Below are 70466 nucleotides of genomic sequence, written 5' to 3'. Positions count from 1 at the left end.
GACAGCCAAAATTTTAACTGTTTATAGCATAAAAGGCACCACCCCATTGAGACCCTCTGATAATGCCCGCGTGGTCAACAGTGCACTCGGGCGCGTTACTATTTCGTTAGTACATGCTTTCAATAGCGAAGCGCGCGAGGTCTAAAAATAGAATGCAAATTAACATAGCCCCCACGAGGCTCAGAAAACATCAGCGTGTTCTAAGGGGAATAGAAGGAATCTAGGTGAAATTTTAGTTTTATGAAAATGTTTTAGGAACACCGGCTGTTTTAGAAAGTGTTTCAGAAAAATCGTCCTCCATTTCGGTTTTTTGTCTGAGTCTTGTCTGAGTTGTGACGTCACTCGCGGGCTTCGCTATTCGATTCGCCTTCAGCGAATAGAGTCATTAAAAGCAGCTCAATCAAATAGCCCTTATGCATGTTTACGTCAGACTGGCTAGTGGCTACCAAGCCTCGCTTCTAAAGTATTAAAGTGTAAATTTTATCATAAACGAATTCCCAAAGCAGCAAACATGAAAAGAATACCCACGTAAAAACTGCATGAAGGTGGCGGAGGGTTAGAAATAATTCGCGTAAACGAGGCTTGGTGGTGAATTTTGAGCATATGACGTTATCATGCATAAGGCCTATACCTTTTATTATTTTTTATCTTTTATATTTCTTTACTTTCTTTCACGTTTTAATTTTCTTGGTAGGTTCCTGGTGGTGATGTCACGGGTCTTCCCTGCAACTATGTGATCAATAAACTTTTGTCTAAACAAAGCGATCCGACACCAAATTGTAAAGATCATGACGGAGAAAAATTCAAATTTTTGTGCCAAGACTGTGATAAGCTGATCTGCCGAGACTGTATTGCTATCGAGCATCGTGACCACAAGTGCGCTTTTATAAAGGACATCTTTCCTGCTGAGAAAGAAAAGATTATAAAATGCGTAGAAGAATCAAGAGTCAATATCCTTTCTTTAGAATCGTCTATTGAGACTCTCAACGAACAAGAAGATAGCTTAAATAAAAACTTTCTAAAAGTCAATCAGGAACTTGACAGTTTAATAGACAAGCAGATTGAGCTTCTGCAAATGAAGAGGCAAAATATCAAGGACGAGCTACGAATGTCGGTTTTAATTCAGAAAACTGACATCCGTGCACAAACGATGTCCTTTGACTTATCTCGGGATCGCTTGAAAAACATTGTATCGGACACTGAAAAGACTCTCAGAAAAGGAAGTGAAGTTGAAGTCTTATTGGCAAAGAATCAAATGATTCAGAAACTAACTGAAATCAACTCGGCCACAGCAGACTTAAAGCCACGAGGCATGGTGTCCTATGATCTTGAAGCAGATCCGCCACTAGATGAAAACACGGTGGGTAAAATAGCAAAAGTTAGAGAATATGATGAAGAGTACAAGCTTACTATAATCCCAAATGTCCGTGCGGCGTGCATAGGTTCGCTATCGTATATGAGGAGAACAGTCCGCGGCCAAGAGCAAGAAACTCTCGTATCAATAAATATGGGTCCATCAATATTTAACGTTTGTCCTAAACGTAAAAACACCAAATCTAGCCCTGACAATAAAGTGCAGGTAAACATCGCGTTACCTAACTCAAACAGTGTTCATTCACCGGCCATCAACAATGGGCAAGATGGCTCTTTTTCGTTCAGTTACAACCCTGGATATACGACAGGAGACTATAAGATAGAGATCATTATAAACGGGCGATATCTGTTCGGAAGTCCTTTCACTTGGAAGGTAAGTTGTTGATGACTTTCTGTGCTATCTTAAAACACTAAAAGGGTATGTCGTTTAATAGCCTCCCACTGGTACTAAATTAAGTCAGGATAATTAACATTTATTCTTTGAAATCGAGGTGAATAGTTGTAGAATATTTACCGATCCGTGAAGCGGCTAGGTAAATATTCTGCCGCTATTCACCAAGATTTCAAAGAATAATTGTTTCAGTATATACGCTCGAAGTCATCTCAACAACAAGCGATCTCAACCTTTTCAGAAGGAAACCATTTAAAGTCGATTTAATTGACCTCTCAATTCAAGCGTGGATGAATGGTGTTAAAGGACCATTGTTCTAGATTATGACGAAGATTTTATCTTAACTAGATTTGACATGTTTGGAGATTCGAGAAGATTTTGTAAATTGTTTCGCGCATGGTTAATTTGTTTCATCGAGGCTTGTGGTTTATCATTAGAAAACAAAAAGTGTTAGTACTGCTTCTTTGTAAGTAATGTATAGTGGAATGTTTGTGTAACAAACGTAAACTAATATATTATGGTAGTTAGTGCAAAGTGGCTGTGCTGCATTGTAAGTAGAGTATTGTGATGTAGTTAGTGTAAAGTTGCTTTAAAAAATACAGTGTTGGAGAAAAAAGTACACAGAATTTAGAAATCTTGGAAGAATGTCAATAACGATTAGCGTTTTGTTACAACGCAATTAAACTTAATACATTAAGTATCTTTCATCATACATTTACTAACTTTCTTATTGTAGCAACTAGAAATATGTTTTTGTTCTACTGTGTTTCTTAATGGTAAAAAAATGTTCCAGCAAAAAACTAAGTAGATGAGATGTAAGAGAACTTAAATCAAGCTGTCTGCAAAAAAGGTTAGATAAAGGAAACCGATTTTTGTATTACAGAAAATTCTAATTAATGGACTATGCATTTTAACCCTCGGACGTACAAGCAAATTCATATCCCCACCATCGTACAAAGGGGGTTTTCGATCTATTAAGGCTCAGCAAATTTATTTCGCACTGAGTAGAAAGCCCGCAGCTTACTCTACAAGATGACATAATTTTTGTTGGCTGTGACGTCATATGAGGTCACGTGACGTCATTAGAGCCACCATCTTAGGCTCTTACCGAAAGTGCTCGTAAAAAAAGCATTAAATGCTAAAAGAAGTGCTCGTTTTTTGCCGAAAAAGTGCTAAAATAATGCTATTTTTTTAAAAAAGTGCTCGTGGGTAACATAAAAATGCTCACTTTTTTCCGATTTTTTTAAACATAGAATATTACATTTTTCAGATTTTTAGTTACATTTTTCAACAATAAAATGTAACGCTCAATGTTTGGTGTCAGAGTACGCTCTCGAACTATCTCTGCCTTGGCTAGCTGACTTCCATTGTTCCTCGATGACAACGTGGATGACGTCATCTTGAAACGAGTGTGATGGACGGTTTCTAGAAGGCAACCACTGACGTATCAAACCTATTCCCCAGGCCTCCACGGCTCCTTTGACTAAAATTAGAGCTAATGCATCTTTGGACGCCATAAATAAAGTCAGGTTGGGCTTTTTAACACAAAATTAGACAAATAGTCAGTCGAAAATCCAAAAAAATGCTAGCAGTGTATTTTGGGATAAAATGTAAAAAAAATGCTCGCGAAGCCAAATAATGCCAAAAGAAGTGCTAGCACTTTCGGTAAGAGCCTACACCATCTTGTATCAGCCATCTTGGATTTCACCATTTTCTTAGAAAGTCAAAAAATAACGGAAATTCATGCAAAATCAAGCCAGAATGCTTATGGAATGTAAAATTAAACAAATTGTTCAATTCTTTTTCAAAAAACAGGGAAAATAAAGAAAAATGTTAAAAATGACGATTTTTGGCCAGACCTGCTAGTAATTATGACGTTTCCATGGCAACGTCAAATATCATGGACACATGGTTGACATATCAAAATTTCCGCAAGGGATGAATGAACAGCTACTGAAAGTTTCAGCATTTTACATTAAATCCTCTTTAACCAAATCAAGCTAGTAATTATGACGTTTCCATGGCAACGTCAAATATCATGGACACATGGTTGACATATCAAAATTTCCGCAAGGTATGAATGAAACAGCTACTGAAAGTTTCAGCATTTTACATTAAATCCTCTTTAACCAAATCAAGGCTAAAACAAAATGACGAACAAAGAAAAGTCAATAAGAGACTTAAATAGTATTACGGCAATCTTCTAATTAAACAATAGAGTGTTTCTGTCGAGGAACTATCGTCCGCCCCCGCGGAAATATAGGACACGCGAAAAAAAAAATGAAAAAAAAATAATGAAACTCGATGTGTTTTGTCATAGTTATTCTAACATGACTGAGCTTCTTGTTAAGGAGTTTTTTGTTTAATTTTGTCCATTTGTTATCTCCCACTCTATCAGTCGCACTGTTCGAACTGTTCTCTGCCGCCCAGTTCTTCAAAATCTCGCTCTTGCAGTCGTAGATGAACCTTTTAGGTATTTAGACTTTTGAATACCTTATGTTTTGTTATGTGTATATTGTTTTGTTTGCTGTTTTTACGATGACTTTCATATTAACTATGTTGTTACAGTTTCGAGGTCAAAGCTTCACATTGAAGAATAGATAAATATCGCGAAATTTAATACACTCCAATTGTGCCTTCCTCTCAAAATCGCGAAATTAAGTACTCGATCGCGAAATATGGCTCTTGTTTTTTCGCGAAATTAAGTTCTCGCGAAATTTAGTGAGAATAAGGTAGTAAAAAAGCACGACTTTGTATATATTGTGGTTGAAATCAATCTTTGGTTTACAAGATAAAATTTTACAAACCACTGTTTAGTTTTATTTTTCATAGTCTCGTATCCATAGTCATAACCTGCAACAAAAGGAAATAAGACTGGTTTGAAAAACGTTAAACGAAAGATAAAAAGAAACCACAGCATTGTATGATTTAGTACTGAAAGTATAAATTAAGAACACCCCTTTATAAGTTCAACATGTCAGCATGACAATTGTACGACATTTTTCCTTATTTGTTTAGCTGAGCGTTACTAAGGAATTCTGCAGTAAATATTGCCCTTATGAAATCTCTGTGTGTAACAAGTATAAAAACTTAATCAAAAATGATTTTAGGTTAACAATTGTACATCACACTTCAGACAAGTGTAGAGCTATTATCTTTCTCTCTAAGGTCTTTACGATTGCCTAGACGTTTTTGAACCTACCGAAGGCCAACCTAGAAACTATCAGCAAATATAGGATTGCAATAGTAGCCTTGTAAAAAGTCTACATTAGACAATAAGAGTGCAGCTATGCTTAACATAAATATGTTAGGGAATATAACAAGTGTACTTAAACAAGAAGTTCCGCTATAAAAGGAATGGCACCTCCCACATTATACGCTTCGGGCGCGAAATGCAAATTTGTACTTTTGCATTCGTGGCACGTTGTGGTGCCGAGCATCCTTTAAGCTGAACATGCTTTGAAATGTCATGACACCAAAATATATCATTTACAAAAATATGAAAAAAAAAAAACTTCCTAAGGTTTAACAGAATATTCCTAGCGAAAATGAACGAACACATTTTATCAGTAACAGTTGTGGAAAATACGCAGGTTGTTGCAAGTTGTTTACGCTTTGATGATTGACTGACAACTGGGCGTGAGAATGGCCAGGTCACTCGCCTTTTATACCGGAACTTGTTGTTTAACAGCAGTGTTAGATCTACGTTCAGATTTATTCGTTTTTTATTTGCATCGTTTTGTCAAGGAAATAAAACATAAAGGTTGCTTCGGCTCAGGATGCGCAATAACAGCGAGCAAGTTGCGAAATCAGATATATGATGCAAATACTTTTATTCTCTCAGTAGTTTATATGATAGTTGTATTAAAAGAGGTATTCATAATTAAAATGATTAACATTGCTTTGTGTGTGTTTGCTCAGTGAAGTTTTATAAACTACATGACCAGTGATGCGAAAAAGGCTGGTTCCAGCTGGGAATTAGTTTGAGTATGAGTGGTAAGAGGAAAATATTGGGTTTGGGTAGTATGGGAGGGGGTGGGATACGATTAAGAGTTTGTGAGCACTCGTTTATATCTTCAAGTGTTTACCTAGTTCCCGGATCACGATTGCTAAATGACTGAGAAAAGGTAGACAAATCAATTTGATTTAAATAATTTTTCGATTTTTAGAATCAATTTTCCATGCTGTACTTGTAATGATTAGAATATTCCAAATTCTATCGAAAAGGCGAGCCCCTCCTAGCCACAGTGGACCATCCAGCCGTACATACCCGTATAGCTGAAGAACACTTCCCCCCCCCCTCACCCCCCACAGAAACTGTGTGCGGCTGTATTATAACCGGTTCCAATGAAGCGAATATGAATTACCTTTATTCCAAACCTTTTGGCGATGGAAACAAAATGATCTTAGGCCTGGTTCAAACGTCGTGCTATCGTCGTGTCGAACTCAATTAGCGCCACTGTAGCTCGACATTTGAATCAACGTCGCGCCAGAGTCGGGTAGCGCGACTCAGCTTGTCGTACTATATGGGTATGTGCCGCTTTAGATGGTATAGTTTTCAAGCACTAGGATTGGATATAGAATCAGAGAGTATCACTTACTGGGAAATTGCTTGGCCTGGTTACCGGGGCACGTCATATTAAGGAGGCCCTCGATATGGTCTGGTTTTCTCGGAAATCAGTGAAAGCCGATCTAATAGGTCTTTGTGACTAGTCTCCTTCTTTATGTTTGAGATCGCTCTTGCTTCTGGACAATCTTTAACATATATCTGGTTATACACAGGCAATAGGTCTGCGAGCCGAGAAAATGGAGCAGAGCAGTGAATGACACAAGACATAATAGGAAGCGCATCAACTACAACAACGGCGTTGTTAAACGTGCGGAGGAGAAGTATAACAAACGTGAACTTAATCCAAGGTCTCGGCTAAAGAGTTTTAAAAAAACCTCGCAAACAGTCCATGTTCCCTAGGCAATAGAAGTTCTATGGCGGTGATGGAGATGAATATTTTTAAATTTTAGGGCGGAAGGAGGAGGGGGGGGGGGGGAATCACTTCAAACAGTTCGATTCCCGTCGGGGACTCAGATTTTTTTCTTTGTCCCACGCTCGTGTCATGTGGAACAATTTCTTCATTATTTATCATCGAGCTTAAAATTTGCAATCTTTATTATTTACTAAACGTCTAATTGCTTAGGAACGGAGGAGTTGGAGGAGCTGAGAGAGTCTGATTCGGTACGTAAACGAGGCACTTGCCAGCCAAGTAGCTTAAGATTAAAACACACGGAAACTCAATAGGCTTTAAACTGAAAAGTGCTCGAAATAAAGCCCAGTTCAAATGTCGCGCTATCGTCGTGTCGAACTTAATTGTATTCTACACAGATACTCTCTGACTCTATCCTATCCCATCTATATCCTATCCCAGACTAAAGTGCTTGAAAACTATACCATTTACAGCGGCACATACAGGGGGTCATGACCTTATCAGATTCTTGTTTCCTGTGATCAGTCTAATACGTATTTTGGTTTCTAATGTGTGCAATACTCATCTGTTCGATTTTTTTCGACCTCTATAACTATTCAGCCTGCCTTTATCCAGCAATATCAAGTTCTTTTAAAGGACGTCTAACACTGAGACGGTCTAGAAGCTTACCAATCTCAAAAACATCAGAAGGTAAACAACGGTGAGACTAGTCACGTGGCCGGAAGACTCTTTCCTAGAAACCAGACCATAATTATCAAGTTTCGTTTGCTGCAACTACTTTGGTGGAAGAACAACAGTGCATTCATTCACTTCTAGTATCTTTTTGAGGTAAGACTGATCAAAGTACGATCGAATTAGCAACGTGTTACCTTATTACTAAATAATGAATTTCCAACTTTCGATTTATCGTATAAATACTCATGCAGTTATAACCATAAAGAGTAGTGGACAATTAAAATAATGCATTTCATAGCTGGGAGGGCGGAAGACGCTGACATACCGCATCGTAATTTTTACAGAACACACGCTAAAATGTTCGAAAATCCGAGCAGCACACCTTTCGGTAATGTGTTCCGTTTGTTTCTCCCATATAAACTGCACTCTAAGCTAGAAACAGAATTGTAAGCATGGAGAGTTCACGCGCATGCAAAAACATTCGAGTCGTTCATGGTAGTTTATGTCGAGACGAACAACAAAAAATATCTTTCTCTCGATCAAGCTGCAATCTTTTTCATTCATACTAGTTATTTCATTTTTTTCGTATGATTTAATGTCAGATATGCGACAACTGGCTTGTTTTTTTCGCGTACGTTCGAGCTATATTTTGTTATTCTCGATTTCAGTTTCGATTCAGTTGTTTGCATAAATTAACCAAAATTTAACGAACACGATCCGCTCTTGTGTGACTGTTTTCTGAGAATTCAAAACGTTACTGTCATTACTGCAATAAGCAGGCCGAACGCGATATCACAGTGTTGTTTGACGCATTCAAAAACATTTCTTTAAGAACAAAACAACAGCTACACATTTATGGTTAAGCCTGGTTTTCACTAGCTACGCAAGCACAAGCGCAAGAATAACAGCTGAAAACGGCTTCGACTCAAGCAAAAGCACAAGCGCATTGCAGTTTTATGCTTGTGCCTGTGCTTGCGGCAAGCACAAGAACAAGGATCGAAATTTGCCCTTTTTGCGTGATTGCGCTTATGCTTGCGCTTGTGCTTACGTCGCTGGTGAAAACCAGGCTTTAGCGGGTTTGCACCGGAAGATATACTTTCAAGAACCAGCAGCAAAGCGAGCGAACGAAAGGATAACCGAGCGACCGAACATGTCCGGACGTCCAGTTTAATCGTGTCACACTGTTTAAAAGGCGCATGTTCACCCGTTTGACTTTGCGGTCACCCCTTTAGCCTCCATGGCAAGCTTTATTTAACGAATCTCTATAAGACGATGTCCTCGGTATAACGAACGATATTCTTCGCTCCAGTAATAGTAAAATATATGGAAAGGAATCCCGACATACCGAAACCTCGTTGACGCGAACATATTTTGCCAATCTTTTGGCCATTTGTTATATCAAGGTAGTATAGTTCCAATCCTATACCATACAGACAATGGAAAAATGCATTTGAACTTTTAGCATGACAATTAAACATTCTAGTGCTGTTTAGATGGAATATGTAAGCAAATTTTAACCTTTACTTCCCTAGAAGTAAGATGGCGTCTTCGATCGAGAAAAAATTGGCAAAACACCTTGAGTGTCCCATTTGCTTGGAAAAATTCGTGGAACCTAAAGTTCTATCTTGTCAGCACACCTACTGTAGAAAGTGCCTCGAGAAATTGGTGGCTAGATTGGACCGAGAGAACTATGAGGTCACATGTCCTGAATGTAGAGCGAGTACCAAGGTGAGAAGAGACTTGAGTTTTCCATTGTTTTAACTTATCAAAAATGCAATCTCTTAAGCCTATTAAGCCTCGGGATTTTAACTTTTTCCCTTCCTGAGCCTTCGTCCCCCCCCCCCCCCCCACCACATCCGATATATCTTCAAAGGTTTGATAGGTTTACACGATATACTGTTTGATGGTGATTAATTTATACCAATTGTGACGTCATTACAAGCCAAAATGACGTCATGTTTAAAAACATCCGCCATCTTGGACCGCCTTCTCAGTCCTCTCAACCTCAAAGAACGCGAAATTTGGAGTTCGAGGTCAAAAAATCGGGAGATTTCAGTAAAAACCGGAGCACCCCTTAACCCCTTAATAGGGTTAATTGCATTAAAAAAGCATATAAACCTTTCTCGGTAGGTTCCCGGTGGTGACGTCAATCGTCTTCCGGCAAACTTCCTGATAAATAATCTTTTGTCATTACATGATGATACCCAGCCTAGTAAAAAGAGCGCGACCTGTGCAAAGCATGACGGGGAAACGCTAAAGCTCTTTTGTCAATCCTGTGAAGAGCCGATTTGTCGAGATTGTACCGTTATTGATCACCATGGCCACAGGTACTTATTTATAAAAGATATATTTGTTGCTGAGAAAGAGAAGGTTTTAAAGATCGTGCAAGAGTCGAAAGCAACCATTTGTGTTTTAGAATCATCAGTTGCGACAGTTGATGCACAGGAGGAAAAACTACAAGAAAGCTCAGTAAAAGTTCGTGAGTGCATCGACGGTTTCATCAACGCACAGATTGAAATTCTGAAGGCAAAAGGTGAACATTTAAAAAATGAACTACAAATGGCAGTTGCAACTCAGGAGGAGGATTTTCATGCTCAGAAAGACACTTTATTCTTGTCTCTAGGCTGTTTGAAAAGCAGTTTGGAGCTCACCGAGCAGGTGCTTTCTAGAGGAGATGAAGCAGCCGTTTTAAAAGCCAAAAGTCAGTTGTCGCAACAACTAAAGCAAAGCACAGCGCGAGCGAGAGTAAAACCACGTGACGCAACTTTACATACTCTTGAAATTAATGCACCTCTTAATAACGAAACGGTCCTTAAAATGGCGCACATTACAAAGCACGATGAAAAATACAAACTCAGCGTGTACGGAGGAAACTTTGGCCACCTAGAAGAAACATATGTAGACAAAGTGTGTCATTTTGTCATCTCCAAAGAGAAATCGAAAAAACACGATTTCCTTTCCAGAAGCGATCTTTGTAAAGAGCATTCATTGCCCCTACTTAACGTTTCTTCCCTTGAATTCGCTCCATCGATTCTTATGAATTGTGCTCATGTAAGAATTAAGTCACCAGGTTCAATCAATCTTCGTGCATTTCTCATCAAGGGCGAAAACGATAGCTTCCTCTTTAGTTATCGTCCAGATGAGATAGGAACCTACACGATTGAGATCATCATCAATGGACGGTATGTCCAAGGTAGCCCGTTTGCTTGGATTGTTAAAGGATTTGTAACTTCCAGGCAGTACAGAAAGATGGACGATGAATATGACTGAATTAGTAAAGGTATTTTGAAATATGCAATTGTTCAGCAACATTGAAAAGCACCGTTTGACGGATTCTGTGGCCTCCTGTCAAACGGCATGATTTTTAATACATTTTTTTAAAAGGATGATGTTTCTTCTTTTACTTACCCGGGCTCATAACTGTCTGGCTCTAAAACTGGAAAGCCTTTTCGAAAGAAAAAATTAGGATTTTATCTGTGAATCGAGCTTACGAAATGCACTTTTTGTAGATTTAAATTTTGCCACATGATTTTTTTATGTTTTGAAAGTGATTGTGACTGTAGGCTTTTTTTAATATCATAATTTAGAAAATGTGGAGGAGAATCTTCAACACGTGTAATTAGTTAGTTCTGTGATCTCTGGGAGAAAGGGGAAGCGCCCATATAAAAGTGCCGGGCTGCCCGTCGAAAGTTTGACAATCGCCTCTTAAAGAAACCAAAATCTATTTCTTTGGATGCGGCTGTAAGTTCTTTTGCTAATAATCATAGGTTCAGGTATAACTGATAGGTTCATACCCTAATAGGTATCAAAGAGGACTGCCTTATTAATAAGTGATAACCGTCTAAGAGCCACATGATCATCATTAACATTGTCATCATCATCATCATCATCATCATCATCATCATCATCATCATCATCGTTATATTATCAGCAGCAGCAACTTTCATATAGTGTCAAAAGGCGCCTAGCTAAATTATGATTTTAACTAACAATAGCTGTATAAAAAGGAAAAAATCTTAAAAATTCATCAAATATCGAATGACTAATAAATGAAAAACATAAATTAATAAAATAATTCATTTACCTGATTAAATTCACGTTCAAGACAAAAATTCAGTTATTTCTTGACAACAAGGACCTTCTTATTTGTGGTTCATCTTGAAAACGTTCCCTTAGATGAACAATAACATGTGACAACTTTAAAATCTGGAATCGTTAGCCCGAGAAGCTAGTGGTATCGATCAAAACACGAACTTAAACTGGGGAAAACTGTATTGGTAAGCGTACGGGCAAGGTTCTATTACTTTTCAAAAACGCTGCCAAATTGTGGTTACCTTTCTTTTTTTAGAACTGAATTTTGACTGATTTAAATTTGTCGTTCCTGCTTTAACTGGGCATACCTAGGTTTGGGTTGATTTAGCAAAGTTCGAGAGGAGACTGTGGCAGATATCAAACTTACTCCAGAGTTTTAAAGGCTTGCGTTTTGTAACTTTTATAAGCAGTGCAATAGAAGTAACAGGAAGATGTGGACAAAAAGTAACAATGACCCCCAGTCTATAGACTACCCAAGTCTGTGGATAACATAAGATAACATAAGATTTATTAAAAATAAGGAAAATAAGAAAAAAAAATACTACAAAACACATCTTGAAAAGGGAAAATTAAATTAAATACAACTTGAATCGGGTGTATTTTACTATATATCGTGTTGCCATTGCCTTATTGAGAGCTAGCCGTAAACAGGCTAACTGGAGTGCTATTTGTGCTAACTGGAGCGTCAGTATTCAGACTAAAACGCTTTTTTCTACATAACCGGCTGGCCTGATCGCTCGCTGTGAATTTGGGTGAACCAGAAAGTGTTGAGCACTGTGCTAAAGAAAACAACCGTGTTACCTTTGTAAGGTACGCGTTGTAATGGGTTTCGGTTGTTGTTCTAAAATGTTCAACGTTTACCCTGGGCTGAAAACGCCGCCATTTGGTATTACAAGTTTATAATACATTGTGTACTGAATTGAACTTTACCGTTTTAGCTGAAGCATAGAGTGCTCAAAGAAGCTCAAAGTATTTTTGTGATAAATCATATATTCTTTTACTTATAGACTTAACTATTGTTAAAATGACAAGGTTCTTTATACGTTTTATGGCTAAAAGTATTTTAGAGGAGTCTTTTTATCTTACATTTTGTCTTTAGCTATCACCAGGAGATAGCAAGAAGATTCACTGTGCATTTAGCGGACGTTTTGTAGTCCTGGTATTCGATTTTTTTATAAGTTTTGTAATGTGTATGTTAAACAGAATTGCTTTTTTAAACGTAGAAGTTCATTAAAAATGGACTTAAGGTTAACGTAGAACTATCATGTCTATCTCTTATGATAAAATGATACTAGAACTGAGTTGTTTTTTTTTATTTTCTTACCCATTACTCTATGTTGTGAAACCAACCATTCATTCTAGGCTGCGCGCGCAGCTCTGAAGTTCATGACCAGGAACGTTGAGAGCAAGTTCTAAAACGGTTGTAAACATAAGTTCGAGTAGAAATGCAGTTGAACTTCTTTCATATGGTCACAAGAAGGGATAGGAAAGAATTTCCGTATTATGGAGGTGCCCGTATTACTGAGGTAGAGTTTATATGAATTTTGGTCTCTTTTGGAACGAGTGAACTGTCTGTAACGGGGAGGTGTCCGTAAGGAGAGGTTCGAATGTCTATGTTTACATAGTTAATCAAAACTCTAACAAAATTCTCGATCGGTGATTGGTTATCAACAGCCCGATTTGAGCACTAATAGGACAGTGTACGCGTCATGCTTGTAATTGGACAGTGTAATAGTCATGCCTGTGTAATTGGACAGTACGCGTCATTTTGCGCGCGCTGTTGTTGTGCATTTTGTTGAGTAAACTGTTATGTTATTTAGTTTTTATAAAAACGTTAAACCATTTGACTAAAGGTTAGTTTGTTTCTCAAATTTTGTCATAGTTTTGATTAATTGGTAACAGGACTTCGTGTCGTCCAATTCTGTCTGTAATCATACTCGTGATTAAACAAATCGGACTCCCACTTCGCGGTCGTCCGATTTTGTTAAGAGAGGGTCCATATGAAATCCATGCAATATTAAAATTTGAGTCTACATCGACCCTCTCAGATTTCCTTTATATTTTGCATGGGGCTACATATTGAGATGATAATGCTGTAGGTAGAATATTATCGCAAAATTCTTTAACGTGTGGAAGATATCGTGGTCAACGTGCCCATGGTCGGTTTTGAGCCAAAAAATACCTAAATTTTGACCCATCTTTTGACCAAAATATCTCTGCAAGAATTGAAGCTTTCCATATAAAAATACCACTGTAATTAGTATCACCTAGTACAATTTAAATGATATCATCAAGATTTTTCATCGCTCTCACGTTTAGTAGTAAACCTATTTTAAAAATAAGGTATTTCGGGCAATGCTTGACACTAGAGATTATAGGGTAAAATTACGTTTGAATATCGCCGATGCGGCGTTATTCTGATGGTTCCATTAGCCATTATTTTGTAAAACATTTACTAAATAATAAATTAAAGTCAAAAAAAGTATGTTAAGTTCAATCGGCACGTATGATTTTAGCGTACAAAAATGTGGTACATGTGAGCAAATCAAATACAAAGTTCTGAAAGTTTTAGAACGAGTTTCATAACATGATGGATAGGTCGGCTGAGGACGTGAGAAATACCGCTTACATAAATCCAATAAACCTTTTAGCATCTAAAGTGGTTCGTGATGTTAATTATCCGGCTATTTAATGCCCATAAATACAGACTTACAGCGTGAGAAAAGGTAAACAAGCCACTTGACATGTTCATCATCGATCGAATTCAAGCGTATCTTCACGTGCAGATTGGAAAGAGAAAACGTCGCTCACTCCTGTCTACCTTGTAGTTATAATGTTCACAAACAATTCTGCAAGGATTTAGTTTCCACTTGTCTCGTAAGCGATGGCCTCAGTACTTCACATTTTCATAAGCCTGGTAAGTTACTTTTCACCCGGGCGCCATGTTGTTTTGGACTAGTACCCAGTCTCTCAAGACTTGCCTCAGTGCTCGATCGAAACGCTGGAATGGACCATTGTTTTACTCGAAGCGTAGTATAGTACAGTACAGACGATTTCTTTCCGTGGCGCTCTCTGTCCAAACAATTTTTCCAGCTGCATCTTTCTGCAGACAATGTTTTTTGATGTCTTCAAACAATTTATGTGGGCATTTTGCTATTGCAAACAATTTTTTTTCAGGATTTTTGATCCCACTTGGCCACTCCTCCAAAAAAATAATGTTGCTTCCCTAACTGAATGTTTGATTTATAGTGTGGATGTCAAAACCATTAATGCCAATTGAAAGGTCTTTCAAAGGCCTTGTTAACAAAATCGAACGACCGCGCAGTTCGATTTTGTTAATAACGCGTATAATTACATACCCAATTGGACTTCACTCAATCTTTATACACTGGGGTTATATCCACCATCTCTCTAGCTCCTGTTCGTACCATATTGCAGATCAATGTGATATATGAAAAAGTTAAAGTAGCTTATACACAATATTACTTTCAAATTGATGAAAACACTAATGAAGTACTAATAAACCTTAAGTGAGGTTCTCTGCGACAAATCGCTTCGTGTGTACTACTTCAAAAAGTCCCTGCAACAAGGCGTTTGTTCGGTGCACCTGCAGCGAATTTGGAAGAGGGAGAATGTAAACTAGTTTTTGAATTCAATACATGAAGCTCTTTCATTGGTTAGTTTATATTTTGTCGCAGAAGTGCACACACGCTGCGACAAGGCTGCTTTCACTCATTTTGTCACTGCGATCAGTCGCACGAATTTAAACTGGTTTGAGTTCGTGCCTGGTGCAGCCTCGCCCTCGTGGATCATGTCTTTCGTGCGCTGTCGACATGTCGTCATGCTGACGCGTATATTTGCATTCTGCTCGCTTGCTGCAAGTAGTTTCTTTTTCGTTGCTCTAGCCGTGCTCTCCACTGGCTTCGGGCAGTGCGACTTAGGGTTTTCCACAAATTGCTCGAGATTTCCCAAAAAGTTGCCCGTAATATCTCAAAAAGTTGCTCCAAAAATCCAAAAACGTTGCTTCATATAATAAAGGTTGCTCGAAAGTTGCTCCAAAAAATCCAAAACGCTACTTCTAACCAAAAGAATTTTTTCTAAATATATGTTAATTTCCCTTTAAGAGTAAGATCTTCAAAGCAGTTTTAAGCAATTTTACAGCAAAAGTATCTAAATAACATATTAAAGGGAATATTATTTTGTTAAGTAACAAAGATTCCTTTAACTGGGAATGAATATACAGAATGAGCCGAAAGTTGAAACGTCTTCAGATGTCCCTCGAAAATCTTTGGCAAACGTCGTAAGTCTTCGGAAACGTTCGTTTTGCCTTAGAACAGCACTCGTATAATCTTCGGAAATCTTCGGTCTGGAAATTGCTCAAAATGCAACAAGTTGCTCGAGAGGAAAAAAGTTGCTCCAAGGGGGAAAAAGTTGCTCGAAACATGAAAAAATGCCAAAAAGTTGCCGAGCAACTTAAGCCCTAGTGTGACTCAAAGGGCCTCGATGTGGAGCCGTTTTCTATAGCAACCGTCCAAGCACTTACCTCTCAGTCGGGTTTCCGCTTTCGCCTCGGGGCCACTCCGCTGGTGCCTCATTCCTTTTCATTCCCAGCCAAACCCCGCCTTCAATTCGTTGCGTAGCTTAACAGACATTAACGGCAGAGGTCTCGATCCCTGGCGCAGAACAGAAGGACCGTAGACTCTGGGAGCGAGAACGGATCATTCCATCTCAAGTCTCCGGTGCATGCGCACAATTAAACCGGAACCATAAATGGCCCAGAGGGCAGAGGACGGCCCAGTTCGGTCAAGGCTGACGGAAAATGCGCAAGTTCTTGGAACGAAATTTAATATCTAAACTCGTTTATCAACCGCTGGTTTAGGGGAACGAAGACCCTGGGAACAAGGATCCAGAACAATTTCAACAAATTTGGAATCACCTGTATCTCTGATAGTGCTCCTACTGATTTCCTACTTTAAAGCTAGAATGACGGACCGACGTATCGACGGAATTAAATATTTGTATAAGTGTAGATCAGCGTGCCTTTTTACAACTCATGATTCGTCTTTGCCTTGACCAGGTTGTTGAAAGTTCGTTTTCAATGACACTCATAATCATACTCTTTTGTTCTATTTTATCTTTCCTGTAGGCAATCCTTAGAATAAATGTAAATGAGTGAAATACTGTAAATGATTTAATAAACGCCCCACTCTCAAATAAACGCCTCCCCCTGAGGTGTAAAATTTGTATTAGAGGCCTCTACTAATAAACGTCCCGTGTCTAATACACACCCCTGCTCCCCCCATCACCCCCCCCCCCTCCTCAATAAAAAAAGAAAAAACATATTCGCCTCAAAATTCAAGTAAACGTTTCATGGAGTAAAAAACACACCAATTTTCTTTAGTTAGTTAATTGATTCACTCGGACATCGAAGGGACCAAAGGAGCTAGCTAGCCAACATGGTTAACCCCGATGCGATGACGATGAAGACATCGATATCGAACAATCTGTGAACGACATCTTTAGGCTTTGCATTAGAAAAGATTAGAGTAGTCTCCTACTCACAAAATCTGTTTCCTATCTTTATCCGGGAGCAAACTACGCGTCATATTTACATACTTGTTTGTCTATTTGTTGTGTTACAGTTAGAGTGAAATCATGGGCTCCTGGTGAAATGAATGCCCCTTTTCTACTAAACGCCTCATATTTATTTAAAACTCCCGCATGTACCCCTTAAATTAAAAAGCCCTGGCGTTTATAAGATTATTTACGGTAAGTCGGTATTAAAGGCTAATTTTTCGATTTCAGATTTTCAAAATTAAAAAAGGTGGAAAATTAAAGCCATGGCGATTTGTGGCGTATTGGATCATTTATAGATGACTCAATACATATCCCATGGCCCCTGAATGTCAGGTCCTTCTTGAAAGCACATAAACGAAGCCATGACGATCGCAATGATCTGAGTCAGAGTGGAATTTGAGACATGAAATTTGAGATAAAATTCACAAGTCGGTCTGTCACGCAATCAACTATTGTCGGTGTTCTTCGAAGAACGACAGCACCAAAAACCACTTGTGCCGCAGATTCTTACTGGATGAAAACGATGACTACATAATTTCTTTGCAGTGTTTTTTATATGTGAACAAAACACGCGACCGAATTCTAAAACAAGTCGGTTTTCATGATCGGTGGATATTATATTTGATGCCTCGCCGCCAACTTGTTTTGATAACATCTGTTCTTAAATTACTATGGTGCTGGCAAATACGGCAAAACGCAGCTTACACACCAAGAGGGCGATGCCAAAAACCCTTGAAGGAAATGACTTTTATGCAATGATGCTTGCTTGTGGGGATACCTTTCAAATTGGTGCAGTACGACCAGCAGGTCGGTATGACCTTTGTGTTCGTTTGAATTTGTTTAATTTGCTTATTACCAGCCAACGACTTCCAGTAGTTAAAACTACTAACGATTTAAAAGTATTTTTATGCAAAAAGCTTCATAACGATGTTTTACTTCTTATAGCAACATTCTATTTAGTTTATATTTTACAAACTCTGAACTTATCACGATTTCCGTGTTGAGCTCATTTGCATATTGTCACGAAGTTAACACCATTTATTGATGCGAACCTGTAATTCCTCTTAAACTTAACAGAGATTTTATTTGATAAATAGGGACACCATTTCCTTGGCAATCTATTGATACTTTCAAATTCGATTGAAGAAACGCCGCATGTCTACAAACAACGACTTTTGAAACCCCACTTTTTTGATACGAATTGAATAAGGAGATTTGGAATTTTGCTTTCAGCCAAACGCAGCAAATGACACAAGTTTACTGAACGTTTTTCTATTGTTCGGGACTTGATTTGTCTTATGTAAAAGTTTCGTATCATTTCTTTTTATATTTAGCATGTAGCAGGGGATCAAACATGGTGAATATTTTTAGGTCAAATTTAAGTACTTTCCACTGTCTGACAGTTTGATTGACATTTCTCCAAAACAATAAACAATTGAACCAAAATATTGCACATGGTTAATGTACTAGTGAAGTTACACAAGTGTGCCAAATTTGAGGGAAATCGGTGAGATGCGCTGTAGACTCGCCTGCATGGTTCTCGTGCGGACTCACTCTTAATCACTCGTATGATTACAGACCGAATTGGACTCCACTCAGTCCTATTACCATTATTAATTGTTGATTGTAAATAGATGTTGATTAAAAGTAATTATAGTTTATTTGTTTTCATGTTTTATTTTCTTGCTGTTTTTCCTGTCCATGGCAAAGGATGTATAGAAAGAGGCCAGTTTTCGGTGGGGAAGAGAGGTTGGAAGGGAGAGGAAAATGGTCTTAGTAGCCAGCTAAAATTTTTTTGTTGCAAAAAAAGCAATTAATTCATTTATTTGTATTGTTTTTTTTTTTTTTTTTTTTTTTTTTTTTTTTTTTCTCTTTTTTATTTTTTTTTTAATGTTATTGTTCTTATCACCCCCACTCCCCCCTCCCCACACACACACTCACACGCAAAAAAAAATAATGTTGACCCATCCCTACCAACCTGGCTTGAATTTCAGCAGCAGACCCCTCTAGACGTTCTAGAAAAGGCGGCTTAAGTCATGAGCTATAAGATGAATGGATTCTAAATATGAAGCCAACAACTAACCACTAAAGTCGTCTTTTTACTTTCGTTGTTGAAATTAGTTCACAACACTTGGGTAACCAAGCTTTTATTGAACCGGGAATTCCTGGATGTTAAACTAATTTCCATTTGCTTTACCCGTGCCCACTACCCGAAACAAACACCATTTTCTTTGGGGGTAGGTATGCCTACAGCTTGGCCAATTTGCATTTGCTACTAGTTGTTTTATTATTTCGCGGTAACACCAAATACAAATTAGTTTAGCATCTTGGATTTCTCGGTTCAACAAAAGCTTGGTTACCCATATGTTGTAAACTAATTCGGACAAAAAAAGTAAGAAGACGACTTGAGTGGTTAGTTATTGGCTTTATATTTAGACGAACTCCACTTATCCTATAGCTCATGCTTAAATCCAGGCAAACCATCAAATTATGGTGGAGTTTGCTATCAGTTGACTGGAAATGTTATCCCTTTTCTGTCGCAAACTGAACTGATCCACCAATAAACATGAGTCTTCTTTTTATATAATATAGTGGGGAATGATGGGGTTAAATGGGAACTAGGATTTACCTCTTTTTTTCACTGGAGAAATGGGATTTGGGTCACTGGGACTGGGAATCACAAAATAAAAATGGGAATGGGACTGGAATTCAGGTAAAATATACGCGTGCTAGGGTGTGAAATGGGATCTGAGCAAAACTTGGGCTAGAAAATGGGGTTTATATCCCCTTTTCGGGACCCTCAATATAAAGATTCAGGCATGCTTTGAAGCGGAGATTTCCATTTAGTTTGAACTGTTTAATTAATTTTTTATTTATTTTTAATGTTTCTATTATGGTAAATAAGCGACTTAACTGTTAAAAGTACGGTAGCTCATATCGTACGACATAACAAAATATGCTCACAGCACAGCAAATTATCTTCCAGTAGAATGAGATAACCTCACGGGAATGTTAAATAGTTAATCGCGATCCTCTTAAATTGTTCCTAAAATGAACGAAAAGCACTTCGCAGCATTCGTTTCCCCTTGCGGCGACTAATAGGCAACAACGATAATTATTTATCAAAAGAATAACCTTCAAAAAAAGAGTACTTTTTCATCTCTTCGTAGACTGTGTTCTTTTGTTCATCGGTCCATACTATAAAATCACGTGTTATGGAGGGGACTGGGTCCACAGTTGCTGCACAGTCCTGTAGATACTGCTCTGTGCACGTGATTTCCAGGAACTTGCAGATTTTTCTCAGGGTTCCTGCAGGATTCTTGACTATCTCCATGCTTGGTATATCAATAACGCTGCCTGGAAGAGCTTCCCTGGCTTGGTTGCTTCCTGCAGCCATGCTAAAATAACTTTTTATTTTGACCTCAAGTTCTTTAGGAGCATTGACCTGCTGACGCAAATCAGTGAAAAGAGGACTTTGTTAATGGCATAAGACCGAATAAATCTCAATTTAGTAATTACCATAGGCGGCGGAGCAGGGGGGACAGGGGGGCTGTAGCTTCCCCAAACGAAAATTTGAGCGGGGACTCATCCCTCTCCCCCACGTTTTGGAACCGAAAATATCGCGAGCGCAACGTAAAATTGGTTTGTCAAGACATTCCGTCTCGTGAGTGAGTTCAAACATCTTCGAAACTTCCTCGAAAGTCTTCGGGAAACTTCTTTTATCTTCGGAAAAGTTCGAAAAGTGATCGGGAACCGGGAACGTTCGTATGGCCCTCGAACAACAATCGGATCTAATCTTCGGACATTTTCGGTCTAGAAACTGCTCTGAAAACAAGAAGTTGCTCCAGATATGAAAACCTGCCGAGTATTTTTTGTGACAGTCTTTATCCCCCCCCCCCCCCCACGTTACGTTACAAAACGTTCCGCCGCCTCTGAATTTTTACCATTTGTTTTATAGTCTAATATTTGAACATTGCTCTTGGAGGAAGGGGGCTCGAAAAATTGCACTGGGAGTCGCGGTGGCCTAATGGTTAGTGCCCTACACTCCGAATCCAGCGATCCGGGTTCGAGCGCAGGCCGGGATCATTGCCGCTTTATTCTAGTTGGCCAGGACACTTGACACTGACAGTGCCTCTCTCTCAGATCCACCACGGTGTAAGAATGGGTAAAAAAGGTAAAGTGTGCGTCGAGCCAAGTTGCTAATACAGACCGGAGCTTATCCCGGTTTCTGTAGCATGAAGCGACTAGGAATATTTCTACTCCCCCCTGGATGGGATGCTAATCTATCACAGGATTATCCCCCAGTATTAGTTCGCCGGTACCCATTTATACATCTGGATGGAGAGAGGCACTATGAGAGTAAAGTGTCTTGCCCAAGAACACAACACAATGACCCCGGCCAGGCTCGTACCCGGACTGCTTGATCCGGAATATGAATGGGTGTCGGCGAATTAAACGCTGGGGTGAGGATTAAAAATACTCGTAGTCGCTTCATGTTACAGAAACTGGACAAAAGCCCCGCCGTTATGGACCACTAGGCTCAAACGCGGACTGAGGACTGGGAAGCGGAGTGTCACACGGAAATTAGGTCAAAAAAAAAAAGGTCGTATAGTTGTGCAAGTCAAGCGAGAATTGTTCACAGGCCAGTCGTCCCATGCAAGAAGTGTTGAAATGGAATGAATGAATGAATGAAATGGAATTACAAGGTTCTTACTAATCACAGATGATGAAATTCCAGGAAATGTCTAGGGTACAAATAAAAAAATTCCATGACCAAGAATCAGATATCATATACCTTCACTTTGTGCTCTCCATACCGCTCTTTGACGTTTCTGTGCTGCAGGACCATAGTTGCAATGTTATCAAATGGATTTCTCACAACATGAATAAACTTCACCTTGGCACCGGCTGTTTTCTCTAAAAGACGAACGGCATTCACTGCACCGTCCTTCTTCATTGCCCACGCTGTATACGCGCCCGCCTTGTCTCCGATTACCTATTGATTGATGGAATGAAAAAAAATAAATAAACTACCTACATTTAGACACGGTTGGGTTTAAAACTAGAGGCTTGTGAGGCCGTGTAATCCCGAGCCGAATTGGAATTTGGAAGTGTTGGTTTTTGTTGAGGTTGGAAAACCGGAGATCCAGGAGAAAACCCTCGGAGCAGGGACGAGAACCAACAACAAACTCAACCCACGTGTTACGTCCGGGCCGAAGATTTGAACATTGGCCGCCTTGGTGGGAGGCGCGTGCTCTCACCACTGCGCCATCCCTGGTCCCCATAAAGTTCCCAATTTATAAAATTTAATACAAATCACATGATCATAACGGTTAATTGGAAGAGCTAACAAAAGTTTGGGCGACCTTCCAAAACTAGCAAACTACCTTCAAATTATGTCAAGTGTAAATTCAGTTGTACAGTGCAGGCGTCGCTTTATAAACCTTGTGGAATAGGGTGGTTTTGTTATGACTGCACAATGTAAAAAAAGCCCTTTCCTTTGTTCTAGTGGCACAATTGAATTAAGAATACACGTAGCCAGCTTGCTCTTCAATGTAACTTGGTCAGGAATAAAGGAAACCGTAAATCCTACCTAGCTTCTGACTTTTGAGGTCAGTGGAAACCCCATGGCTTCTTATTAGGCTTACTAAATTCCTTACAATGCCTTTCCTTTGTTTAAATTACTATAATTACCTAAAGCCGAAGATGTGTATTTAATAGCAGCACATGATCTTCTTTATAGTAATACAAGGGGCGCACATGCGTATACCCAGCTATGTATAGTATGATTATGTGCGAGATACCTATTGGGTCCTTTGATTTCTGCTGCTCGCGAAATACGCCAGATTAGGTTCATAGATTTGGTACATAAAATACTTAAATCACCATAAGTCGTGATCACCATATGAGACCTTTTTCCTCTAGTGATTAGTCGCTTTGATGCTTTGAACACATAGTGTCATAATATCCGTTTGTTATATGGCTACAGTCGGGCATTATTAGCCAAATCAATGCCCGACTGGCTGGCAAAACAAGGGCAGTAGCGCGCCAAAGAGTTCCATATAATTGACATCTTATTAACACTCCCTAGCTCTGGCCGTACTGGGAGTAAATCAGCCTAGGTCTTTCTGTTATAAAAAAAAAAAAAAAAAAAAAAAAAAAAAAAAAACGAGCGAAGACAAAAAAGACCAAGGCGGGGGATTCGACTCACCTGAATGTACTGATCATAATTTCCTTGCCACTGATTTGGTACATAATACTTAAATCCAGACGTCGCGTTCGCCACACTTCCTTCATACCTTTTGGACCTTCTGCCGTGATCGACTGCTCGCTCTGAAGCTTTGAACATAGTATCATAATATGCGTATATTGAACTACTTATCCATTTTTCTGGATTTGATTTCCATCTGCCAAAAGCCATTGTTTCATCTGATATGACCATGTGAGGATGCGCGTCCAGTAATGAACCGAGAAGGCTGTGACGACTGCGGGAGTAACCAATGAAAAACAAGATGGTTTTCACGTGACTATAAGCTTCGTATAGGTCGCTCTGTGAGGGTGGCTCGTCTGCAAAATGTTGAACAGAAACTTTTAAAAGTGTGCACTTTAACCAACTGCCCCTCTCATTATTATTAAAAAAAAGGGAAGCCACGAGCCATGCGGCCCACACTGCCGGAGCTTATCCCGGTTTCCGTAGCATTAAGCGGCTAGGAATATTTCTACTCGCCCGTGAATGGGATGTTAGTCCATCGCAGGGTTCCCCCCAACATTATGTCGCCGGTACTCATTTATACACCTGGGTGGAAAGAGGCACTATGAGAGTCGAGTATCTTGCCCAAGAACACAACACAGTGACCCCTGCCGCGGCTCGAACTCGGACCGCTCGATCCGGAGTCCGGCGTACTAACCATTAGGTCACCGCGCTTCCCTTCTTTATTAATAAGGAGATCGTTATTATTAAGGGATCATTAAAGGGGCTTTGTCACGGATTCTACCAGATTTTTGAACAGCCAAAATTTATACTTGTGTGGCTGGAAACCTAAAAATAATGGACCACTTTTATTAAAAATTGCTATATTAGAGCACTGAAACATTTAACGAGCGTCTTTGGCTGCGGATGGCTCGAAATGAAATAGATTGCAACTTTGAAATTTTTTAAGGCTGAACTTTTCAAGTTATTTCCGCGCGTCTTCAAAAAATAGCAGTAGTTTGATTTGTTAATCCGAAAATTAAGGTTATATCTTCCTTTAGAAGTTTTAAGATAATGTTTTTCATGAGATAAGTTGCCTTTCACTAATTTCAGAACAGTTTAGACCAAAAATCTGCAAATCCCCGTGACGAAGCTCCTTTCAGTGATAAGAGATATTGATTATTAATAAGAGACTATAGATACGAATGAAATGACCAGAAATGAGGAAAGACAAATCTTTTCCAACAAAATAGTGGTTAAAATCAACAAAACATTAAATTACTTGAAGAACTGGCGTCACCGTTTGATACAGTTTTATCATCTAATGCGCTTTGTTCATTTTCTTCTATGTATGGTTCATCTTGAACTTCGTTTTTATGGCTTCCTAGTACTGGTCTATTCAACAAGGTAGTGTGTTCCCTGAAATCGGCTCCTAAAAAAATAATATGAAAAATAGTATGCCATTACTGTTTTTCCAATGTGTTAAAGGGGCAGTGTCACCAACACTTAAAGGGTCACTGTCACAGGGATTTTAATGCTTTTTGGTAAAAAGTACTTAAATAGGCGAATAAGTCTTCTCATACATAAAAAGCACCTAGTACATCAAGATGGAGATATAGAGTAAATTGTTGTTGACGGAAGAAGGAAGCCATGATAATTTTTAGGTGTTTTTCCAGTCCACAAGGACAAAACTTGACTTTTCAAGTTGAGATCTAAAGTTCCTAATGGCATCACAATAATATCACTTTTTTTATAGCTTCATCACACTTGCATGGTGATTTTCAACAAAATTGGACCACTATTCGTAGTTTCCATATGTCTTTAGGCTCTTGAGTTTTTGAAGTAAAACTGGTGACAGTGTCCTTTTAATGCTACTTAAAAATCCAACGAAGGTGTTGGTATTAATTGGAAATCCACTAATAGTGGCTTGGCCTTGCTAAAATGTACTGTACTTGTCGTAAAAAAAATGTTAGAAAGTGGTGTGGCTACGGACTGGTAAGAAAGAAGTGGCCCAAAACTTAAAAAAGACGGGCCGACCTTTTCAAGTTTGACAGTTTACTTGAAGGAAAATTTCTCAAAAACCATTGATCACGGTGTTTTCACATCTTGGAGAATGAATTTACGCCTTTCTTTTGTTGTTCAAAGGTTTTTTGTGTTGATTTGTCAGTGAGTGCACCCTCATAATACTAGCATAGTTTACACACAACTGACTTAGAAGATTTCTCGTGACAATGTCCTTTAGTATTTATTTTGCGCAATAATATCAATTCAGTGGCCTATATCTAGATTAAAAAAGTTATAAAGCTAAAAGCTTCCTCATCACTGAGGTACGTCTTTAAAAGAGATTTAACTTAATAACAGTTAGTTCCATGCGAATGAAGCCGGTTTTTTTTTACTTGAGTATAAGGAAAGTAATTCGCATTTGCTTTGGTTTTGCATTACTGCGCTTAGTGCCTGGTTTAAAAACACTGCCCTACTTTCTCAACCAATCAGAAGTAAAACCAAATTAAAGCCATTCGTGCAATACAACGTTTTCCCGCGCTTCGTGCCGGCTTTTTGTATTTTCTTCGAGTTTTGATTGGTTCACTGGTCTTTCTCTGCCTTTGGTGATTGGCCAGAGTGAATACATTGGTTTTGGTTCTTCGACACTCAATCGAAAATCGCTCTAACACTCTAAACTACCGTATTTACTCGAAGAAGCGCCGCCCCCGAATAAGCGCCGCCCTCGAATAAGCGCCGCATTTGGGACAAAAAAACTTAATAAACGCCGCCCCCGAATAAGCGCCGCAGTCCCTATGCGGCGCTTATTCGGGGTATTCCGTTTAACTAAAAACAGCACTACAAAGCAACTCTAAAACAAACTTTGACATTCTTTCCATCAAAAGCGATGTTTTACAGTTCAAAGTGATGCATTAGTTTTCTATCCAACATTAATTCTTACAATACGTAGAGCTGCAAATGTTGTAAAGGCCGCGAACTTTGCCAGGACAGCTAGCGCCACATCTCTCTTCAGCAAAAGACGAATACTGACAATCAAAAGACGCTATTTTCAATTACTGTCAAAAGATTAGATTCGTTGTGGCGTCCAAATTTTAAATAAGCGCCGCCCTCAAATAAGCGCCGCCCTCGAATAAGCGCCGCGGCGCTTATTCGAGTAAATACGGTAACCATTACCGGAGGGGTTTCTGCAATTAGCTAAGTGCCACTACTAAGAATAAGTGTACGGACTTCCCTCACCAGCGTTGTATTTCATCATAGGCGTTTGCTTCATGTAATCGCGAACACCTTTGGTCCTCCATACAACCAAAAGACCCGCTATTCCTAAGCCAATCAAAACTCCCAATAGAACTTCACGAATTCGGATTGTTGATCTCTGCCACATTGTTACTACTGGTTAGAATTGTGAAGATGTTTCCAGACGTAATCTTGTTCCAGTTGCTTTGATAGTCAGTGTTTTCTTGGATCGCAGGTCCTGGGTAAAAATTAAGGGAAAAATTAAGCCTTTTAAATGGACTGTGTCGCGGATTTTAGCTAAATTTAGGCATGGGAAATGACCATTAAATTCGTTTAAATATAAAAATAACCTCTCAAAGCAGTGAAGGAATATTTCAATGACACACCAAATACAAAAGAAGGTACGGATGGCCAAAAGCGACGAAGATTGAAACGGATTGCGTGACTGTCTCGCGGGTTATTTTAACAAAATTAAGGCATGGGAAATGGCCATCAAATTTGTTGAAATATAAAAATAACCTCTCAAAGCAGTGAAGGAATATTTCAATGACACACCAAATACAAAAGAAGGTACGGATGGCCAAAAGCGACGAAGATTGAAACGGATTGCGTGACTGTCTCGCGGGTTATTTTAACAAAATTAAGGCATGGGAAATGACCATCAAATTTGTTGAAATATAAAAATAACCTCTCAAAGCAGTGAAGGAATATTTCAATGACACACCAAATACAAAAGAAGGTACGGATGGCCAAAAGCGACGAAGATTGAAACGGATTGCGTGACTGTCTCGCGGATTATTTTAGCAAAATTAAGGCATGGGAAATGACCATCAAATTTGTTGAAATATAAAAATAACCTTTTAAAACAGTGAAGGAATATTTCAATGACACACCGAACTAAAAGAAGGTACGGATGGCCAAAAGCGACGAAGATTGAAACGGATTGCGATATGGGTCTTTGAAATATTGTTGGGCGGAACAGTTTTCAAAGTTAATCTCGTTTGCTTGTAACTTTAAATTATAACGCCCAGAAAACATATTTGGTTGTAATGAAGCTATGGTTTTGTAATTTAGATCCATAGAAGTAATTTTTTGCAAACATTAATTAAGTTTCGTAGCGAGTATTTGGCAAAACTTAATAAAATAAGCTTAACTCAGCCGTGACACACTTTTAGTCGGGGTGGTCCATAGTTCCCGGCATTTAACTCCAGATTCTGTAGCATTAAGCGGCTAGGAGTATTGATATTCCCCCTGGATGGGATGCTAGCCCATCGCAGGTTACTCCCCAACATTCTGTAAGGCTGCCCTAACAATTTGCCAGTACTCATTTATACACCTGGGTGGAGAGAGGCACTGTGAGATTTAAGTGTCTTGCCCAAGAACAAAACACAAAAACCGCTCGATTCGGAGTTCAGCGCGCTAACCATTAGGCCAACGAGCCTCCAAGATCCTGGGAGGAAATTGTTTAAAAGGTTACAAATTGCATTAAGCATGTTCCATATTGCAAAGAACTCAAGAATTGACCGCGGTCAAAAGTCTCAGGCAGTTCTTTGCTTTTTGTGTAATGCTTCAGACAACAGTGATAGCGGCAAAAAGGCTTCGCACCCAAACAAAGATGCTTTGACAAATGACGCCGACAAGGTCGCATTTTACCGTTTCCAAGCACCTAACGTGATTTTTTATTAGTAGTAGTATACATTGCGCATCTTTACTGCGCAGAATTTTACGCGAAATAGCGAAGCGCGCGAGGTCTAAAATTAGAATGCAAATGAATATAACCCCCACGAGGCTCAGAAAAACATCAGCGTGTTCTGAGAGAAATAGAAGGAATCTAGGCGAAGTTTTCGTTTTATGAAAGTGTTTTAGGAACACTGGCTGTTTAAGACAGTGTTTTAGGAAAATCGTCCGCCACTTCGGTTTGTTTGTCTGAGTCTTGTCTGAGTCGTGACGTCACTCGCGCGCTTCGCTCAGTTAGCACGCGAGCACAAACAAATGGCTGCTTTTTTCTATGCGGCATGGCATGGCTCTCGTGAGAGATAAATCATCGTTTTCTCGTTAACGAGTACGGTGACCTATCATTTTTTTTACTCTCAGTTTGAGTGTAGCGATCAAATTCTTTCTATAAAATGAATACAGGTTAATTTCTATGGTCGAAAATCACCGGAAACGTGTACTTTTCCAGTACTCGGAAGAAATTATCAAGGAATTATGTGGTATATACAAGGTCTTCCTGCTCCTAAACGAATACAAAGCCCCCCTTTTTTATTTCAAAATTTAGGTTTCCTTAAGGTAAACAACCAACGGGCAAAGTTTGATTGAAGATCTACGAGTAGTTCTATTTTACAGGAATTACCTTGATTAATACTCGTTAAGTATCAAACGTAGAATAGTCAATCTTATCAGAACCTTATATATCTTTAAGTACTTTTGCAATATTAAATTGTTAACGCTAGCAAAGAACGATGTTTCGACCGTTCAAAGGTCATTCTCAAGTTCGGTGTTCACGACGTACAAAGTAACGCCTGTTGGTTTTTGTTCGTTCCAACTTTTTCAAAAAGAAATAATAAAAAAGAGAGGCGGTCCCAAAAAATGAAGCGAGCGCGGACGAAAAACATTTGTTATTTTTTACTTGCCCTTATTTTTGTCGATCTAGAATTTTTGCCGGATCAGTTGAAATGCTCGGCCCGAAAAGCGAAATTTTCATCGGTCAAGAATCCTTAATGAAGTTTGTATTCAACACCATTTTTTAATCATGTCAAAACTAACTTGGTTTTAACGTCTCACTCTTTTAACATGCAAACTCGGCTCCTGCTCTAAGTTAGTCGCATCGTTTTTAATCGGTAGGGAAATTAAAACCTTTTCAACGGCGATATTAATTAAAGTACCTGAGAAACTCCTGCTCTGGTTACTAATATAAGTCATTCACGTTTTTTTATCTCTCTTTCAATTACGGTACTCTAAAACGTACGTTGCCAGTCGAAATTACGAAACTCCGACAGCAAAATGTAAAATTGCGACATGACAAGCTTTAAATTTAGACGGGAGACTGTTTGTGTTATGAATAACAAAACACAACACACGTTGCAAATTTGTATATCAAATACAGTATGGGGCCCAGTTCTCGGCCGGGTCCAGCTCCTGCCACTTTGCGTTCAACGCGTTTTTTCGTGCCCCAGTTGAATTAAAAGAAAAGGTTATTTCCATCAAACGATAGACTAATTCTTGTGCTCTAAGTATGTTGAGTTTGATCCTTCAACTCGCTATAGAAAGCTCACACGTCGAGTTTACGCGGAGGTAGGTGAATTTGTTTTCCCGAAAAATTGTTTGTTTACGGCTCCTTAAAATTCATGGATGTAGTTAAATTCGTATTTTATCCAAAAGCCCCTACCAAAGGGGTTAATTTTTGGCATGTGAAACGTAGAATAATTCAGCTTTTTGCTTAAGTTAACTTTTCGTTGAACCGTTGTATTTTTTGGTCTTAATTTGCTTCGAAATTTTTTCGTTTGACTTTTGCGTATTTGCCAGTTCTCGGCCACCCTGCTCGCTATCACAGCGTAGCGCTTTGGTTTTTAATATATTTTCATCTGCTGTAGCCAGAATGAAAGAAAGAAAATTTTTAAAATAAAGTTCAATTAAATATCTAAGTTTTGAGCTGACTCTTGTCTTGTCTATTATTTCTACAACACCTAACTCTTTCAAGACCTTTTCACTGCAAAATAAACCATCTAAATGCATTGTCACACAACGCAATTCTGCGGTTTTGCCAGAACCGGCACATAGGCAAGCAACTAGGCGCGTTAAAAACCTTCTTTTCTAAAGTAAAACATACCTCATCAAAATAATTTGGGATCGACATAACATAAATAAGTTTACAGAGTGATTTTATGACTGTGAAAGTTAATTGAGCCTTTTTATACAGAAAATTACGCACAAGCTTTTTGGTGGCCGAGAACTGTGCCCACAAATGGTGCTTTAATTTTTATTATTGTTCGGGCAAATTTATTATTGACCGATCGATAGCTTTACACCAAAAAGCTGAATGATGAAGCTAGCTCTGGGAGAAATTTCAAGTTTCTTTGGTCATTCTGAGGAAAGAAAGACAAGTTTACGTCTAAAGTGGCCGATAACTGGGCCCCATATAGTCCGGCGGCTTAGCTCGAAATTTTGGGTAAATTGTGCACTTCTTGATACAAGCATGAAACTTGGCACACAGATAGAAGTCATCAATACAATTATTTTCAGATATAGTGCCAAGCCGAAATTACGTCAGTTTCCATAGAAACCGCAATTTATTAAAATTCATGAATTAATTAAAATTCTTAGTTTATCAGCAGATACTATCATTTCAGTTAGTGGTACCAACTTGTTTATTATGTACATTTTGTTTATCACACGCCATCAAACTTTAACTATGCGTTGCCATGACAACGGTAAGCTACAATTACAACGATCATTGAAAATAAATGAAGGCTTTTCATCCCATCGATGAGCCTATGGTTGGATTGACTATTACATACCATACAAATTATGGCTTTGCGCATAACATCAATACAATTATTTTCAGATATAGTGCCAAGCCGAAATGACATCAGTTTGCATAGAAACTGCAATTTATTAAAATTCATGAATTAATTAAAATTCTTAGTTTATCAGCAGATACTACCATTTCAGTCAGTGGTACCAACTTGTTTACTATGTACATTTTGTTTATCACACGCCACTAAACTTTAACTATGCGTTGCCATGACAACTACATGACAACTACATGTTCTCTCGTATGGTCAAGCCATACAGTCTCTTTTAAGGTGGCCAGAGATAATGTTTCATCATCAGTCTTTAGACTACACTGTGTACTTGGCACTTTATAACCACCTTGATTTTGACTTGACAAAGGAGGTATGTTAGTGTAACCGGATGGTAGTGGAGCTATAGCTTTCTCTGCAGACACAGTCCTTTGCTTAATGCTTGCGTTGTCTACACCTTCCCCTTCCACAGTAGGGTGTTGTATCAATGAAATGCCAGTACCATGAAATGAACTTATTGCCGTTGTCGACGAAGTGTTATCGTCGATGTTATCAACTGCGCCTGTAGTAAAAACGTTCTTTTTCAGGTTGGGAGGGCATACCGTGTCCGTTTCTTTGAAGTGTTCGCAAACTGCATTTGCCATTTCTGATGACAGGCCTAGCGTGCACTACATCGTACGAAATCGACATGCCAAGAAAATGTAGCCTATCTATAAGATCTCTCTTGCATGTTTTGACATGCACCATCACACCAATGTATATTGGCAGTTGTGTTTCTTGGCTTTTGACATGACGAGTACACTCTTCGGTTTTACGGGCGTGTTTCACGCTGTTAAACTTTAGTAATTGAGCTAAAGTTAATACAGCTTGACTTGGCTGGCATTTAGCGTTTTGACCTTCCAGGATCATACAGTCAACTCTTGTTATAGCGGACACGCTCGGGGCGTCGTTTAGTGTCCGTTATTAATAGCGAGAGTCTGTAATAGGGGGAGCCATTTCCAGTCAAACCTCCTTCGCCGGGGATTTGGATTTTGTCCGTAATAGTGAGTGTCCGCAATAGCGGGGTGTCTGCAAGGCGAGAGTTGACTGTATTCACCAATGACAACAAGGTCTGTGGAATTGATTCCTGTTGGCAGTTCTTAGAAAATATTCCATTAGCTTCGTATGAATCACTGAACATATCTTTACGCACTAAGCTAGCTGCACGCTCCAAACACATTGCAGTAGCGTCGTTGTCCTCTGAGGAAGCGTCAGCAATTAGCGTTCCTATTTCTTCATTAAACACCAGTAACACGTCTCTACCTTTGGAATGAGCAGTCAATCCAGGGATTACTTCTATAAGCTTCTCCTTAAGACGAGTGGAGTGAATCTCTTGTGTTTCCACCGTCACACCATGTTGGGTTAGCCTTTCGCAATACTCATTTTTCAAATCCGAAAGCTTGAACACGGTAGCATGTGGTTGTCCCGTCCTAGAATTTTCTATCTTGGAGATCAAATCAGCCAGAGCATCACTATGGACCATGACTTGACTTTTCTTTTCTGATGACAATTCCTTGCTATGCTCTCGCGCGCGGTTATACAGCGCTGCTAGGCACCTTGCGTGATATTTGGCTCCAAGGGCTATCATGTCACCGCCGGTACTTAGCTTAGATATTAAATTGAAATCGCCTATTTCATGAGCAACAGATCGAACGCGAGAGTAGATATCCTTAGTACGCGCCTCTCTTAAATTACCCTGGTCAGCTGATTCCTCGCAAAAGAAACACACTGGACGTTTTTCGCCGACTGGAAAAATACTTGACCGTGTCCGTTTCTTGCTTATCTGGCCATGAATGTCTGCAGGGATTTTCCGTTTTAAAACTCGTTCCAGTTTCGTCTTGTTGTACCCATCGCGACAAGATTTATGCCACACGGCACAATTATTTGCTAATGTTGAAGCAATTCCATCTCCCTCGTCAAATTGGTGCCATTCAACTGGTAAATCCAATTCTCCCGTCTCATGAAATGACTTTAAGTCTCGTTCAATAGTTAGGTATCCGGCACCAGAGTGTCGTTTCGAATTAGCAGGACACTGAAGTTTTTCAGCTGTTTCCTTCTGGCAAATAACACAGTTGGACCAGTCAATAGCTTGAGGCAGCGACATGTTTCTCGCAACTTAAAATTAACCCATTTCTTCTCTTCTCTGTCCAAATTCAGTGTTTTGTCTTTTATATAACAATTTCTTTTGTGGGTGCACCGAGTCGTACGCACAAAATTTAGAACACTTTTACACACGTTTGTACACTCTTACCTTCTGCACCGCGAAAAAGTGCAGAAATAGCACGTGCAAACTATTTTCTGAGAAAGTTATTAGCATCTAAAAGGAAGGAATAAAATAACAACTCGAGTCCTAATTTAAATATATTTTATTTTTATTTTGAAATAAACGTGCATAACTTCTCGAAAAAGAGCGAGAAGATGTACTTCGCGGGGGGTCTCGTGACTGAAAATTTCATTTGCTGCTAACTAGCTGAAATAAGAAAATTTAACTTGGCACTATATCAGGAACTTACCAGTATGTAATTGCTTATAATCCTACAAAGTTTGGTGCTTGTATCAAAAATCGCACAATTCAGGAGCTAAGCCGCCGGACTAATACTGAAGTCAACAATTTCCCTATTACAGTGGAACCCCGATATAACGATATGCCAAGGGAACAGTAAAATTGTATCGTTATATCGAGGAATCGTTATATCGAAACTCCCGATATAACGATATGGCCGAAAAATAACAGAAAATATCGTTATATCGGGGTGAACCTAACAAGTACTTTTTACTGCATATGAAAGGAGGGTAAAGAGAATAACTTTGATAAAGAGGCTAAGAACACAGTATCATTTTCGTATATCATCGTACAAAGCTGTTCACAGAAACGTTAGAGAACACTCAATAACTGTAATATTATTGCATTAAATTCGATGTTTTGCAAATAAATCGTGACTGTGAACTGATAATATCGTTATATCGGGAGGATTTTACGTTCGGTCCGCTAAATTCTCATCGTTATATCGGGAATATCGTTATATCGAAGATCGTTATATCGGGGTTCAGTCCCATACATTTTACTGTAACTTTTGCCGGGACATAGAATATTCATCGTTATATCGGGAATATCGTTATATCGAGGATCGTTATATCGGGGTTCCACTGTACGATAACAATCAAAGGGTCTTACAATTGCACCTCGCTTGGACTAAAAAGAAAAAAATAAAACTTTTTTAAGACGTTCCCCTAACTAGATGTATAATTTTAAAGGATCGACTACAGTATTTAGCATTCTTATCAATAATACGTAAACGTCAAACTGTTTCTCTCCTCACTTAACGAGATGCAATTTACACGAACAACAATCGCTAATCGCCGGATCGACTAGTACAAAGTTATCATTCGCTACAATAATGGTACGAGTCACACGAAATCACACAGAGTGAAGTTTAACCATTTACTGTATACAAATGGCACGGATTGTGCCTCCTCTGACGAATCGTACCCAACTGATGTGTGTATTTGATAATCCTGGTTTCGAAGTTAAAGAACACTCAAAGCGGTGCAGAGAAAGCCCTATACTTCTAAGCTCCTGTCAATTTCCAGGGTGCTTTCCTGTAGAAAGGTTAATTTTCACTGAAGCGTAATTTTTTAAATACGGTGGTTTGAGTAAAATTAATAGCTTCTTTCAGTTCTAGTAATACATGTCTCACCTTTTCGAAGTGATCCTTCGCTGTGCGTCCCCGTTTGCAAATTGAACGGTTTTATAATTAATATTGCGTTATCCGTAAAGAGAAAAAATTGTCAAGGAAACCCATAAAAACCCTCCTTTAAAAACACGCGCCACGTTTGTGAAAAGGATTGCGTGAAAAAGTGTTAGGATAGAAAAGGCAAAATTTGACAGAATTTAATATATATTTGAATGTTGTCAGTTAAAGTTTTAATAGTAGCGGTTTAAACCAACATTTCGGACCCGGTGATATTATCTTTCTTGTAAACCTCCTACAGGCAAATACGTGGTGTGTTGAATATTTATGTTCACAGGCAATTTTAGAAAATTATAATAAAAGGGCTTCGTGTTATCTGCATTTAAAACGATTTTCCGCGCATTATTTTTTTGGCAAACCAGGTTCAGTTCAATCCGATAATTCGAAAATGATAATATCATAACTATAACTATAAAAACGCTCTCACTGCCCGGAATTCGTATCCGTGTTATTTTGGAGGGCTGTCATTTTAAGCTGAGGCAGTTTTGTATCGGTTACTACGGTATTTTATGCCTTCGGTGGTAACTTCCTCAGGGGCAGCCAACAAGACAATTTTACTATTGGTGTTGGAACACCGTTTTTACGTTATAAGTGTCCTTTTTGTGCGATTTAAAGCCTTATTTTTAAACACTTAGAAAAGTGTATCTTTTCGGATACGCTAGCTGGACATTTAAACCGCAGAAGGTTTTATAGGCAACGAAATATTATTAAACGAATTTTCGAGCTGCTGTTGTCTTCTCGAAAATCGTTGCTGGCCTTTTTTCGTGCCCAAAACAACATTTTTGACATTTTTCTCTCTCCGAAAACAACGGGCATTCCTTTCCTAATGTGACGAAAGTTTGAGCTAAAGAAATCTTCAGTTTTTCATCACACTTAAATCCGAAAATCCTAGGCGATTATAGGTCTTTCGAACATGCAGATATTCACTGAAATGGTCTATTGGGTTCCCCAGACTTCCTTTCTTTTCAATACAGAGTCCTTTATACCCCTTTGCACAAACTGAATCATCACTTTAAAATATTTGGCCTTTTCACGCGCCACGCGAATAATTACCAAAATGTGTAATTCACTTCCCAGAATTTATATTTGGTTATTTTTTAGGGCTGTCAGTTTAAGCTGAGGCAGTTTTGTTTCGGTTACTATGGTATTTTATGCTCTCGGTTGTAACTTCCTTCCTATCGTGTACACCTTTTTTTTTTTGCATTGTCGATTGTCCGATGGAAATTCAGGACTGACAAATGCAAAACGGAGAAATGCAAGCACAGAATTATTTTCGACAGTCATTCGGAAACCCAGCACACGATCATCTTCCAATATCCACAAAATACAACCGCGCACTAACTACCAAATACACTCAGTCAAATTTAAGGGAATATCAGTATGAAATAATTTGCCAACATCAATCAAAGGAATTAAAACAGCTAGCTTATTCAGGAAAAAAGAATGAAACACATTTTCTCCTCAAATAGTATACAGTTTATAAGAATATCGAGGCTGAAATTTGCGAATTTTTAAGAGTATTAAGAATATAGTTTTTAGTTGAAACAAAATCAGGTATTTTCATTTCCGTCACTTTATCTCTGTGAGGAATGCTTTGTTTTAAGCCAAAACGGCCAGGCTGCAACGAAAAGCAATGGTACATGTGCACAATGTAACACAATACAGATCTGGACACCAAACACTTGTAATTGATTATACTTACTAAAACGGAAATGTCAAACGGTATTTTCTAAGAATGTTCATAAGAATATTTGCAGCCTAAAATCGGCAGAAAAATAAGAATATTCAGCCTGTGTCGGAAAAACTGTATTCTTATAAAATAAAAAAAGAGTACCAAAGTACCCAAGTACCATTAACCTTGTACCCGGGCACGAGCACCGTGCCCAAATTATGGCCTGGGCAGTTCAAAAAATCGTATTATGTACTTATTGACTGAGTGGGAGAGCCGGACGGGAAAATATTTGGCTCGAGGTCAGGACGTACGGACCGAGCGCAGCGAGGTCCGTGCGTTTTGACCGAGAGCCAAATATTTTCCCGTCCGGCCCGACCTAACTCAGTCAATAAGCATTTTATCATATGACCGCTGATTTTTTTTTTTGTTTTTCTTTCGTGGATACAGACGCGGCGGCCCGTTTCGCGCGCATTTTGAAAAGCCAATGGTAGCTCGTAATTTGTTTGGGAAGCCAGTAAAATGCATTTGAACTAGGATGTAAGTACAAAGTTTTTGAACTTCTGTTACAATTGTGAACGAAATCTCCGAGTTTTAGCTCCATTCCAAGAAGATTTAAATTCGACTAAATTCCTCGTACATGATTGCAGTTAGTAGAAATTTCAAAGAAAACGTTTATGAAGGACTGGTACAACAAAGAATTTGCATGACCGGTTCAGACGCCGATCTTTTCATGAGCCGAACCTAATTCCTTGAATTAAGTACATGAAAAGATCGGCGTCTGAATCAAATGAGAACGGCTATTTCAATTTGGAACGGCTCACCCGTTCTTCCCGCCTGGCTCGGCCGAGAATTTCGCCTGTGGAACGTCTTTGGAACGGCTTTGATTCAGACGCCGTACTTTTCATGTGCCGATCCTAATTCATAAATTATTATTATGTATTTTGCCGCCAGTTTGACTGGTTTTATTGGAACTGTATTAGGAACGGCCTCGGAACGGCCAAAAAGTACGGCGTCTGAATCAAGAGGCGTACTTTTGTCAATTTGGGTCGGTCCAAATTCGAATTGAGTCGGCTCATGAAAAGTACGGCGTCTGAACCGGGCCTTAGCGACGTTTCTTCTGAGCCGAAATTCGCAATTGGTTTGAACGAGAGGATTAATTAATTTTCCACCAAGAAGGATTTTGATGTTAAAAACAACATTAGATCTTAATCTATGAAATTGGAAAGGTATTGTTATGGCAGTTCAGGATTCTGCTTCGCTTCGGTTCTCTACGGCTTCAAGTTGTTTTGTTTACCACGGATCGGAGGATTCATGAACGTCTGCTGTTGTTGCTTAGTCCTTGAATTCGTTAGTTCCTCGACGATGTTGTCGAATGTTAGCTCTGTATAACAGTTGTTCTTCAAATTGTGCTTAAAACGCTTCGTGAAACAAGCGGGAAACTGTGTCATAATCAGGTTAGTCGTAAACATGTACTCGCATTTTGTTTGTTGTGATTTAAAAATTACGCAGCAGAAAGAGAAATTTAGTTTACTTCGCATTTGCATTTTTTCTGAAATGTTTATCATGTCTTCAAACCAGGATACGTCTTTGTCCGATTTTGTTGTTTTTTGACGGCTTTTACTTCGATTTTATTGTTGTTGTCAGGAGTATTTCTTCGTCATTTGCCAAGTTTAAACACGTTTTGTTTTAATTTTTGCGCCTGCAAACTACAGAGCGTTCTAGATAGTAAAGTTTTAATAAACATGTTAATTGGACATTCTTTGCTTTTTAGAAAAATCTTAACTATCGCTCATCTGAATTCAAAGCTGCGGAATTAACTGGTGCCAATTCCGGTATCTCGCGGCAGTAGCGGGGCCGTACGGCTTTTTCCGGCCCTGCTAGAGCGAGGCGTACGGCCCTCATACGGGACTTTTTTCCATATGGTTTTCCAAGGAAATTGCGCGCGGGTCCGTATGGGTCATATGATAAGTTCACATCAGTGCCCAGCGAAAATCGTACTCGGCACCATGCCCAGGCACCAAGTGTGAACACATCCACAGACACAAGGTTACAGTCGTTTCAGTCAGGAATGCTCCCTGTTATGAGCCGTCACGCGATACAGCGGTTATGAGTTGACAGCAGGTATGTACTTCATGTAACAGTTTTTGGTTGTTAGTTTGTTACGGCTTGTAACGGAAGAGGTTGTCACTGAAATTGGCGCAAAAATGAAGTCATTTCGTTTGCTAAGCTTCCTTGGCCTTTTGATAATTGGACAGATAGCTTACGGCGCCGAAAAGGTGGAAGAAAAACCACTTGACGAACCAAATCTGTCAAAAGAATCGGAGGCAAAGTCGGCCCATCAATCTGCGGGATCGGACGAGGCGAAATCAGAGTCTCCAACGACTTCAGCCGATGAAAACAGCTCGGAAGATGACAAGCAATATGCATTAGGATCGCTGTGTAATTACTGCTCTTACTGCAAGGTAGGTATCTACACATCTCCCTTAGGTTGAATTTGCATCAAACCCGGAAATTTTATCACAAGTAATTATTTTGCGTGCAACTCTTAATCACCGGTTATCTGATCCGGGATTAACGAAACTCGCATGTGGAGGTCAAATTCCAATTTTGACGCTTTATAGCGGAATTTTGTTTTTCGATGTTATTGCCCAACGGTTTGGCAATGGAAGTATATTGGAGACTCCAGCAACAAGACTTCCGTGTTATGGTATGCATATAATTAAAATTTAATATATGCATACAATTTTGTGACTCGTTCTGCTGTTAAAAAATCGTATGGGGGCTTTTTAGAAAAAATTCCGGAAGAGGGAAGATGTCAAGAAGTCTGTTTATAACAAGCCTGCCCATCCTCATTTGGAAAGTATTTTGGTTCTATTAAAGAATTTACCTCAATTCTGTCAAATGCATAGACCCTAAGCAAAAATGGTTGATATTCATTTCCGTTGTGTGGTCAAGTTTCTTAAAACGCTGATGGTGGCACTTAAATAATATAAAATATTTTGCTATTCTGAGAAGTTTCAGTGTTTTGCGTTAAATGGCTGCAAAGTTATGACTCATTCAAATTTAAGAGATTTGTATGGAAAAAGTCACCCTGGCCTGCCTAGCCTCGTTTCCATGTTTTTGGCAATATAAATGTCCCTGTAACTTCCCATTAGATAAAAGTATAGCCTTTAAACTTCATACACTGATTTACTTTGACTTTATCTTTAAGTTAGAGTAATTTAATTTTGTTGACAAATGATTCTTCTGGGAGCCGAAAATTAACAGCCGCCATATTTGCATAGGATCTATGTGACGGTGCCTAGTGGTTGCCACTCTTAAGGGTTGCCATGGATACATAGGCATTTGCAAAAACAGTGAATGGCCCCACCACGTCTAAGGCACTTTTCTCAAACTCATCTACTGGTGTTGAGTTTAAACATGGGGGGTAGGGGGAGGAAGTGACATGCCCCTAATAAGCCGTATACTAGGTAACATATGGTTTATATGTGAACCGTGTCGTGAACTAAACGGTAAATGCTGAAATTGCAGTCATGAATATTCATAACACAAATATTTGTCTGTCGCTGACTAATATCAAACGTTTTCAACAACGTTTTTTGAAACTCTTACAGTTTATATTTTGACTTAAGAAGGGTATTTGTGCACTCTGGTTATAGGTATTCAATTTCATTTATTTGGAAGAAACTACCATAAGAAGCAAAAAAAGATTATCCATGTTTCTATCAGGTTAAAGACTGAAACACTTTGTTGGTGGTTTGACACTGACTGTTTTTTATGTAACTTTCAAAATGTCTTGAAAATAACACAGTTATCCCCCCCCACCCCCCTCCCCACCCTGGTTTTAGGCCCATCTACATGTACGTGGAAACAAAAAAATACAGGAACTGGTTATAAGCCCCCTCTGTTGGATGGCAGAACTGAATAAAGCTACATGTAAATGTTGCTTTATTATTATGTTTTAACTTAAAAGCTATTTGAAAACAACACTGCCATGGCTCGTTGCAAAACATTTTTTTTTAATTTGGCCGATGACCAAATGGCCTACTGTAGTTCTACTATGTTTACCTGTACAGGCTAATTCAAACGTTAAGCTCAATTTGTGTTTAGTACTGTACAGTGTTAGGAGACCTAGTCAATACTCATGCTGTTTTTTGCAGTTCTGCGAGTTGTGTGACAAGGATTGTCCATGCAAAACAACTAAAGAAAAACCAAATTGTCATTTGTGCAAGGTATGGAGTATGTAATATACCAAAATTGTTCAGTTGTAGCTTTGAATATGTAACTACCTTGGGGGGTAAATATTGCTGTAATCTTATCTAGACTTGTATGTAAGGCCTTCTAACGTGACTGTTTTTCATTTCATTACTATTAAAACATCTTAAAATTAATATGCTTTCAGCAGGCCTTTAGCCAGGTGGGAGTCCAGGAGTCCTATGGACGGCCACTATTCAGAGAAAATTAATATAACTGTATACAGAGGTTTTATAGCAAATTTGGAAATCTTTAGATATCTTTGCACTCATAACTGCAGAAAAACACCTTGCCGCTCCTCCGGCCCTCCTATGGGGACAAATTGGGGCCTTATCAAAATTGTGGACTCCCACTTTTTAAATCCTGCAGGCCAAAAGCCTAGCTTTCAGTCAGTAAGTCAAAATTACTTCTCAGATTGTTAATTTTGTTGGACTTAGTAACATAAAATGATGCCTTTTTTATATTTTCACAGTATTGCAAATATTGCAGCTTTTGCAATTTATGCGACACAGTTTGTACCCCAGGTAAGTTCAAGCAATAACAATGTCATCATTGATAAAAAGACAACAGTTACTTGTGTTTTTTCCCTGATACAATTACCTACTGGTGCACAGGAGAGTTCTAGAGAGCACAAAATATCAATATTGTTGGTTTGCAGCTGATGTCACAGCAGACACACTAGTGGACAAGAATAAAGCGACTGGGAACTAAACTTTGTTATCATGCAAATTCTGCCCAAAAACGCATGCATGATCATGGCGGCCTATGTATACTGGTGTTCCCAAACAAGAAGTTCAATTTGCATGGTCAGTGTGACAGGTTATGGGAAAACAGACGGTACTGAAGGGGGCGGGGGTATAAAATCCCATTTCCCAGCCTATTGCCAGCCCTTTTCACAAGTTTCTTAATTATTCTTGAGAAATTGCTGGTATTGGGTACTGAAAATTGTAGTGTACATTTAATTTTTTTGGATTTTTTCTAACTTAATTAATACATTTTCTTTGTCATGACTACAGGAGGAATTGTTGATATTGTGAGTTCAGCAATTTACAAGTAAGTATCATTTTGGGTTATTATGATAATATGATATATTTTTTTAAATAAAAGAACCTTTCACCGTTCTTTTTCAACTTTTGTCAAGGACCAGTTAGCGAAAATCTAATGACAGTGCTGAAAAGGGCACCTTACCTGTAATTACTGCAAACTTGCCAAGTTTGAGAGTGATATTTAAAAAATGAGTGAAGATATGGCTCTGCAAAGTCACAAAATTTTACAGACATTTGTATAGTGGGGGGTAAATTTTACTTCAAAATTGGTTGGTCTATTAAGTTATTTTTGCACTTTATTTCAGCTCTCTTCCATCATTTGACAAAGAAACGAAAGAAAGTGTTGACAAGGACATTGAATCAGCACGAAAATGGATCAAAGAATACCTTTAATGATTGTTAAAAACATGACTTTTTTATCATACAAACATGTAATATGTTATTGTCAATGCCATTGTTAGCAATAATTTTTTAAGGCTCCCGTGCAAAATCTTTCATTTGTCACACCATCTTTTTAAGTAGTCTTTGTAGCTGGGGGGATGTTGCACCAGTGCTTTTCAGTGGCAGGGCTGCCATTTCGTTCATTGTGACTCCTTCCCATTTGGCATTGCCTCTCAGCTTTGTGGCTTGCCCAAATAAAGCACTCACACTTGAAATTCAGGCTAATTTTTAAGAGGCTAATTTTTAAGAGGAATGATTGCATAACAAGTTAAAAGACATGTTTTCTTGTAGAAGGATGTTGTGACATTTGGTAGTTTAAAAAATATAAATAAACTTTTAATTACTTTTGTATAACCAAATGCCTGTCAGTTTGTTATGAAATTATTTATAACATAAGTTACATATTAACTATTTCCATCAGACTTATAGAAACATACATTACAGACTACGAAAGATTACTTGAGTGATTATAAGCGCATGCCTTTTGGAAATAAACCATAGAGGGTTTCAAGTGTTTTTTAGCACAAACTTTTATATAGTTACGATTTTGTTGAGGTAACGTTTTGGTACAAAGTGTAACAGCACAACCTAACTTACAAAATATGATTAGTGCCAAACCATAAAATGCTTATACCGGTAACTGTGTCTTTCACTAACACATAGCCTCTGCTCAATCAATGGTTACGTTTTTCACTGCGAACAAACACCTTTTAGTGGACTTCTTAGTTCACTTCCTTGCTAGGTTCAAAAGGGTTGTGATTTCCGTCCATTTTGTTTGTTTATTTCTTTTTCAAAGTTTGTTGATTGTCGCCGTAAAATTTCAGTGAGAAACGCAATATTGTATACTGTAAGTAGGTTGAACATTAGAGTTTGTGTTTTTTAAAGGTACAGGAAAACAACTCTTCTACAGTTACACAATTTAATGTAGTTACACTTTTATTGCCTGCTTGCTGTACAATTTCCTCAAAGTTATCACACAGGGTTGCCACTCATTAGAACCCAAAAAATTCCCTGACTTTTCACTGACCTAGCTCAAAACAATTTTCAGACCTTGCATTAGGCGAATGATCAAATAAGCCAAATCCACTTTTACATTTGCTTCAGCTTCTTCTGCAGACCATCAATATTCTTCTCCTCATTTCTGATCTTTGTACATTTTTCAGGGGATTTTGAAAAAAATTCTCTGATTTTTCACTGACTTTGACAGGAAAGTCTAAGATTTTCCCTGACTTTTCCCCGACCTTGAAAAATTTGTTTTTCCCTGACTGTGGCAACCCTGTCACATGTCTTGAAAAAAAATTCCTTTGATGCTTGAGTTACAAAAAAAATCGGTCCGCGATGCGTACGTGTGGGGGCTTGATAATTTCAAATTTGATTCTTCTTTTTTGTGAATTCATTTAGTACATTCAATTACCTTAAGGCTGCTATTTATTGCGGCAAATAATCTTTGCGATTTTTTGCAAATTCATTCCTTGAAAATTTATGAGCAGCAGGTGATTCAAACATTTCTTTGATGCACATGATAACAGATAAACAGCGGAATGTCTATTACATTGATATACGATATTTTCGCCTTACGTTATTAAGTATGTCAGAGTAGCACAGTCGGGTAGGCATCTGACTGGGGAACGAGAGGTCGCGAGAGGTCCCGAGTTCGAATCCCAGAGAAGACAATTTTTTTTTCCTTTTTTAACAAGTAGCACTAAAATGGTTTGTTTATTATATCGCTCCGTAGGTATGCATTGCAGAATAATTTACATATATCAGAACATATAGCCATATAGACTGATTCAAGTACAAATGTATTAAATTGTGCTGTTTCATCTGAAAAGCTCTTCCTTTTGTTCCGAACAAGCAGCCACGCACTCGATTTTAGCCAACGCTCTGGTTTCTAGATAGATCCATCGTTAATGAAGCTTATGTGAAACCCGATTTAGTTTTCGAATATTCCTACATGTACGACGCTAGCTCGACAGATACGAAAGAGATCGATCATTACATCGCTTTTGCGGCTCTCAATATTGGCTTGCGTAAGCGTAAAAGCTCCTCTTGAATTGATGTGCAACCTGCACAGACTTCCAGCCAAACGAAATGTTGGCTAGTATGACTTCGTGAGCTGCTGTAATGACGAGCAACTACAGGAACAGCTGAAATCAAAGAAACCACACGAAACGACACGCCAAAATCCAATATGGCCAACTCGACAAGACCGCCGACTCATCCCCAGGATCTCTCGCAGAAGACCACGTGACACAAGCAAACCCACACACAAGTAAATAAATCCCTCAGTCGATGATAATGTGCGGGCTCTGTCCCCACAAAAATTCAGTATTTAATTGTTAGCTTTTTTATATTATATTTCAATACAAAACTGTACATTCATTTACAAAAACAAGACCTTACAATTAAAATATGTACATAAACCAAACGTCTGAGAGCAAACAGCCACGATGAGAAGGAAACATTACAACAGTGAAGTTAATTAACCTTTCCACTGGCAGACAGCATGCCGTGATTCTGTCACAATATTATTTCCTGATGGAGAAATTACTGAATTCTAGTTTGCTGATTGTTCTTTCATTCTTAAATTCACATCTGTCGATTCTTGACTTTGGACTTCCAGTTTCTTTCAGCCATTTCTTCCTTCAAAAGAAATCATGAAACATCAACATTATTAAATGTCAATAAATTATACTTTTATTGTAGCAATTTATGACAGGAAGCCATGCACCAACTTTTATTAATCAGTATGATAATTTAAAAATGAAATTTATCATATGACCCGTACGGACCCGCGCGCAATTTCCTTGGAAAACCATATGAAAAAAAGTCCCGTATGAGGGCCGTACGCCTCGCTCTAGCAGGGCCGGAAAAAGCCGTACGGCCCTACTAGAAAAGCGTACGGCCCGCTACTCGGCTACTGCCGCGAGATGCCGAAATTGGAACCAGTTGATTCCACACACAGCTTTGAATCTAGATGAGCGATAGTTAAGATTTTTCTGAAAGCAAAGAAATGTCTAACATGTTAATTAAAACTTTACCATCTAGAAAGCATTGTAGTTTGCAGGCGCAAAATTTAAAACAAAACGGTTTAAACTCGGCAAATGATGAAGAAATACTCAGGACGACAACAAAATAATCGAAATAAAAGCCGTCAAAAAAACAACATAATCGGACAAAGGCGTATCCTGGTTTGTAGTCATGGTAAAAATTGAAGAAAAAATGCAAATGCAAAGTAAACTCAAATTTCTCTTTTCTCAGGCTGCGTAATTTTTAAATCACAACAAAGAATCCGAGTACAAGTTTATGACTAACCTGATCAACGACACAGTTTCCCGCTTGTTTTCACGAAGCATTTTAAGCACAATTTGGGCATCAGCTGTAATGCAGAGCTCAACATCGTCGATGAACTAACGAATTCAAGGACTAAGCAGCAACAGCAAACGTTCATGAACCCTACGATCCGTGGTAAACAAAACAACTTGAAGCCGAAGGGAAACGAAGCGAAGCAAAATCCTGAACTGCCAGTACAATTACTTTCCAAGTCTTTATGTAGTTTCATAGATTATGATCTAATATTGTTTTTAACATCCAAAATCCTTCTTGGTGGAAAATTAATTAATCCTCTCGTTCAAACCAATTGTGAATTTCGGCTCAGAAGAAACGTCGCTAAGTTGTTCAATCTATTCATCAGTCTTCGCTGAGAGACGAGCACGACTAGCCGAAACGTCGTGCAAACTCTTTGTTGTAGTCCTTCACAAACCTTTCCTTTGAGATTCTACTAACTGCAATCATGTAGAAGGAATTAAGTCGCATTTAAATCTTCTTGGAATGGAGCTAAACTCGGAGATTTGGTTGACAATTTTAACAGAAAAAACTTCGTCCGCACATCGCAGTTCAAATGCACTTCACTGGCTTCCCAAAAAAATTACGAGCTACCATTGGCTTTTCAAAATGAAACGGGCCGCCGCGTCTGCATCCACGAAAGAAAAACAATAAAAAATTCAGTGGTGATTCAGTGGTCATATGATAAAATGCTTATTGACTGAGTTAGGTCGGGCCGGACGGGAAAATATTTGGCTCTCGGTCTGGACGCACGGACCTCGCTGCGCTCGGTCCGTACGTCCTGACCTCGAGCCAAATATTTTCCCGTCCGGCCCTCCCACTCAGTCAATAAGTACATATTATCATATGACCCGTACGGACCCGCGCGCAATTTCCTTGGAATACCATATGAAAAAAAGTCCCGTATGAGGGCCGTACGCCTCGCTCTAGCAGGGCCGGAAAAAGCCGTACGGCCCCGCTACTCCGCTACTGCCACGAGATGCCGGAATTGGAACCAGTTGATTCCACAGCTTTGAATTCAGATGAACGATAGTTAAGATTTTTTCTAAAAAGCAACGAATGTCCAACATGTTAATTAAAACTTTACTATCTAGAAAGGATGTTGTTTACAGGCGCAGAAATTAAAACAAAACGTGTTTAAACCTGGCAAATGATGAAGAAATACTCCTGACCGCAACGATAAAATCGAAATAAAAGCCGTCAAAAAAATCGGACAAAGAAGTATCCTGGTTTGAAGTCATGACAAACATTAAAGAAAAAATGCAAATGCGAAGTAAACTCAAATTTCTCTTTCTGCTGCGTAATTTTAAAATCACAACAAACAAAATGCGAGTACATGCTTACAACTAACCTGATTATGACACAGTTTCCCGCTTGTTTTCGCGAAGCATTTTAAGCACAATTCGGACATCAACTATAATATATGCAGAGCTCAACATCGTCGAGGAACTAACGAATTCAAGGACTAAGCAGCAACAGCAGACGTTTATATAGAATCCTACGATCCGTGGTAAACAAAACAACTTGAAGCCGAAGGGAAACGAAGCGAAGCTAAATCCTGAACTGCCAGTACAATCCCTTTTCAAGTCTTTATGTAGTTTCAAAGATTAAGATCTTATGTTGTTTTAGCATCCAAAATCCTTCTTGGTGGAAAATTAATCAATCCTCTCCTTCAAACCAATTGTGAATTTCAGCTCAGAAGAAACGTCACTAAGTTGTTCTATCAGGAGAAATTCAGTCTTCGCTGAGAGACGAGCACGACTAGCCGAAACGTCGTGCAAATTCTTTGTTGTAGTCCTTCATAAACGTTTCCTTTGAAATTTCTTCTAACTGTAATCATCTACGAGGAATTTAGGCGGATTTAAATCTTCTTGGAATGGAGCTAAAACTCGGAGATTTGGTTGACAATTTCAACAGAAGTTCAAAAACTTTGTACGCCACATCGCAGTTCAAATGCACTTTACTCTGCCTCGTCCCCAGGCGCCGATTGGCCGGACGTTGAGGCGGTAAGGCGGGAAAACAGGGAGCCCGGGGGTTGATGGTTAGGGAGCGAGCCGCCTTCCCGTCCGCATCAGGCCCAGAACGCCAAGCGAACCGTGCACGTCAGTCCCACAACGCCAAGCGAACCGTGCACGACCAAGGAAAAGGACGCCTGGGGACGAGGCAGCACTTTACTGGCTTCCCAAACAAATTACGCGATACCATTGGCTTTTCAAAATGCGCGCGAAACGGGCCGCCGCGTCTGCAGCCACGAAAGAAAAACAAAAAAAATTCAGTGGTCATATGATAAAATGCTTATTGACTGAGTTAGGTCGGGCCGGACGGGAAAATATTTGGCTCGAGGTCAGGACGCACGGACCTCGCTGCGCTCGGTCCGTACGTCCTGACCTCGAGCCAAATATTTTCCCGTCCGGCCCTCCCACTCAGTCAATAAGTACATATTACTTTTTGTGCATGGGAATTCATGACAAATGCAAAATAATCCCAAATTTCATTAATTTTCTTTTCCGAGTGTAGAAAGAGGCTTAGAAGCAAATATGTAACAAAATTTACAGCACTGCGGGTAATTTTTAAGTGAAGTTCAAGCATTTAATGAAGAAAATTTTGTTTTACCTAGCTGTCTATGTAAAATGTCTGGGAAACATGGTAGCACTGCAGGGGTTTTTAATGAAATTTTTTGAAGTAGGCGCCAGCAACTGGAAGAGTAGGTGGCTGTGACAATGCTGAGATTGTTTGTCGCGAGCTTATTGCTATGACCAGAGTAGCTGGCGACATATAATCAAGTAGCCAGCAGAACTCCGGTGGTCGCCAACTTGTTTTCAAAACCTTGACCTTGTGGTTAGTGCAAAGCTTACATGCAGGTTGTTGAATCATGAGTCAAGTAGTTTTTTAAATTAAATGATCACACCAAAATGATAAAGTTATTCTTACATAAGACGGACACTTCCAGCTTCCCCCTGTAACTGTCCAACAACAGTGCTGCACTGCGTGTTCATAACCCAGCCAACCAGACCATGCTTGACAGCATTAATCCTGGTGTGCTAAACAAGTAGAACTAAAGTAAACTTTTTTTAAAGGGGCATTTTAAAATACAACATTTTCTAATAATTATATCCATATGCTTCTGTTATATCTGATTACATTGTCAAGCAGATACAGGTGTCCAGATGGGTGACAAGAATAAAGAAAATCATAAATAAATTAAATAGAAGATTGCTGTAATTTAATGTTATTATGGGTTTGATGTACCACAAAATTCTAAGAGCAGTATATTCATTACAATCAAGCGGGAGAATTCATATTTTGCTTTTGGAGCTAACAGGGGTAATAAATATAACCTTCAATACACCCGGTGTATCAAATCGAATGTTCGATAATAGAACCCGATCAAACACCAATCATTTGATTGGGTTGGGTAATCGAACAAAATTGAACTCGCAATTAAATTTGGTCAATCGAACAAAATCAAATGTTTGATTACTGAACAGTCGACAATCGTACTCAATCAAACGTTCAATTACCAAACTCCTGTTTGATTATTTTGCGGACATTTTGTACAGTGCACTGTACCCTTGATTAGTCCTGCGTGATTTAATTATCAAAAGACGGATTCCAAACAAAATCGAAGTGGATTGAGTTCAATTGCGTTCGATCGGTTCAAAAATCGAACTCACAGCAACATAGATGTTCGATTTTGTTCGATTACCAGACCTAATCGAACAATTGGTGTTTGATTAGTTTCGATTGATTCTTAGTTTGATTTTGTTTGATTGGATACGCCAGGAATACAAGTTCCCCAACCACACCCATATATACGGTTCTTGTGGCTCATGGCTCTGTTTTTCCACACTTGCAAATATTGCTGATCTGTTACTACATGGCTAGGAGATGGAGAGACTGCTCACAGCATACCCACAAAGTGACTTGAATAATGTATAATAAACTTTATAATTTAAAAATAAATACAATTACCTTTCGAAAAAATACACCTGGCAGTAAAAAAAGAACAGAGTTAAAGTAAAAATCAAGTTTGAAAAAAAATATATGTATAATTTAATTATCTTGCTTTACTGACAATATCTGGGTGGAAAATTATAAACATCTTGGGAAAGGGAGAGAATCAAGAAAGAGGGTTTAATTATTACCTGGGGGTAAAGAAGCCAATATCCTGCGGGGCTTTAAACCACGAAACAGTTGTCAGAATGAGTGTAAAATTTCAAGATCTAGCCTGCGTAGCAGGCGCCTGTGCAGTCTTTTTTTAGCGCGTTTAAAAGAGAGCGCGATCGCGAGAAGGCCACGCGAAGAAAAATCGAGGAGGCAGTCATGCACTTGCACTTTGGAAATTTTATATTTTTTTCTGCAGCCAGTCCACAGGGGGCCCATACAAGCGGCGTGACTGTTTGTATGTTCGAAATATAAAGAAATGTATGGGGATTTTGAAAGGGTCATATTATCGTTAATTTATTTCGAGTAATGTCTATGTTTAAATTCAAAATAAACGTAAACCTACCTCAACTGTTGTATTTTGTCGTTTCTGCCGCTCAAAATGGCGAATTTGGGCAATTTGGAGGGTTTTGCGTTGACTGTTGCTTCACATAATAAGAAGAGAACAAGGGTGGAAAGCTCGATTTCGACCGCTCCAGCGCCAAGCCGATTTTCAGCCAGAAATCGGAATCGCCAGGCTTCCTGATCAAACACCAGGTAAACTGAAAGGTTGAAGCTTCTTCTCGGCGCTTTCAATCGAAAATCCATTCAAAATCCAAGCGCTAACCGCCGAGTAATTTTCGAGAAATGCAGCTTTCGAAGCGATCAGAAACCGGGGACGTGATTAAGTGTTCCAGTCACGCTGTTTCCTCCGGCATTGTTTACCATTATCCAATCAGCGCAGAGGAAACAGCGTGTCGGTTGCTCACTGGAACACTAAATCACGTCCCCGGTTTCTGATCGCTTCGAAAGCTGCATTTCTCGAAAATTATTCGGCGGTTAGCGCTTGGATTTTGAATGGATTTTCGATTGAAAGCGCCGAGAAGAAGCTTCAACCTTTCAGTTTACCTGGTGTTTGATCAGGAAGCCTGGCGATTCCGATTTCTGGCTGAAAATCGGCTTGGCGCTGGAGCGGTCGAAATCGAGCTTTCCACCCTTGTTCTCTTCTCATTACGTGAAGCAACAGTCAACGCAAAACCCTCCAAATCGCCCAAATTCGCCATTTTGAGCGGCAGAAACGACAAAATACAACAGTTGAGGTAGGTTTACGTTTATTTTGAATTTAAACATAGACATTACTCGAAATAAATTAACGATAATAAGACCCTTTCAAACTCCCCATACATTTCTTTATATTTCGAACATACAAACAGTCACGCCGCTTGTATGGGTGCCCTGTGGCCAGTCTGGGATCTAAGCATTATACATGTGGCTGTAGCATGAATATTTCATGATATCTGTGAAGAATAAAGGTTTGTTGCAAAGTTCAATCGAGAGGTTTGACGCCGAATGTTTCCCAGGTACATTTAAGTCTTACATGTAAACTTACGTAGGCGAAATTAACGAAATTAAAAAGTCGTAAAATTCTCAAAAATCACAACTGTCGACTGCGAGTGTGAATAGCCGAGAGGTTGGTTAAGAACCGCACATATTTTATGTTTCTAGATGAATGGGTCTATAAACCGGAGAGTTTTTCAAGCATAATTTCTCGCTTTGAATTTTGCCGTACCTTGGACTTTTCCAAACACCTCGAAGTCCACTGAACACAGAGCCCTGGCGGCCATATTTGTTTACAGCAACAAGAACTTGCCGTCAAATACACGTCACAAAGTGTCCTCACATGTGACGGTAAACTCGTTCCCAGCTCTAATTAGCGCGCCTGGAACGCCTGTAGATTATTGTACACACGGGACCTTGCGACTACGGAGGATTTTCAATACTGTATAAACTATGAGTCTTAACGTCCGTTCACGGAACAGCTATTTTCCATTAAGGTCTTTGCCCGATGTTGTGCTCTATCATGTTGCTGAGTACCTCAGTCGGCGTGACTTGCAAAACATGGCGCAAATTGATAGATATTTACGAAAAGTATTCAACTCTCCTCGACTGTGGAAAGACATCCGAATACGTCTACCTGATAAGAAGATTGATCCACAGGTTTTAGAGATCTTAAGAGTAAGAGGTATAACAGACATGGAAATTGTTAACGTTAACTTTGATCTTCAGTTAACCACACTACAACCCCATCTCGAGAGACTTAAGCTCCGTGTGACAACAGTTAATACTCTCCAAGTTCTTTGCAAGGCTGCATCAAGTGGCCATCTTAATAAACTGAAGAGCCTCGCGTTTGGACATATAGACTACAGAATTGGTCATCAATCTAAAGTAACGTTTCTGGAGCTGTTTAAGCACTTGCCAATAATGGAGGAAGTAGGAATTGGGCATATTTCAGGTGTCAATGCTATTGCCTCGAGCTCGTATACTGAAAGGAAACGTGAAAAGGAGATCCCTGTGCCTTTAACAATTGAGGTATTAATTTATCTTCTCTGGATAGCGTGTCGTTTTTACAACTGGGCATCAGCTGACGTACAATAAATCTGGCTAGCACCACTCTTAAATAGTGAGCTTTTATTTATTATAAGGAGGGGGCAAATAGGGGTACGCGTTGCAACAAAAATAACACAGCTCTAGGTGGTAATCCCTAAGAAAGGGGCGGGAACCAGGAGTTCTGTTAAGACCTCTTTACATCCAATCCATGCTGCCATGACCTCTGACATGAGCTCTGTCACCGATTTTAATAGATTTTTGAACAGCCAAAATTATATTTGTGTCGTTGGAAATTGCAATTGAAAAATTAAGGCTAAACTTTTCAAAGTTTTTTCCGCAGGTCTTCAAAAAATCAATATTTATAGCCGAAGTTTGATTATCTAAAAATTAAGGCTGTATCTTTCATTAGATGTACAGTGGAGGGGGACAGGGGGTGGGAGCCTGGGAGAAAAGGGGCGGGAAGCAGGAGGAGAGAGGGCAGGAAGCGGGATTCTTAAGGTGGCGGGAACCGGGAGAAAACGAGTGAAATTTCGTAACATTTCATTATATTTCGCAATAGACATGGAAGAAACAGGAGAGAACAGCTACGGAAAGGGCCGGGAGGCGGGGGTAAAAGGTACGGGAAGCGGGAGGTTCAGACCCCCCTGTCTCCCCCTCCCCCCGTGCATGTTCTCAAACTCATTTTTTATTAATAATTTATCAAGTTAAAGCAATGAAAATCATAATCGTGACAGTGGTTTGGATACCCAATCTTAATTAGCATAGACTTGAACGATTTTATTTCTCCATTACTCCTTGTGTTTTGTTTCGATTGAAAAGATATATCAAACACTCAAGACACTGTTTCATCCGCTTTTCAAACACCTCAAATTTCGTCAAAAATACTCCGCTGCACGTCATATTTTCAACTCTCTTCTCGGTGTTTGGACATCCCAATGAAACAGTCTCTTGTGTTTGATATACATGTATTACTTCAAAGATAATGTTTTTCAGAACAGTTTAGACCAAAAATCTGTGCAATTCTCCTTTAAGGTCGTTTACAAGACAGAAAAATTTGGGTATGGACCCATCAAAAAAGTTAATTGGTCCAGACCCAGTCATTATTGTAGAGAAACAGTCAAGTTTTTTGGGCCATTGGGTGTGGACTGATTTCTTGACAGGTCCATACCCAAAATTTTCTGTCATGTTGAAGGGGCTTGGTCATGGTATTTTAATTAAGAGCAAAATGATGGCCACATAACAGACAAGGATGATTTTCAAGCATTGTAAATGACACTTTCATACAAATTGAGATAACCTTGAAAAAAGTCAGGCTAACATTTTTTTAATTTAACCCGAACGCAATCCGTTTTAATCTTGGCTAATTTTGCCCATCCATGCCCCTTTTTGGCCTTTCTGTGTTTCTTTTGAGTTCTTCTACAGTTTTTTAAGCCTTTATTGTGATATTTCAGTTTATTCTATGACCAGTTGGTCATGAGTGCTGAAATGGCCTAAAATTGCTTGACATAGCCCCTTTTATATAAATTATTTTATGGCCTTCTCATGCCTATAATTTATTCCTCCAATTATTAACAGACTTTTTCATAATTATTATCACAGGGAGGTGGGATAGCACAGTGGTGAGAGTGCTTGACTCCCACTAATGTGGCCTGGGTTCGACATTTCCCTGATCTGGCGTCATATGTGGGTTGAGTTTTGTTGTTGGTTCTTGTCCTTGCTCCAAGGGGTTTTCTCCAGGTTCTCCTGTTTTATTCACCCTCCACAAATTAAAACCAACACTCCTAAATTCCAATTCGATCTGGAAAACATGATGAAGAGCCACACGCTGGATGTGCCACTTCAAATTCTTATTTATTAATAATTTTTATTTGATTATTGGAATGATGTTACATGGTAATTTCTGCATTAATCTTTTATTAGAATGCCTTCATTCACTATATTCAGTGGTTTTCAGAAAGGTCATCACTGAGATTAAAAAGACTAAATCAGACAATGTAATACCTTTCCATTTGCTGTTTCTCTCACTAGGCAGAGAATCTGCTGGCAGAAGATCTGAGGCAGGCATTATGTTGCACTGGCAAGCTAAGAAGCATCTCATTAACATGTTTCAGTGAAGTGGGGAGATCTTGGCTTAACACAGTGATGCTTAATAATCCACTTATGCAGACGTTGTCCTTTTGTTGTATTAAAAGTTTTGCTGGAGAAGGTGAGTAAAAACATCTAGGACCTGATTACATGAGCCGAGCTGGCCTGGTTAATTAGCTAATTGATGATGAAAGTAACTTAAGGCATTCTTTTATTTCCTTAGGACAAGATGATATAGCTGATCCAAAGGTGTGCTCAAACTTGAGGACATTGGAGTTGAGTGCACCTTACACAATCCTGACAGACACCAGCAGAATAATGACTTGGGCGTTTCCCTGCAACAAGCCATATAAAAATCTTACAAGTCTGGATGTAAGTGGTTCGTTTGTTCACATAACATTTCCACTGCTTCATAAATTCCCTTCTTTAAAGAAGCTTGATTTGACCAGTTCACTAATACCAGTAAAGAATGTCTCTCTGGAAAGTTTACCCAATTTTCAAAACTTGGAGTGGCTAGAACTTGAAAGGTGTGCCGGAATCGTTGGAAGTCAGTTATTACTTCTGTCTGACAAGGTTGGCAAGACTCTACGTTACTTGGGCTTAGCTTGGCTGCCGCTCATTACAGACACTGACTTGAGAGACCTGGCAACTTTATTTCCTATTTTAAAAACTCTTGATCTCAGTGGATGCGAACAGATCACTGATGCTGTACTTGTGGAGTGGTATATTAAACATGAAAAAAGTGAATGGCCAAAGTTGAGAAAACTTATATTGAAAGATTGCAAGGGAATCACCCAGGAAATGGTTGACTCTGTGCGATTGAAAACAAGAAATCAACTGCTGATCGATTTGTGAATTCACTGCTTATTGCGGTTTTCAAAGACATGCGAACTCTGAAATTCAAACCTCAGCTGACGGTTTGCACCTTTTGCTGCCGTCAATCATCTTAGCAGACTTCTCAGGAAACAGCAGTCTACAGTACTTCAACCAGGTCAAAAAGTCACATCTGCCAGTTGTGATTTGTTGATTTTGATCCATTTTGTTTGCTCTGTTTTTCAAGGTTTGTTGGCTGTCGCCATAATTATGTTTGATGGCAGCGAAAAATGCAATCCTTGGTTGGGTTTTTACTACCGAAACAGGTACAGCGCGAAATCAAAAACATGCGTAACGGTTGTTTTTGGCGCCAAACGTCAACGATTTGCGTCACGTGGCTTTGCTTGTCAAATGAAAAAGGTAAATGCACGCGGTTACATTCCTTTGTGTTCTGACTTCATTGTTCGCGCCAAAAACAACCGTTACGAATGATTTTGAATTCGCGCTCTACCTGTTTCGGTAGCATGTGGTCCTCGGGCCGCCATCAGCAATAATTGTGTCAATTATACTGCCTCTTAGGCTGTCATCGATTGGTCTTCCTGATATAAATGTCCTGCCTTTGCTGTTTACAGAGAATGCCATCATCGAAAGCTTCATCGAAACGTTCAGGAATGTGACTGCGTACGTTCACCTTTTTCATTTGACAAGCAAAGCCACGTGACGCAGATCGTTGCCGTTTGGCGCCAAAAACAACCGTTACGAATGTTTTTGAATTCGCACTCTACCTGTTTCGGTAATAATTTCAGAGTTTGCATGTCGATAGCTCAAAAGCATTCATTTCAGTGGCCACACACTAGGGTTCCATCCTTAGACCAAAAGTTAGAACCACTTTATATACCATAATAAACAGTCTGTATCACATGAAAGCAATGGTCAAAAGCTTTTATTGGAATGATGTGTACTAGGGATTCATCCACAGCCTTACAAGTTAGAGCCTCCTTGTACACTGTACGGTATCAGGTCGTTTCGCCCGATGGCCCATTCGCCCGGAGACGTTTCGCCCGATCTCAGAGTCTCCACTGTACATCTGAATCCGGGACAATAACAATCTCTCCTTCAAAAAAAAAAAATGTATGGGCCATACATTTTTTTTTTTTTGATAATAACAAGCAAGACAGAACAAATAGTTTTAGTTCATCTAGTGTTATCATATCATGTATTCTAATACTGCCTTGTAAAAAAAAATAATAAGTCCTCTTCTCCCAGGCAGATGTATGAGAGTGAGTACAAAATTACAAAATGGCAGCCATTGGAGGATTGGTTTATTCTGCAGGGTGGTATATTGCCAGATAGGATCTTAGTATTATACATGTGGCTGAAGCAAAAATGTTACATGAAGGAAGATATCTGTGAAAAGAAGCTTATTCCAAAGTTCATTCAAGAGGTTTGACGCCGAAAGTTTCACTGCAGGCAAAAAAAAATCGTATAATTCTCAAAACCATAACTGTCGACTGTGAATAGCCGAGAGGTTGGTTTATAACCGAAAGACATTTTATGTTTCTAGTTGAATGGGCCCTTAACCGGAGAGTTAAGCAAGCAGAATTTTTCAGGTTGAATTTAAAAGTACCTTGCACTTTTCCAAACACCTCGAAGTCCACTGAACACAGAGCCCTGGCGGCCATATTTGTTTACAGCAACAAGAACTTGCGTCAAATACACGTCACAAAGTGTCCTCACATGTGACGGTAAACTCGTTCCCAGCTCTAATCAGCGCGCCTGGAACGCCTGTAGATTATTGTACACACGGGACCTTGCCTCTAAACTACGGAGGATTTTCAAATACTGTATAAACTAGGCTTTTGTACATTATGCTAGCATTTTTTCGAGCATTTTAGTGAGGCAAAAGCATTGAGCATTATTCGAGCATTTTAGTGGCATTTTCCCGGAAAGTTGATTTTTTTTTCCCGAGAAAAAAAAGAAATTATTTTTTTAGAGAAAATGAGGACTAAAACTCAAAATTCAACTACAAATAACTTTCTAGAGATAGTCAACTACTTTCTGTACTAAGCTTTGTAGATGATTTCGAGGATTATGTTTTTTTGGCTGTATTTATGAACTTGTATACGTTGTTGTTGTTACTTGCAACACTTGTACGTTTTTGTAAGTGTTAACAGTTAACACCATGTTAAAAACTTTGAAATTAATTTAAAAAACCGTTTGTATAATGAGCATTATCCGAGCATTTTAGTGACTTTTTTGGGGAAGACCGAGCATTTTAGTGGGAAAAATGGAGCATTAAGGTAAAGCATTTTAGTGGGGAAACAAAAGCATAATGTACAAAAGCCTAGTATAAACTATGAGCTGATTTCCAGTCCGTACTGCGCAGACTCGGGGTTTGTTTTCGTTTTTGTTTTGAATTCGTTGAAACGTTACACTTCGGTGACAGCATACATGAAGTTTTTTAGTCCGCCATTACAGTTCGTTTCGTTCAAGAAATTCCGATGAGGTGAAACGTCGGTTTGAAATAGCGTCACGGTTCTTCTACTCGTTATTATTTGTTCTGCAAGGATATCTGGCGTTAATAATGAAGAAAAAGGTAAGTTTGTCGCGAAATTTTTAAGTTTGCTTGTAAACATTCCTTCGTGTGAGGCTCACATAAACATTGCAGCCGAGATTGCGCAGTACGGACTGGAATTCATATTAACGTCCGTTCACGGAACAGCTATTTTCCATTAAGGTCTTTGCCCGATGTTGTGCTCTATCATGTTGCTGAGTACCTCAGTCGGCGTGACCTGCGAAACATGGCGCAAGTTGATAGATACTTACGAAAAGTATTCAACTCTCCTCGACTATGGAAAGACGTCCGAATACGTATACCTGATAAGAAGATTGATCCACAGGTTTTAGAGATCCTAAGAGCAAGAGGTATAACAGACATGGATATTTGTAACATCAACTTTGAGCTTCAACTAACCACACTACAACCCCATCTCGAGAGACTTAAGAGTTTCTGACTGAGAGATCCAGGCAATATTGCAAAATGTCGGAAGAAGGGGGTCGACCGATCTCCACCATATTTATACGGTATGGAGGCCTTACCTAACTAGTAACCATGGTAACATTTTTTGATTGATTGACTTTATTGTTTTCGAGAACAGACCACCCCCCCAAAAATTGCCCCAGTGGCGTGACAAAAGTTGTGATTTTAGCACAGGGCACAGAGGAGTCAAGTTTGTCCGCAATTCAAAATCTCTACCGTGCAAAACAACCGTCAAAGCGACCGTTTAAAAGCGTACGTGATATATACAGCGCCGTCATGCGATACCGCTTGTTTACAGATCGTCTGGTGATATCGTATTGTGACAATGGTCGCCTGGGGCGAAAAATCGTCGCCCGAAGGGCGACGTTTTTATTTTCTGAAAGCGAAGCTTTCCGACGAGGCACGAAGTGCCGAGAAGAAAAAAAGACAAGGGACGAAACATTATACCACGTGATCGGCTCGATGTCGCCCGAAGCATACTGGTGGCGGAAACGGAAGTCGTGTGAAGATCCATGCTGTGACTGATGAAATCAACCGTTACTAATCCGAAATTCAAAACAACAGCTTATCTCTCGACCGGCGGTAAGATTCAAAATATGAATAGTGCACTCCAGGAAAAGCGAAATTTACCAGACGAGGATCGACGCAATCCGAAGAAATTGAAGTGGAAAACAAGGTTTTATTTTCAAAGTGGTAAGTTACTTGTGAAACACATTACGGTGTTGCAACATCACATGTCTCGTGACGCATTTCCGCCACCAGTATCCTCCGGTCCACATTCTACGAAAACGAATTTTTAACTGCCTAAAACTCGTCCCCCGAAATACAGCTAAAACGACTTGTTTGAAGTTTTTCTTACAGCGTATGGGGAGAAAATACTAGTCTTAAACCATATGTTAAAAATGAGATCGTTTCGTTTGATTTTGAGTGAGTAACGAGGGATCGGAATTTCGCCTCAAATCGCTTTCGTCCCTTGCTCTCTTTCTTACTGCTTGTCTCTCTGGTAACGCCCACAAACATTGCTGTCTGCGGATGTCGCATTAGGGTACGAATACGATATCACCAGACCAGACGATCTGTAAACAAGCGGTATCGCATGACGGCGCTGTATATATCACGTACGCTTTTAAACGGTCGCTTTGACGGTTGTTTTGCACGGTAGAGATTTTGAATTGCGGACAAACTTGACTCCTCTGTGCCCTGTGATTTTAGGTCAACTTTAGCAGCGTATATCTCTAGATTTATTCAAGCAACAGACTGCAATTTACATCAACATAACACTTGTCCTTTGGTTGTTTAAATGCATACTAGAACAAATCTTCTCTGTATATCATTCACGATCTGCAAAGAAGGCATGCTTCCCGACATTTTCAAAAGCCGCAAAACTAGGCATTTTCGAATTCCAGTTTCTCAAGGGTCCGGGAAGATACAAATACAAAACAAACTGCAAGTTACTCACCATACATAGGAATATGTTTTAAGCCAGTGTTGAAATTGGACCAGCGAATATCTTTTTTTTAACGGTTCACTGTTTTTGCCGCTTCGGCCGATTTCACACTCCCAGGCCAGTTCCAAAAAATTACGGTTTTTCTGCTGCTGTCGATCTCATTATCCGGATTTCGCCGTTTGAACGCCTTCGATAAGTTTAAAAAACCAATAGCTATGGTTTCTTGTCAAAGTATTCATGATTTGGCTGCAAGTTGTATTCCTTTTAAGCGAGAGCCCAGGTAACATTTTGCCGTAGATTGCGTGACAGCCATAGAACACGAAGCCTTCAGCGTAGCCATCAAACCAAACCAATATTATCGCGTTGATTAACAGAATGTTGCCTTTTCTTCATGAATACTTGCTCCTGATCCATAAAAAGCTTTCAGACATCCCATGAAAGAGTCCAGAATTCAGTAAACAACAGGGAAAATATTGTCGATCTTCGTATGTTTGTATAAACACTTCTAGACATTGGCACTAATTTTCGTCACCTTGAAGCTTGGTTTTGATCCGTTAATTCGCCTGATAATTACGATCCATGTTACTTAGTCGCATTAAGAGGTGGATCTTTGCTAAGCCGTTATACTGACATAAGTAGCAACGATACTTTGGCGAAATCGACACACAACTTCAGAAATCCTTGCGGGTAGACTGGGTATTAGAAAGGCCTGCCGAAATGAAGTGTTTGAAGGGGGGAGGGGGAGGGGGCGGTTGGGAAGCGGGGATGGCCTGCGGCGCGGGCAGTGGCGGTGCTGATGTGTCAATTGTTAAAGTAAAATTCTGATCTATATAATAATTTACAACAATTTTTCAAATTTTATATTTTGTTGTTTATGAATTATCTTAACAATTTTTCATTGGCGACCTTTATTTCCTGTCTTTGATATGCTTGGCCTGCATCATAGCCAGTTTCCAGATAAAACTTTTAAAAATTGCTGATGAACGTAACACAATAGGCCTGGTTTTAAACCGCCCCATCTGGAAAAAAGGAATAGACTTTCCTTGACATCAAATTATTCTTTTCTGTTTCGTGATAGAGTGGTAATTCAATAACCTGCAAACAGACAGGCTTATTTACTTTGTCGTGGGAATATGAGATGTTTCGCTTAGCTTCATAGAAGGAAAAACAAACAAAGGACCAGTGTTAACATATTGGAAAAGTACAAATGGATCAGCTAAGAACTGTTCCTGTAAGTTTGAAGAATAAATTTAAGTATTGGCATGGGGGTTAGAAGTCGCTTTGAAGCCTGACGTTCGTCTGAAGACGTACCTACATGTTATCAGGAAAACCAATTCGGAATTGACAACATTCACAAAATTAACAGAAAGCAGCCGCTACAACGCAAGGTTAATAGGTACTTTGGGGAAGAGCTTCTTACAATAGCCGTTCCGTCCAACACTCAAACGCGATGCGCTCTTTCATGTGGTAGTGTCATTTTATCAATAAGTTGAAATTTGAAACTCGCCTCAATTCCCTGCGCAACTTCGAAATGGCCAATAATCAAGTCACTAAAAATAAAAAAGCAGTTATAAATATTATGAAAATCGCATTTTACTAAAATTGACGTTTTGGGAAACGTCAAAATTAGTAAATAATTTTGCGATTTTTTATAATGTTTGTCACAGCTGTTTGTTTTATATTTTTAACCAAGTTACGATGGCCTTAAACAAGGGGCCTTTTTGAAAATGACTACTTACGTTTATTTCAGTTAAACGTACTGGAGTATTGCGCGCGTTACGCATAGTTTGTTGACATGTTTTTTTTTTTTTCACCAATTAGTGTCAGGGTTGGCCACACGTTTTATCTCTGATTCTCGGGGAGGGGATACATTTACCCTTTTTTCAAATGCGGGGAGGTTCTGTCCCGAAGTCAAAAATCTTTTTTTCTGTCATAAACCATTTTCAACAGGAAGAGTAATGCTTCCGTATACCTTCGATAAAATCGATACCCTTTTTACAAACCTATAAAAGGAACAATGCATTTTTTGTCGTTTCTCAACTACATAGCCCCTTAAAACATCTTTAACAGATGAAACTACCTTTTGGTTGGTATGTTCCAGATATTTTGTATACTCATTACCTCATCGCATAAGATTAGGTTATGGGAAGAGTTCGCGACTGCTGAGGCAATAGGCATGCAACGAGGATAAAACGTGAAATTCTGTCAACCGCCACCATGGGAGGTGGGTGGGTCGCAAAAGCTGGCCGTCGTGCCAGAGTACCGTTAAAATGACCACGTTTCAAGCGAAATGAGGAGATTTATACTCTTAGACCGCAAAGCATCAACACTGCAACAAGCATGCGTCGGAATGAAGAAATTCGGACATATAATTAAAACTTCTGCTATAAGCTAATTAATTATGCAGTAAGAATAGTGGCAGTCTTTGCTGCGCGTTTGTATACTCTGACCCGGGAAATGCCTACTCTTTCAGTAACATAATTACAGCCTCATAAAGGTACCCCTTTCGGGTGGAGCCTTCCTGTATAACCCATTATACGGTGCACCTACGTAGGCAATCCTAGAGGTCCTTTGTTTTTTACACGTGGAGGCTCCGTTTTCTTGAGGTCCAAATCCTTACCCTTTTTATACAATTTTTGACAGAAAAAGTAACCATTTAAACCTGCGGTTTATAATAGAAAATGGTACCCCTTTCAAATACCTACAGAAAGGATACTGCATTCCTTTTTTCCTTTGTTGTTGTTGTTTTTGTTTGTTTTGTTGACGTTTTATAATGATATACTTCTTCAATGTTTTATGTAATCGACCGAGATATTTTTGAAGGTCCTTTTATAAACTACACTAAAAGTTCTCTCTGCACTTTTATAATTGTAATTCCAACGGAAACGTATGTCCCTCCTGGAGCCTCCGTGTATCGTTTTCTGTAAAGAGTACCCCCCAAGCCCCTCCAGTTTCCCAAAGGTAAACCTTCCGGTCACGTGGGAAACGTAACCAATTGAAGGGTAAAAATTCTCCTGAGGAAAAGCTAACAAAGCCTGTTTGTAAGTTTTGTAAATTGAATGAAATGGAAAATATAGGAAACTCATTTTTTGCCAGGAACGAAATTTAAAGTTGTTCTATTTCATTTCTCTACGTAAAGCATATACCGTACAATTGCTTACGTGACGCTGAGAACAACAGCTATTGTCAAAAAAGTTTTCCCCAAGTACCTGCTAAAGTTACGTTGCAGCGGCTGCTTTTTGATAATTTTGTAAAGGTTGACATCCGAATTGCCTTTCTGATTACTTTACATGTAGGTACGTCATCAGACGAAAGTCCGACTTCAAAGCGGCTGTAATTACCTTTCTTACCCACAATACTTGAACTTATTCTTTAAACTTACAGGAAAAGTTCTTAGCTGATCCACTGGTACTTTTCCAATTTGTTAACAACGGTACTTTGATTGTTTTTCTTCTTTAAATCTATTAAAAGCTAGACGAAAGGTCTGATATTCCCACGACAAAATAAACAAGCCTCTCTGTTTGCAGGTAATTGAATTACCACTCTATCACGAAACAGAAAAGAATAATTTGATGGCAAGGAAAGTCTATTCCTTTTTTCCAGATGGGGCGGTTTAAAACCAGGCCTATTGTGTTACGTTCATCAGCAATTTTCAAAAGTTTATTCGGAAACTGGCTATGATGCATGGTCAAGCATATCAAAACAGGAAATAAAGGTCGCCAATGAAAAATTGTTAAGATAAACAACAAAATATAAAATTTGAAAAATTGTTGTAAATTATTATATAGATCAAAATTTTACTTTAACAATTGACACATCAGCACCGCCACTGCCCCGCAGGCCATCCCCGCTTCCCAACCGCCCCCTCCCCCTCCCCCCTTCAAACACTTCATTTCGGCAGGCCTTTCTAATACCCAGTCTCCCGGGGATTTTTGGAGTTTTTTGGCGTTTTTCCCCAAAGTATCGTTGCTTCTTATGGCGGTATAACGGCTGAGCAAATGCCATCCCCCTCTTAATGCCACTTAGTAACATGGATCGTAATTATCATGCGAATTAACGGACCAAAACCAAGCTTCAAGGTGACGAAAGTTAGTGCCAATGTCCAGAAGTGTTTATACAAACATACGAAGATCGACAATATTTTCCCTGTTGTTTACTGAATTCTGGACTCTTTCATGGGATGTCTGAAAGCTTTTTATGGATCAGGAGCAAGTATTCATGAAGAAAAGGCAACATTCTGTTAATCAACGCGATAATATTGGTTTGGTTTGATGGCTACGCTGAAGGCTTCGTGTTCTATGGCTGTCACGCAATCTACGGCAAAATGTTACCTGGGCTCTCGCTTAAAAGGAATACAACTTGCAGCCAAATCATAAATACTTTGACAAGAAACCATAGCTATTGGTTTTTTAAACTTATCGAAGGCGTTCAAACGGCGAAATCCGGATAATGAGATCGACAGCAGCAGAAAAACCGTAATTTTTTGGAACTGGCCTGGGAGTGTGAAATCGGCCGAAGCGGCAAAAACAGTGAACCGTTAAAAAAAATATATTCGCTGGTCCAATTTCAACACTGGCTTAAAACATATTCCTATGTATGGTGAGTAACTTGCTGTTTGTTTTTTATTTGTATCTTTCCGGACCCTTGAGAAACTGGAATTCGAAAATGCCTAGTTTTGCGACTTTTGAAAATGTCGGGAAGCATGCCTTCTTAGTTTGCATGCAGATCGTGAATGATATACAGAGAAGATTTGTTCTAGTATGCATTTAAACAACCAAAGGACAAGTGTTATGTTGATGTAAATTGGAGTCTGTTGCTTGAATAAATCTAGAGATATACGCTGCTAAAGTTGACCTTAAATCACAACTTTTGTCACGCCACTGGGGCAATTTTTGGGGGGGGGGGTGGTCTGTTCTCGAAAACAATAAAGTCAATCAATCAAAAAATGTTACCATGGTTACTTGTTAGGTAAGGCCTCCATACCGTATGAATATGGTGGAGATCGGCCGACCCCCTTCTTCCGGCCGCTGCCTGGATCTCTGAGTCAGAAGCTCTTAAGCTCCGTGTGACAACAGTTAATACTCTCCAAGTTCTTTGCAAGGCTGCATCAAGTGGTCGTCTTAAACTGAAGAACCTCGCGTTTGGACAGATAGACGAAAGTAACGTTTCTGGAGCTGTTTAAACACTTGCCGATGGTGGAAGAAGTTACATTTGTCTCAAGTTTTACTGAACAGAAGATCTGTGTGCCTTTAACAAATGAGGTATTGATTTATCTTCTCTGGATAATCAGTCCTTTTGGGAGCAACTGCAGAATACCCCACATCTCCAGCTACACAGTGCAGCCAGCTTCACATATACGCTAGCCTGCGTAGCAAGCGTAAAAGGGGGAGGGAGAAGGGGGCTTTTACTCCTCAGATTCCCTCAATCCTCCTACCACCCTACTATCCCCTTCCCCTTTTTATGCCTCCTATACGCAGGCTATGTATACGCGTTGCAGTAAAATTTCTGTAGAAAAGTGGCTACTTGTCTACAACATCAAAATTTATTCATAGCTTTTAGAGTTTACTAGAAAAGTGGCCACGTATATACGCATGTAGACTGTCAAAAATTATTTTTTCGCAGCTTTTAATTAAAAGTTAATAAGAAAAGTGGCTACGCATCTACACCGTTATTGCGGTTTTAGTGAAATGCGAACTCTGAAATTCAAAATCCAATAAACGATTGCGTTTTTCGCTGCCGTCAATCATAATTATGGCGACAGCTAACAAACCATGAAAAACAGAAACAAACAAAATGGATCCAAAATCTACCAATCACAACCGAAAGACTTGACCTTTTGACCCGATTGAAGTGACTTTCTGTTTCCCTTGAGGTCTGCTAAGATGATTGACGGCAGCAAAAAGTGTAAACCTTTCGTTGAGGATTGAATTTCAGAGTTCGCATTTCACTGAAAACCGCAATAAAATGTCTACATAGCTCTTGAAGTGGCAAGACATCTACACTGTGATATTTATTCAAAGTCTACAAAAACGAACACTTCTAAATTCCAATTCGATCTGGAAAACAGTGGACGAAGAGCCACACTGTGGATGTGCCACCACAAATTCCTATTTTATTATCTATTTTTATTATTGGAAACATGTTACATGGCAATTAAATAACTTTCCTTTCACTGTCTCTTACTAGGCGAAGAATCCACTGGCAGTTGATCTGAGGCAGGCGTTAAGTTGCACTGGCAAGCTTAGAAGCATCTCATTAACATGTTTCAGTGAAGTGGGGAGATCTTGGCTTGGTACGGTGATGCTTAATAATCCACTTATGCAGACTCTGTCTCTTTGTTATATTCAAAGTTTTGCTGGAGAAGGTGAGTAACAACCTTTAGGGCCTTAGATTACTTGAGCCAGGCTGGCCTGTTTGAGCAGCGGCAAGTCTTGTAAGTTCTGTGCTCATTTTTAATGCTTAAACCAACTAGAAGATGGTTTTCCTATTTCCTATAAGAAAATAATGCACTTTTGAGGTCTAGAAAAGCAGCTGAATGCCCTCGCCTAACAACTCATGCATCCACTAGCAGCTTTTTTTAAACCTCAAGCATGCATTATTTTCTAATAGAAAATGGAAAACTATCTTCTAGTGGGTAAATGGAAAATATTTTTTCTTTCTACACTTATTTGATCACTTTTCTTCAAGCCGTCATGCTCAACCTCTTTCCCAGGGTCTCTCTCCCCACTGGGGGTGAGAGAGAGACCCTGTTGTATGGGACCAAGTCCAACGTGCCCATCAAGCCCCCATCTCTGTTTACAGATCGTCTGGTAGTATAATACTCCAACAAGCAAACTGAAGGCAGCCTGGGGTGAAATAATTGTCGCCAATCTCACAAAAGCACACAAAACGCTCTCTGCGTTTTGGGATGGCCCGAATACAACCCTCTAAGTTTATTTTTTCCCCCGACTGCTCAAGTTTCATCGCCAGTGAAAAGTTTAGTCTCTAAATTAAGGTCACGCTTTCAATCCTTCTTCTCAATTTTAGTCCCAGGCTGGCGACTATGGTTCCAATTTAGTCGCCAGCCCCAAAATTCTAGTCACCATAAGGCATTTTTTTATTCCCTTAGGTTTAGGTGATGTACTAGCTGATTCAACAGTGTGCTCAAACTTGAGGACATTCGAGTGGAAATTACCTTCCTGGGACACAGAACCAACCAGCAGAATACTTTCTTGGGCGTTTCCTAGCAACAAGCCACACAAAAATCTTACAAGTCTGGATGTGACTGGTTCATTTACTCACATGATATTTCCACTGCTTCATAAATTCCCTAAATTAAAGAAGCTGAATTTGTCCAGTTCAAAATTAACAGCCTTTCTGGAAAGTTTACCCAATTTTCAGAACTTGGAGTGGCTAGAACTTAAAGGGTGTAAGAGAATCAATGGAAGTCAGTTATTACTTCTGTCTGGCAAGATTGGCAAGACTCTACGTTACTTGGGCTTAGCTGAGCAGCCGCTCATTACAGACACTGACTTGAGAGACCTGGCAAGTGTGTTCCCTGTGTTAAAAACTCTTGATCTCAGTGGATGCGAACAGATCACTGATGCTGTACTTGTGGAGTGGTATATTAAATGTGAACAAAGTGCATGGCCAAAGTTGAGAAAACTTATTTTGAAAGATTGCAAGGGAATCACCCAAGAAATGGTCGACTCTGTACGATTGAAAACAAGAAACCAACTGCTGATCGATTTGTGATTTCACTGCTTATTGCTGTTTTCAAAGACACATGAACTCTGAAATTCAAACCTTAGCCGACAGTTTGCACCTTTTGCTGCCATCAATCATCTTAGCAGACCTCTAGGGAAACAGAAGTCCACTTCAACCGGGTCAAAAAGTCACATCTGTCAGTTGTGATTCGTTTATTTCGATCCATGTTGTTTGTTTGTGTTTTTCAAGGTTCGTTGGCTGTCGCCATAATTATAATCGGCAGCGAAAATTGTAATTGGTTGGGTTTTGAATTTCAGAGCTTTATAGCTTTCATTTCAGTGGCCACACACTAGGGTTTCATCCTTAGACATAAAAGTTAGAACTACTTTATACACCATAATAAACAGTCTGTATCACATGAAAGCAATGAAAGCAATGGTCAAAAGCTTTTATTGGAATGATCAAATACTAGGGATTCATCCACAGCCTAACAAGTTAGAGCCTCCTTATACAACCTGTACGTCTGAATCCTGGACAGTAACAATCTCTCCTTCCACACATGTACATTTTTTTAAATAAAAACAAGCAAAGCAGAACAAAATAGTTTTAGTTCATCTAGTGTTGTCATATTTTGTCATGTATTCTGATACTGCCTTGTAAAAGTACATGTAATAATAAATCAATTTATTTCTGTCTGTTATCTTTTTTTGCAATTGGCTCATGCGTGGGAGGGGTAAACCACACGTGAAATTTTTGATGGGGGTGGAGGGAGCCATCCAGGTCTCCAAAGTTTGACCCTTTTTCAGATCAAAATAGGTCGCGTACTCATAATTATGTCAAAAAACATAATAATTATATGTAACATTAAAAGCCCTAGATTCTCTGAATAAATTCATCCAGAATCTCATTATTGTAATAAATTATTAACAAAATATTTACAAGCTCGATCAGTCTTTTTTATAAACAAATCCAGCCAGCTTAGATGTTGCACCATTGGCCACTGAATCCTTTGTCTTCTTAGCTAGATTAAGTGTATTTGAGGTGTCTTCATTTTCATCATCACACATTTCTCGTTTTCTCTTCTTGTCTCCTTCCTCTACAATTTCAGTAGCAGCATTTTTTGCTTTCTTATTCCACTCCTGCTTATCCTCGTCATCCAGAGCCTTCCACTGCCGCATCGCAAATTTGACCAGATCACTGCCAGACAGCTCTGGGTTGTCATCTGACAGAGCACCCTTACTCTTTTCAAACCACAAGTTGAAACCATTCACTCTGCCAGACAAAACAATTTCTTACTGTAAATATTTCTATTTTTTCTGGCAAAATAAAATGGTGGTTGTTGTTGTTATTGTTGTTTTTCTGCTACACGCTAAGAGAAATTTCGATACAGTAGAACCCTGGTTTATGACCCCACTGTGTTTTAAATAATTATGAGCACCACATTTATCAGAACGCCAACTTATTATAACCACCTTGTTATTAGGGCCACTGTTTTGGCCCCTAGTAAAAGCTTAGTCCATATTTTATCTGAAAATCCCCTTAATCCGATCACCTTGTCAACGTGAGCCTTACCCTCAATGGTTAGTTTCAGTTAGCCAACAGTTAACTTAGGTAGCTTGTGGCTGGCCTTTATTTAGGATTTAAGGATTTCTGGCTCACAAACTGGCTTGCATGAGATGCTTATAGCCAGGAAAAAACCTAATTACCTGTAGCACTCCATTTAGCTTAAGAATGGTTTGCTTTATTTTGTACTGCCGTAATGATTCGATTTAGCGCGTACCTCAAGGGAGAGCGCCTATTCAAGACAGGGCGCTTATTCAGGACAGGGCGCTTAAATCATTTTTTGAGAAACAACTAAATGTTCAAAAAAAACTTTTATAAACATTAAAACAACTAACAATAACAGAAACTGTTAGCAACAGTAAAAAATTGTTGAAAGTTCAGATACTTTTAAAAGAATTGTTCATTTTAGCAGTAAATAATTATATACATGTATGGTACCATGAATGTTCATGAGTTTATAAGAAAGGGGGCGCTTATTAAAATGGGGGCGCTAATTGGAATAGGGGCGCTTATTGACAAAAACACATTCGAAGGGAGGGGGGCGCTTATTCGGAAGGGGGCGCTTATTGGAAGGAGGGGGCTTAATTGAATCATTGTGGGGTGGTACAGTATATTTACTGTAAACATTGTAAACATTGCTCACTGGCTTGTACTCTGTCAATTCTTATTTTGATTAACCAAATGGGATAGTGGGGGGTATGGGGGGCGAGTGATTTATAACTTACTTTTTGGTAGCTGTAGCATTCTTTTCTGGAGGCATTTTCTTTTCAGTTGTTGAGTTTTCTTTCTCTGAGGGTGATTTCAACAGAGTGGTCTGTTTTCCCTTTTTCTTTTTCTGGGCTGGCTTGGACTCAGGAGCTGGGAAGATGGAAATGATAAAAAAAAATAATAAAACTGACCCTTCCTGGAAAATATCGAAAACCAAGGCTGAAACTCTTAAATTGCCAGTTAGCTACAGATGAGAAAAATTTGCATAGCACTGTAGGCATGCAATGTGTGCAAAGGACTGCAGCCTCAATTTGCATTATGTATTTTACAAGACAGTATAAAACCTTCCACTACATATCCCTTTGCATGCACTATGTGCCTATTATACTTGATAATTACTATGTAGCATCTTTATGTGAAAAAAAAAAATCATGCAATGTCTGCAAATAGCTATGCCTAAACCACTCTCATTCTCGTCTCCAGAGCCACTTCTCCCTCTTAGCTGGCTGAGCCTGTGCATGAGAAACAAGTGGCTCTGGGGACCATGATTTGATTGACTGGATTTTAACAAAAGAAACAGCCAGTCGAATGAAGTGTTTTAAAATCCCTTTATAATACGAGAGTTAAAAATGGTTAATTTGATTGGCTAGATTTGAAACTCCCTTTGTTAAAAATCTGTCAACTTGCATGCATGCATGTGATCTGTGAAATCCCACATGCATGTAAATTTTCCAGTGAAATCTCAGGTCTGTCAAATCACATGTCTGTCATCTGTCAAATCCCACGTACACATCATTAACTTTGTCAAATCACTTGTTATTATCTAAATCACAGGCCTGTCTGTCAACTGTCAAACACCTCTCAGTCATCTGTCAAATCGCCTGCCTGTCATTTGCCAATCACCTGTCAGTCATCAGTCTGACATCAGTCAATTCTCACATCTGACATCTTTTAAATCATTTGTCTGCCATACTTCAAATCAGCTATCTGTTATCTGTAAAATCAACTC

The 70466-nt window shown here is 39.2% G+C and overlaps 7 protein-coding genes and 1 pseudogene across 10 annotated transcripts in view; 5 read left to right on the top strand and 3 right to left on the bottom strand.

The window, feature by feature from the left end:
* LOC144630978 (tripartite motif-containing protein 2-like) overlaps nt 1-6592 on the top strand; it is an 11373-nt gene extending 4781 nt beyond the window's left edge. The window contains exons 3-4 of the mRNA XM_078489329.1: nt 695-1747; nt 6548-6592. Coding sequence (XP_078345455.1) covers nt 695-1747; nt 6548-6592 — 1098 coding nt within the window. The remainder of the gene's footprint in view (nt 1-694; nt 1748-6547) is intronic.
* Nucleotides 6593-7484: 892 nt separating this feature from the next.
* On the top strand, nt 7485-10949 carry LOC144630037 (tripartite motif-containing protein 2-like). 2 transcript variants are annotated; one of them, XM_078488315.1, is made up of 3 exons: nt 7485-7572; nt 8952-9147; nt 9550-10949. In XM_078488315.1, exons 2-3 carry the CDS (start codon nt 8959-8961, stop codon nt 10687-10689), a joined length of 1329 nt encoding a protein of 442 aa, XP_078344441.1. In that variant the 5' UTR covers nt 7485-7572; nt 8952-8958; the 3' UTR covers nt 10690-10949. The 2 variants fall into 2 exon arrangements, with proteins under 2 accessions (XP_078344441.1, XP_078344442.1); XM_078488316.1 differs by having other exon boundaries at nt 7532-7572; nt 8955-9147.
* Nucleotides 10950-19766: 8817 nt separating this feature from the next.
* On the bottom strand, nt 19767-34716 carry LOC144629975 (uncharacterized). Its single transcript, XM_078488235.1, has 6 exons — nt 34565-34716; nt 26516-26750; nt 24561-24710; nt 23300-23655; nt 21884-22084; nt 19767-20533 (listed from the first exon to the last, which is right to left on the bottom strand). Exons 2-6 carry the CDS (start codon nt 26658-26660, stop codon nt 20204-20206), a joined length of 1182 nt encoding a protein of 393 aa, XP_078344361.1. The 5' UTR covers nt 26661-26750; nt 34565-34716; the 3' UTR covers nt 19767-20203.
* Nucleotides 34717-38635: 3919 nt separating this feature from the next.
* LOC144629978 (uncharacterized) lies at nt 38636-42470 on the top strand. Its single transcript, XM_078488237.1, has 5 exons — nt 38636-38960; nt 40659-40730; nt 41225-41276; nt 41769-41805; nt 42104-42470. Exons 1-5 carry the CDS (start codon nt 38703-38705, stop codon nt 42189-42191), a joined length of 507 nt encoding a protein of 168 aa, XP_078344363.1. The 5' UTR covers nt 38636-38702; the 3' UTR covers nt 42192-42470.
* A 2092-nt stretch (nt 42471-44562) lies between these two features.
* LOC144629979 (acylphosphatase-2-like) lies at nt 44563-51397 on the bottom strand. Its single transcript, XM_078488238.1, has 4 exons — nt 51298-51397; nt 49557-49573; nt 48516-48625; nt 44563-44882 (listed from the first exon to the last, which is right to left on the bottom strand). The coding sequence occupies exons 1-4, from the start codon at nt 51350-51352 to the stop codon at nt 44768-44770; spliced, it is 297 nt and encodes a 98-aa protein (XP_078344364.1). The 5' UTR covers nt 51353-51397; the 3' UTR covers nt 44563-44767.
* Nucleotides 51376-55106, top strand: LOC144629974 (uncharacterized). The gene is made up of 3 exons (XM_078488234.1): nt 51376-52097; nt 54150-54321; nt 54424-55106. Exons 1-3 carry the CDS (start codon nt 51519-51521, stop codon nt 55053-55055), a joined length of 1383 nt encoding a protein of 460 aa, XP_078344360.1. The 5' UTR covers nt 51376-51518; the 3' UTR covers nt 55056-55106.
* A 2708-nt stretch (nt 55107-57814) lies between these two features.
* LOC144630782 (uncharacterized) lies at nt 57815-67309 on the top strand (annotated as a pseudogene). Its single transcript, XR_013566638.1, has 4 exons — nt 57815-57938; nt 64549-64761; nt 65687-65864; nt 66609-67309. The product of XR_013566638.1 is annotated as an uncharacterized LOC144630782 (transcript).
* Nucleotides 67310-68030: 721 nt separating this feature from the next.
* The window catches only part of LOC144629969 (WD repeat and HMG-box DNA-binding protein 1-like), a 29765-nt gene continuing 27329 nt past the window's right edge, over nt 68031-70466 (bottom strand). For both annotated transcript variants that reach the window (XM_078488225.1, XM_078488226.1), the window contains exons 27-28: nt 69475-69607; nt 68031-68458 (exon numbers count right to left, since the gene is read on the bottom strand). In XM_078488225.1, the coding sequence (XP_078344351.1) occupies nt 68134-68458; nt 69475-69607 (458 nt within the window). In that variant the 3' untranslated portion in view covers nt 68031-68133. The remainder of the gene's footprint in view (nt 68459-69474; nt 69608-70466) is intronic.

This window comes from Oculina patagonica, chromosome 11 (assembly GCF_052425735.1).
Source record: "Oculina patagonica isolate OP01 chromosome 11, crgOcupat, whole genome shotgun sequence".
Taxonomy (NCBI): Eukaryota; Metazoa; Cnidaria; class Anthozoa; order Scleractinia; family Oculinidae; genus Oculina; species Oculina patagonica.
This window is presented reverse-complemented; position numbering and strand designations above follow the sequence as displayed.

What these genes read in the sequence shown, in the direction of transcription:
- LOC144629975 (XM_078488235.1), bottom strand. Translation starts at nt 26,660, where the DNA reads ATGTGGCAGAGATCAACAATCCGAATTCGTGAAGTTCTATTGGGAGTT. An exon ending in CGGTGACGCCAGTTCTTCAA is followed by an intron (nt 23,656 to 24,560) that starts GTAATTTAATGT and finishes AACATTTTGCAG; the next exon opens with ACGAGCCACCCTCACAGAGC. An exon ending in ATGGAGAGCACAAAGTGAAG is followed by an intron (nt 20,534 to 21,883) that starts GTATATGATATC and finishes TTGCGTCAGCAG; the next exon opens with GTCAATGCTCCTAAAGAACT.
- LOC144629978 (XM_078488237.1), top strand. Translation starts at nt 38,703, where the DNA reads ATGAAGTCATTTCGTTTGCTAAGCTTCCTTGGCCTTTTGATAATTGGA. An exon ending in CAAATTGTCATTTGTGCAAG is followed by an intron (nt 40,731 to 41,224) that starts GTATGGAGTATG and finishes ATATTTTCACAG; the next exon opens with TATTGCAAATATTGCAGCTT. An exon ending in GTGAGTTCAGCAATTTACAA is followed by an intron (nt 41,806 to 42,103) that starts GTAAGTATCATT and finishes ACTTTATTTCAG; the next exon opens with CTCTCTTCCATCATTTGACA.
- LOC144629979 (XM_078488238.1), bottom strand. Translation starts at nt 51,352, where the DNA reads ATGGCCGCCAGGGCTCTGTGTTCAGTGGACTTCGAGGTGTTTGGAAAA. An exon ending in GCTGGAAGTGTCCGTCTTAT is followed by an intron (nt 44,883 to 48,515) that starts GTAAGAATAACT and finishes TTTCTTTTGAAG; the next exon opens with GAAGAAATGGCTGAAAGAAA.
- LOC144630037 (XM_078488315.1), top strand. Translation starts at nt 8,959, where the DNA reads ATGGCGTCTTCGATCGAGAAAAAATTGGCAAAACACCTTGAGTGTCCC. An exon ending in AATGTAGAGCGAGTACCAAG is followed by an intron (nt 9,148 to 9,549) that starts GTGAGAAGAGAC and finishes CTTTCTCGGTAG; the next exon opens with GTTCCCGGTGGTGACGTCAA.
- LOC144629974 (XM_078488234.1), top strand. Translation starts at nt 51,519, where the DNA reads ATGAGTCTTAACGTCCGTTCACGGAACAGCTATTTTCCATTAAGGTCT. An exon ending in CTGTGCCTTTAACAATTGAG is followed by an intron (nt 52,098 to 54,149) that starts GTATTAATTTAT and finishes CACTAGGCAGAG; the next exon opens with AATCTGCTGGCAGAAGATCT. An exon ending in TAAAAGTTTTGCTGGAGAAG is followed by an intron (nt 54,322 to 54,423) that starts GTGAGTAAAAAC and finishes TTATTTCCTTAG; the next exon opens with GACAAGATGATATAGCTGAT.